The sequence below is a fragment of the Vigna angularis genome, chromosome 1, assembly GCF_016808095.1.
Source record: "Vigna angularis cultivar LongXiaoDou No.4 chromosome 1, ASM1680809v1, whole genome shotgun sequence".
Lineage (NCBI taxonomy): Eukaryota > Viridiplantae > Streptophyta > Magnoliopsida > Fabales > Fabaceae > Vigna > Vigna angularis.
The window spans coordinates 11,415,730-11,485,616 of NC_068970.1; the positions used below are offsets into that span (position 1 = coordinate 11,415,730).

General features: G+C 31.3%; 10 protein-coding genes across 15 annotated transcripts in view; 6 read left to right on the forward strand and 4 right to left on the reverse strand.

Moving 5' to 3' along the window:
* Positions 1–88, forward strand: part of LOC108342333 (ubiquitin-like domain-containing protein CIP73) — a 17,270-nt gene extending 17,182 nt beyond the window's left edge. For both annotated transcript variants that reach the window (XR_008246384.1, XR_008246386.1), the window contains one exon: positions 1–88. This exon is cut by the window's left edge and continues 54 nt beyond it. The gene's annotated coding sequence lies outside the window, so the exon portion shown is untranslated.
* A 1,593-nt stretch (positions 89–1,681) lies between these two features.
* Positions 1,682–3,237, forward strand: LOC108334088 (40S ribosomal protein S11). The gene is made up of 6 exons (XM_017569729.2): positions 1,682–1,822; positions 1,921–1,961; positions 2,056–2,156; positions 2,621–2,765; positions 2,846–2,935; positions 3,019–3,237. Exons 1-6 carry the CDS (start codon positions 1,811–1,813, stop codon positions 3,107–3,109), a joined length of 480 nt encoding a protein of 159 aa, XP_017425218.1. The 5' UTR covers positions 1,682–1,810; the 3' UTR covers positions 3,110–3,237.
* A 10,597-nt stretch (positions 3,238–13,834) lies between these two features.
* On the forward strand, positions 13,835–17,029 carry LOC108324006 (probable protein phosphatase 2C 27). Of its 2 annotated transcripts, XM_052871560.1 has the most exons (5): positions 14,128–14,254; positions 14,595–14,766; positions 15,045–15,242; positions 15,871–16,082; positions 16,280–17,029. In XM_052871560.1, the coding sequence occupies exons 3-5, from the start codon at positions 15,096–15,098 to the stop codon at positions 16,839–16,841; spliced, it is 921 nt and encodes a 306-aa protein (XP_052727520.1). In that variant the 5' UTR covers positions 14,128–14,254; positions 14,595–14,766; positions 15,045–15,095; the 3' UTR covers positions 16,842–17,029. The 2 variants fall into 2 exon arrangements, with proteins under 2 accessions (XP_017412277.1, XP_052727520.1); XM_017556788.2 differs by lacking the exon at positions 14,595–14,766 and having other exon boundaries at positions 13,835–14,254.
* Positions 17,030–18,097: 1,068 nt separating this feature from the next.
* LOC108346955 (110 kDa U5 small nuclear ribonucleoprotein component CLO) lies at positions 18,098–22,989 on the reverse strand. The gene is made up of 10 exons (XM_017586034.2): positions 22,125–22,989; positions 21,698–21,766; positions 20,433–21,626; positions 20,207–20,305; positions 19,951–20,109; positions 19,788–19,873; positions 19,502–19,700; positions 19,175–19,285; positions 18,837–19,043; positions 18,098–18,630 (listed from the first exon to the last, which is right to left on the reverse strand). Exons 1-10 carry the CDS (start codon positions 22,860–22,862, stop codon positions 18,532–18,534), a joined length of 2,961 nt encoding a protein of 986 aa, XP_017441523.1. The 5' UTR covers positions 22,863–22,989; the 3' UTR covers positions 18,098–18,531.
* A 5,960-nt stretch (positions 22,990–28,949) lies between these two features.
* LOC108323850 (uncharacterized) lies at positions 28,950–32,425 on the forward strand. Of its 2 annotated transcripts, none has more exons than XM_017556632.2 (6): positions 28,950–29,271; positions 30,164–31,162; positions 31,281–31,451; positions 31,573–31,715; positions 31,810–31,920; positions 32,002–32,425. In XM_017556632.2, exons 1-6 carry the CDS (start codon positions 29,152–29,154, stop codon positions 32,078–32,080), a joined length of 1,623 nt encoding a protein of 540 aa, XP_017412121.1. In that variant the 5' UTR covers positions 28,950–29,151; the 3' UTR covers positions 32,081–32,425. The 2 variants fall into 2 exon arrangements, with proteins under 2 accessions (XP_017412121.1, XP_017412122.1); XM_017556633.2 differs by having other exon boundaries at positions 30,261–31,162.
* A 987-nt stretch (positions 32,426–33,412) lies between these two features.
* On the reverse strand, positions 33,413–35,921 carry LOC108323995 (uncharacterized). Its single transcript, XM_017556776.2, has 5 exons — positions 35,258–35,921; positions 34,200–34,964; positions 34,019–34,098; positions 33,868–33,939; positions 33,413–33,772 (listed from the first exon to the last, which is right to left on the reverse strand). The coding sequence occupies exons 1-5, from the start codon at positions 35,582–35,584 to the stop codon at positions 33,535–33,537; spliced, it is 1,482 nt and encodes a 493-aa protein (XP_017412265.1). The 5' UTR covers positions 35,585–35,921; the 3' UTR covers positions 33,413–33,534.
* Positions 35,922–36,771: 850 nt separating this feature from the next.
* Positions 36,772–37,434, reverse strand: LOC108339141 (uncharacterized). Its single transcript, XM_017576287.2, has 2 exons — positions 37,164–37,434; positions 36,772–37,077 (listed from the first exon to the last, which is right to left on the reverse strand). The coding sequence occupies exons 1-2, from the start codon at positions 37,305–37,307 to the stop codon at positions 36,904–36,906; spliced, it is 318 nt and encodes a 105-aa protein (XP_017431776.1). The 5' UTR covers positions 37,308–37,434; the 3' UTR covers positions 36,772–36,903.
* A 12,199-nt stretch (positions 37,435–49,633) lies between these two features.
* LOC108345630 (uncharacterized) lies at positions 49,634–57,394 on the forward strand. Of its 2 annotated transcripts, XM_017584267.2 has the most exons (9): positions 49,636–53,145; positions 53,248–53,426; positions 53,561–53,629; positions 53,714–53,866; positions 53,967–54,130; positions 54,252–54,399; positions 56,549–56,671; positions 56,780–56,867; positions 56,959–57,394. In XM_017584267.2, exons 1-9 carry the CDS (start codon positions 50,151–50,153, stop codon positions 57,192–57,194), a joined length of 4,155 nt encoding a protein of 1,384 aa, XP_017439756.1. In that variant the 5' UTR covers positions 49,636–50,150; the 3' UTR covers positions 57,195–57,394. The 2 variants fall into 2 exon arrangements, with proteins under 2 accessions (XP_052733162.1, XP_017439756.1); XM_052877202.1 differs by lacking the exons at positions 56,780–56,867; positions 56,959–57,394 and adding an exon at positions 55,485–55,592 and having other exon boundaries at positions 49,634–53,145.
* A 513-nt stretch (positions 57,395–57,907) lies between these two features.
* Positions 57,908–58,634, forward strand: LOC108338043 (uncharacterized). The gene has a single exon (XM_017574705.2). It carries the CDS (start codon positions 58,051–58,053, stop codon positions 58,465–58,467), a length of 417 nt encoding a protein of 138 aa, XP_017430194.1. The 5' UTR covers positions 57,908–58,050; the 3' UTR covers positions 58,468–58,634.
* Positions 58,635–60,044: 1,410 nt separating this feature from the next.
* On the reverse strand, positions 60,045–66,061 carry LOC108323632 (homeobox protein knotted-1-like LET12). Of its 2 annotated transcripts, none has more exons than XM_017556111.2 (6): positions 65,337–66,061; positions 64,097–64,217; positions 61,560–61,753; positions 61,350–61,481; positions 61,068–61,207; positions 60,045–60,373 (listed from the first exon to the last, which is right to left on the reverse strand). In XM_017556111.2, the coding sequence occupies exons 1-6, from the start codon at positions 65,757–65,759 to the stop codon at positions 60,337–60,339; spliced, it is 1,047 nt and encodes a 348-aa protein (XP_017411600.1). In that variant the 5' UTR covers positions 65,760–66,061; the 3' UTR covers positions 60,045–60,336. The 2 variants fall into 2 exon arrangements, with proteins under 2 accessions (XP_017411600.1, XP_017411608.1); XM_017556119.2 differs by having other exon boundaries at positions 60,045–60,370; positions 65,337–66,056.
* Between the last annotated feature and the right edge of the window lie 3,826 nt (positions 66,062–69,887).

A 69,887-nucleotide genomic window follows, 5' to 3' on the forward strand; every position in this document is an offset into this window, starting at 1 on the left:
TTCTAGTTACCTTTTTCCAATAGTTGCTATTGGTCTGTATGTCTTAATATTGCAGTAATCCTTTTATTTAATTTAGTGGTTGCCTGAAGTAGGACATTTCTTTTATTAAACCATCAATTTATAGTTATAATGTTATTCTTTCTTTAATCTGGTTGTTAAAGTAAAAAGAAAATAATAGAAGAATTAGAAATAATGTGAAGTTATTTTCTAATTATTAATAGTTCTTTAAATTAGGATTTACATTTGTTTGACACAAGTCAATAGGGATTAAGTTTATGGATATTCATTATTTGTAAAATTACTTGTATAATTTTGTTACTTTAAGAATTCTAGTGAAAATTTGTATGTTTTGTTATTTTAATTTAATTATTTTTCCTTTTGCAATACTGCGATGAATATATTGTAACGAAACGTCCTTCATAATAACACGATTTTGCATAATAATTCTGAATATATGTTTCGTACATGTAATAAACGGTTTGATTTTAAAAATGCAAATATCGTAAATCTTTAATGTCATGTCATATAAAAGAACATAATTCAAAATTTTTAAAATTTTAAAAACACAATACACCACAAATTTTATAATGATTCAATAAAATTCTTAAATTTATCAAAAACTCAAAGCATAATTAAACCTAAAAATAAAAAGAATAAAAAGCATAATTTAAGAATTATTTGTTATTTATATTTTTTTTAAGATTTAACAAGTTTTAAGGATTATGACATTATATTTAAGAAAAAATAAATAAAATGATTATGCTCGTATCGTAAATTGTGGCTGGATGGCTTAATAATTGATTTTCAATTAAGTGATTTTTTAAATAATATTTTTATTATTTATACACTATAAACATCTTACTCATTACCATTTGTATACCACCGTCATGATATAACATTCATTTTCAAAATTATTACCAGTGGAAGCATTTATATGTATGTATATTTGTTTATTTTTATCATAAACAAAGTTAAATTATTATTATAATTATAAAAGTAAATATAAATAATTTTTATGATAAATAGTTTTTATTTATTTTTTAGATATTTTTTTTTACAAATAAGTATTTTAATTTCAAAAATATTAAAATTTAAAGAAAAAAGTGAAATAAAAATAAATAATTAAGTTTAAAAATCACTTGAAAGGTAAATTTGATAAAGAGTTATTTTAGTTTTAAAAATAATTTATTTTGCAGAGTAAAATTAAAAGAATATTATGTATATTAAAAATGACAACCTTTTTATATAATAATATAGATAATTATTTAAACATAAAATTAATAAATTCTAGTTTCAAATAATAGTTACCAGCCGTGAAAAAATATGTAGTGATATGAATTAAAGCCATTTTCATGAAATCAAACTCGCTTATTTTATGTTCTTGTTCTTGTTAGGGTTTAGAGTTTATTTTTATGTGATTATATTTTTGTCCTAACTAGCAAAACCTAACTAATTAAGTTATGTGTATACAGAAATACAAAAATACTACTAGTAACTCATAATTTACGGATTTGAATTTGTATACCTAAGTTTACACATATAAAAACTAATTTCACCATTGATTTAAAATTTAGAACGCAGTAAGTTTAATTTATCAACTTTTTAATTAGTGTTTAAAATGAAACTAATTATTATTTTTTTTCCCAATCTCAAGCAAATTAACAGCCCACTTTAAAAAGCCCAGAATGGGAGATCTCAACAAACAAAAGCAGCCTTTTCTATCTTACACCAGTGAGAGAAGTGATTAGGGTTTTTGCGTGGGCTACTCCAACCCTTTCGCCTGCCGCATTCTCCGTGCAATCCCTCTACCATGGCTGAACAAGTACGATTGTCATTCATTTTTCAATTATTTGCTTTGTCAATTGTTCTTAGTCCTTCTGTGGATCTTCCGTTGATTTTGTTTTTTAATTTGTATTGCAGACCGAGAAGGCGTTTTTGAAGCAACCAAAAGTGTTCCTCTGGTAAGCTATATGTAGTTGGAAGAACGATTAACTTTGTTTTCCACATTGTGGTTTTTGATGCTGAATAGTTTTCTTATTTTCCTCGCTTTCCCAGCTCGAAGAAAACTGGGAAGGGGAAGAGACCCGGGAAAGGTGGAAATCGCTTTTGGAAATCCATTGGACTTGGATTTAAGACTCCCAGAGATGCCATCGAAGGTATCTTTCCTCCTCTCTCTTTCACGCTTCTCTATTGTATAATGTTTGTTCTTTAAGATGTAAATCTATGCGTTATTGTTTTATTAGTTATTTTTCTTATTATTGTAGAAGGGAAATTTTCGGATGCGAAATATTTTTGAATTAGGTTAAAATTCCCCGTCCTTTACGAAGCCCTCTAATCGATGATATTCTTTATATTATAGAAGTTCATTCCTAAGTAGGCTGTTGGTTGCACTGTAATGATTCTTGAACAAGCATTTCATGTCCAAGTCGTCTGAATAATATGCATTTGCCTGGAATTGATAATTGAAATTTTTGATGAGAATGATAAATAAAACTCTTGACTTTTGGTATGTCATATCATTGTCTAGATGTGCTTCTGTTAGTTCATATGAAAGGATATGGTTAATTCTATTGTCTAAATCGGTCATTTAGACATCTCCGACTCCTTTGATTTATTACAGGGACCTACATCGACAAGAAGTGCCCCTTCACAGGCAATGTCTCTATTCGTGGCCGTATCCTTGCCGGAACATGTCATAGTGCTAAGATGAATAGGACTATTATTGTTAGGAGGAATTATCTCCATTTTATTAAGAAATATCAGAGGTATTATCGTGCCATGTTTTTTTAATTTTTTTGTTTATGATTGGAGAAATTTAATTATAATTGATTTCTTTTATTTAAAGGTATGAGAAGAGGCACTCCAATATTCCTGCTCATATATCACCTTGCTTCCGTGTGAAGGAAGGTGATCATGTCATTATTGGTCAATGCAGGTGAGATTTTATGAAAGTAATTATTTTCGGGTATTGTATTGGTATTTGTATCTGTCTGGTGATTATTTTTACCACTTACGCAGGCCACTCTCCAAGACTGTGAGGTTCAATGTGTTGAAGGTGATTCCTGCAGGGTCTTCTAGCGGTGCAAAGAAGGCATTTACTGGAATGTGAGCTTTGATTTCCAGTCTTAGGATTTTGTTATACGCTGTAGTCTTTGAATACTATCATTGTATTTTTTGAACAATGTAGACTCTTTCCTGTTTTCGGTATATTTATTTTAGTGTTATTTTGTGTTTAAAGTTGGAGAATTGTTTAGACTGAGATTGAAAGTTTTGCCCAAATTAATTTTAAACAAATATTTTTGCCAGAATGCGTTTGTCATGGAAGTGAGATTATTAGTTTAGACAAGATATTTAGATTAGAATTCAGTAGTACTTTAGTGTGTATATTAGTTTTGAATCTCAAACAACATTTGTTGTTTTATTAGCCAAAATTTTTTCATCCACTGATGTGAACGGTGGCCACCAAAACTAATATTTCTTTGGATCGTGATATAAGGGAAACATATGCTAAATATTTAGTTACATTAATTCGCCCAATGATTTTTGAAAGAAAAAAGATATTTTAACCCAGATTTTTTAACAATATTTTGATGTAGTCTGTGTTATTTTCTTATTAGTTTATTATTTATTTGTTATTTTGTTGATATACATAAAACCCGATGAAACAATAATGTGATTGTGTTAAAATATATTAAAGAATTGTGTTAACATATCAGTTTTGCAGCTTCGTTTTGCATTTCATCACATTTCAATGGAGTTGGAAGAAAATGATTTATTTGTCCATAGTTTTTTCTTTCTTTTTAATCTTCCATCTTCCCTGCCCACCTTTCATGTAATGTCTTTCTACATCTCCTTCCATTCGTTTTCCCATTATTCTTCATCTTACGCCTTACACTAGTTCCAAACCTCTCTTTTCTATGTTCATCTTCCTAATGAAAATATATTTTAAATTGTATAAATCCGTATTTTAGATAGTGTATTCCGAAATATAAAATTAGTTATAAATTAAGATAAAATTGGAATTTTAACATAGTGCTGGAAGAATTAAATGTTTTTTTTTAAATTTTGATGTAAAATTAAAATTTGCTTGTCTTAAACTTTAGTACATTTGTGTTGTTAAACTTGACAAATGAATAAATATGATTTTATTAATTAAATGACACTAAATTTTTTGAACTTGTTAGACAACTTTTTTAATTAATATTAAAACAGAAATATGTTAAATAGTATAATCAATTTAAATACTAATTAGAACTTGTTTCATATATTAAAAAAATTAATATAATTAAATTTAAAAGATTATATTCATTATTTTTTAAATATAAAGACTAAAATCAAATACCAATAAAATTTGGATGTAAATAAATTGGTTTGGCCTATTTCACTGTATATGTTGTGACACAGTTACCCAGTTGGTGATTTGTGGTCATATATTTAATGTTAGTACTGAGTTTGCATTTTGAGGCCTAAATTCAGTCCAGTGATAAAGGGATGGGTTACTCCCTGCATCACCCCATATTGTTCCATGCATCATCACATTTTTTTTAAATTTTAAAATTAATTTTTATATTTTAAAATATCTTATATCTCACACCCATTCAAGTTTTTTTTTTCATTTATTAATTAAATATTTTTATATTATTAAGTAAACAGATGTTGTAATTTTTTTTTCTTAGTTTATTAATTTTATATATTTTAAATTAATCTATAAATATTATTTTATTTTATTTTAAATTTATTATATAATTATATATAAATTAATTTTATTTTATTTAATAAAATTATTATTATTAATTTAATTTATATATTATTATTTAATTAATTATTATAATATTTTTTATATTATTATTAGTTAAACGGATGTGATCTGTAGTTTTTTTTCTCTTAGTTTATTAATTTATATATTTTAAATTAATTTATAAATATTATTTTATTTTATTTTAAATTTATTATATAATTATATATAAATTAATTTTATTTTATTTAATAAAATAATTATCATTAATTTAATTTATATATTATTATTTAATTAATTATTATAATATTTTTATATTGTTATTAGTTAAACGATCCGGATGTGGATAGTTTTTTTTGTTTGTTAATTTATATATTTTAAATTAATATATAAATATTATTTAATTTTATTTTAAATTTATTATATAATTATATATAAATTAATTTTATTTTATTTAATAAAATAATTATTATTAATTTAATTTATATATTATTATTTAATTAATTATTATAATATATAATTATTATAAATGAAACGGATGTGTCACATCGTAGGTTTTTTTTAATTTATTAATTTATATATTTTAAATTAATATATAAATATTATTTAATTTTATTTCAAATTTATTGTATAATTATATATAAATTAATTTTATTTTATTTAATAAAATAATTCTTAATTTAATTAATTATTATGATATAAATATTATAAATGAAACAGATGTGCAACATCTGTAGTTTTTTTGTTTAAACCCTCCCTTGGTCTTCATTTTTGTATGAAAATCTCAGTCGGTCATCATTTTTCATCTGTCTAAATTGGGTCATATTTTTTGTAAAAATGAACACATTTTACCCTAACCATTAACTGGTCTCAAACGATATTAAATTAAGGTCATATAGTGCAGAGAGAATGTGTTCAAATCTCTAAAGTGAATATCCTTAAAGTCACATCACCATATTTTCTCTTCAATTTTTTATATTAAGATAATATATTAATTTAATTAATAATATATTAATAATCCAATTTTAATTAATAATATATTAAAAAAATATTAATTTAATTAATAATCAAATTTAATCATATTTACTATTCATTATTTTGAACTAAATTATTATAAATTTAGTTTTTCAATTTTAAAATTTTTATAAAATTATGTGTATTTTAATTGAATATTAATATACAAAATTGTTTATACTATATCAAATTATTATATAAAAATAATAACTTATTTAATATTTTTTAGATGACTATTATTATTACATATTTATTACAACATTAATTTTTAAATTGATTGAACATTAAATTGACTTAAGCATTAATATATCAAAAATAAAATATATTATAAATAATGGAGATAAAAAAAGTTATAAAAACATATAATATTCCATGAATTATAAAAGAGGTTAGTGGTTTAGTTTGAGATATGCAAATAAAATAAAAATAGATGAAAAGATGTGAGTTAATGGTTTGTTAAATTTCAATTTCTTTTGAAAGTGATTTGGATATATTAAGTATAAATGTTTGACTTGAGCCTGAATGGTTGCATGCGTGATACATCGGAAACAGAGGCAATAACATTATTGATACAGCAGAAAGAAACAGAACCTAATGAAATTGTGGGAGCTGTCTGTCACAACAACAAATCACTATGTGTGTCGGTGCAAGGTTGGAGCTGCGCTTGCAGCACTCCGATTATGTTATCTTCACATAGCTTTTTCTAGTTTTTTACACCATATTATAAATTATTCAAGTGCTTAATAGTGTAGTTGGTCATTACCTTTTCTATGTGATTATATATGACTATTTAACCATTGAAATTTATAATATTCAAAGGCTAATTAAGTAACTGTAATTAATTTAACATTCACAGGCTAAATTTGTATACATGTTTAAATAAAATATCAACATATAATTTAACATAATAATTACAATATTTTTTTTAATTTTATAATATCTCATTTGAATAGTATATTATTACTAAAGAAACATCACACATCAAATATTTAAGAATAAATAATTTATATATATATATATAATATATTATTACAATTATTCCAATATAACATAATACCATAAATATATATACATACAACGAAAAAATAGTACTACACTTATTTAAACATAATAAGGTTTTTTCAAAAGTGAACCTATACAGGACTATAACTGCAATCTTCCTTACCTGGATCAACCGTTACATCATCATCAGCTCACATCATTAAGGTAATTATTTCAAACAAAGAGAACACATATTTAAAAGAAACACATAAGAAATGTAAGCTAATGTTTAAAAGAAGAGAATATCATAGAACAATTTAGACTTGACAATTTAGATATGTGTATTGATATTAAACTCTAACAAATTATATACTTGTGATGGTGAAACAATTTGTCCATCCAAGCTATAATACATAAGATTAGTCCATTAACCATTTTGGCCAAGGTAAAGCTCCTAGACTAAAATCTCATGTACCTCTCATTACATATCTCACTATTTTCTACTTAAATTGGATGATTATTAGAGTGACAAAATAACTCTCAATATTGAATCCTTATATTAATACACACACTATATTAACCACCACAAATCCTCTTTGGATTATGTGTCAACCATTCTCAGATTACATTGTAAACCAACCATTATTTTTAACATTCACAAAACCACACATATTAAACATACCATAAAAGACATATAAAAACTTAGATAACTCACCCAACGAGAGTTCCACTAAAATTTACAAAATTAATTTCCCACAACAGTTGTCTGGAAAGACTTATCTCTCAGAACAATTATCAAGTTAGTGAACTCTCTGACTTTGGTCTTGCCCAACGAGGGTAATCTCACCCAGTGAATATATTCTAACTCAGCGATTGTCTAGTTAGTGAGCTCTCTGACTATGGTCTCGTCCAACAAGTTTTTCTCGCCTAACAACTACCAAGTTAGTAGCTTGCTCATTTTAACTTTGTGCAATGAGTTTATGTTCACCCAACTAGTCTGTATAATTCTGCAAAACAAAATTATGCAAATTTGTGTCATTCCAACTCTGCAAACTCAGTCAAACAAAAAACATAAATACCACAACATTCCAACCATCAAATTATACACCACTTAAATGAATCGATTCAACTCAAAGGCAATATCAACCATACATTATACCAAATTTCAGCATACAATCACTAAGGACAATCAAAATCCTAAACTTAACTCCACAGATCATATTTCATCAGACAATTACTCAAACCAACTATCATACAAACATACTAGCAATCACAAGTTATCTATAAATTATAAACACCTGACGCACATAATACTCAATTTTCTCCTATGAACAACACAAATACGATTATGACACATCATTAGGACCATTGGTCATTAAAGACTCTTATAGAAGACTCAGACACCACATGCAAACCGAGATGACTTATATGCATAGAGGAACACAAACTAAGAAAAATGATAAAAAAAACAACTTACTCTATTAGGAAAACTAATCAGATAGGAGTGAAGAGTTCACCTCAAGGATACCTTAACGGTGCCGATATTCAAACTGACGAACATACGGTTAGAAAACGTAGAGAGAAAAATGAGAATTATAGAAAAAATGTATTTAGAGATATGATGAGACTTTAACATAATAAATCTCATTTATAAAAAATATATTTATATTTTAAACTTTTATTATCAAAATAATCAAGTTTTACTATTTTAAATATACTATCCATTATAAAACACAATTTATAAGTTCTTATAACTTGTCAAATCCATTCTAAAACACCATTTATAAGTTCTTATAACTTGTCATATAATTGAAAGAGAATGAAAAGTTAAGTAAAAAAATCAAATAAAATGAAATTAAGAATAATAAAAAGAAAAAGGCTTTTCAAATCATCTTAAGTTAAGATTTATGTAACGTAATACTTTAAGTTCAAAGTTAGACATTTTCATTTACAAAAAAAAAAAATAGAAATAGATAAAAAAATAAAGTGAAAATGATGTATTTTGATAAAGTAAATGCTTATAATAAATTATTTGAATGAAATTGAAAAAGAAAAAGAGTATAATAGTAAAAGTATCTTAAGAAATAAAATTAACTTAATGAATATAAAAAACTCAAACAAATTGTGAATTAATAAAAGATTGTATGATAAATAAAATTCTTCAAACAAAAAATAATCAAGTAAAATAATAACAATAAAAACTAAATTTTTGGATTATAATTTAAAACAACATCAAATATAAGAAAATGAATATGTAACGCATGTCCTTAAATTTAAATATTTATACTTATATATCTATATCCTATCAATACAACTGAAGATATATTTAGATAATACTAATATATATATATATATATATATATATATATATATATATATATATATATATATATATATATGCAAATTTATTTATCACACTAGTGATAATTCCTTTTTATATCTCTTGGTCCAATTAAAATACTTTAACGCTTTACTTTTTTCTTTTGGTGTTGGCCATTAGAAATGAAAATATCTCATATCAAATGAACCCTGAGAAAAAATAAAATAAAATAAAATAATTTATGCTATTCCAAAGAAGTTGAGTGAACAACATCGTCCCACGTCCTAATAAAAAACATCTTTGTTTTCCTTCCTTTTCCTATAATTGAGTTCACCATAAACCTTTCTCGATAGCCACTAAATTTAAAAACCTCATTCTCATATTAAAAAAAGTGATTCCTCTCTCTCTTATATTAACTTATCATTAATTCAACTAAGCCATTAATAAGAAATTGGGTAAACCATCCAAGCCTACAAAACTATACACCTATAGTTTAACTTTCTGCTCACTTTTTTCCCACAAACTCCATTCATAAGTATACCATTAAGTATTACCTATCATTTTTCCATTCAATAAATTTTTTATAGCTTTGCTTTTTCAATTATTATTATTTTTTTGTTAATTATAATTCCATGCCATAATCAACTTGTGTTTTAACTTATTATGTTAGGTATTTCAATAATTTTTCATTTCTTCAAAACTAGTCATATTTTTTTATCATATCAAAAAATTTATATTACTATATTTGTAATATTAATTTGTTTTTTTATATTTTGTACCTAACATATGTTTTCTTCTATGAGGTGAATATCCATCACTTTCAAAAGTATGTTGTTTTAAAAGTCTAAGGGGCATGTTGTATTTGATAACAAAATTATAAAAAAAATATATATATATTTTATCTTATGTAATAAACAAATTGTGGAATAACACTGCGTGGACTTCATCTCTATCCATATAAAAGGAAAAGTTTCTAAAGTTGGTTCTGACTAATCCCTCTCCCAAAAAGTATAGTCACACTAGTGCAATAGTTTTCTTCAAAAAAAAATATCACCCATTATGAAACTAATATAGAATAATACAATTTTTAGAATAATTTATTTAAGGTTTCAATAAATTTTGTCCCAATTTTTTTTTATTTTGAATACCTAATAATTTTTTTAAATAAATATTTAATAAATGAAATATCTTTATTTTTTTTCTAAAAATACATGTCATATGAAATAAAAGTATGCATTAACATCTCTGCCTTTAACTGCGGTCAGAACTAGAGAATCTACATACTTAATTAATATACTTGGTGTCTTTTGAGTTTTCATTTCCACCCTCCTATCTCATTTTTTTAAATTAATTATAAAAATGTTATAATAACTTAAATTTACATGGTTAACATGACAAAGTATATCACCATATAATATGAAATTTATCTATTATTATGATAAAAAAAAGAAGTTTAAAAATATTTCTAAAGATAATTCATTTAAGCTATATTAATTTGCTTTTATTAATATGAAAATTAATGGATCAAATTTATTTGTTTTCACTTATTTGTGCATAAATACAAGGATAAAAATATGAGAAAAATGGTTTCGGAACATGTTTACCTGTTCCTGAACCATAAATGAATTATATATGTGAATGTTTTATAGTGTCAAATCGATCACCATTATAAACTTTTTTTTTTAACTATGACTTTTTAGTCAAATATGGATAAGAAAATAATATTAATTAAGAGTATAATTTAAAATAATTTATTCTTCACTTTAAATTAATTTTAAACATAAGGACAAAATATTAATATTATAAATTTATTAATTAAATATTTATCATAATAATTAAATTATTCGTGAACTTTTACTCTCTTTTTCACTATTAAAAATAACTTTACTTTTTATTTTTCATTTTCTCATTTTTACTATTTTTTATTTTTTCAAATTTACTCTTTAATCTAAACAAAGTCGAGAACAATAACAAAATGCAACTTGTTTATAATTCATTGATTAGTTTATTATAAAAAAATCGTATTAAAAATAGGTAAAATATCAGAATTTAAAATTTATGTAAGTTATTTATTTTTTAAAGCTGCATTTTGATGAAAGCCTGTTTTGAAGATTTAAGCCTAGTACACACGTGAACATCCGTGCGATATAACAATGTTTCCCTTTTTTTTAGAAAAATTAAATTCAACTTTAATATATCTTTGGGATGTAATATATATTATAGGGAAAAAAATTATTAGACCGTCCGTGAAGTTTAATATGATATTAAATTGTTTGACTTCTCTACAATTTGAGATATATTTATATGGCTTTAATTAAAAATAATTACGACTGATTATTTTAATTAAATGCATAGGGAAATTATTCATGGCATTGACTTTGTAAAATAAAATAAACTAAAAAATTTTACGTCTAAAACTAAAACATAACCTGTTTATGATTTATATGTAAATTACGTACATAATAAATTCTTAAACAGTAAAAAGTAAAACTTAAAGTGATCTCAGAAATTAATAAATAACTAATTACATTTTTTTTAAAATAATCACTCCAGGTAAAATATTGCAACAGATACGAAAAAAAAACTTGTTTTAATCCATCTTCACAAGTACCTCATGCATAAACGTTTCCAAAATAAATATTTAAGTATTCAATAATAAAATTCAAAAAATAAAATGTAAAATATTTATATGACTTTTCGTGCGAATGAAATCTTTAACCATACTTGAAGAATTTGTATTATTCTGAATTTCAATTGATAAATTTAAATTTAAAGTTATTAAAATCTTAATTCATATGTTTTATTTTAATAATTCATTTTTAATTCTAAAAGTCTTATCTCTTCAAATTGATCCCATAAATAGTCTCGTTAGTATATATTTTTTTTTTAACTTTACTTGTTAAAAATTATCCGTACAACTCAGAAAAAACTTGATAATTAATTATGAGATGTTAATGAATTTCCTTGACATTTTCAGAAATATAAGTTTGTAATAATAAGAGGGGAAAAAAACAAAATGAAAATAGCCTTTTCCTAACACAATACTTTAACCATTCCCAATAATAGGGTTGGCGGAAGGTGAATATTATAAAAAGATTCTACTCATCATAATTAATAATTGTCAAAGGATAAAAAAAGTATTTAATTTCATCTTTTTATATAATAAATAAATAAATATGTTTGACATGTTTATTTCTTGAGAAACCATGAGCATGTCATAAAATTGTTCTTTAAGACATTAATGTTACATATTAAAGATTTGGCTTAAAGAAGTTATAAGTCAAAAAAATGTATGGTACTTGATTCATGCATCCAGTGGTATGTTTTTGCGTAATTATTTGTTTACACTTAAGTTTCAGTTTTATTATTTGACCAATAAATCCTTTTTTCCCATAATATCAAATTTCTCCCGTATCTGTTTACATAAAAAAATATTCTTTATATATATATATATATATATATATATATATATATATATATATATATATATATATATATATATATATATATATATATATATATATATATATATATATTCTAATTGTATGTTATTTGTTTAAATTAAAATAATTATTTTATTATTTTTATGTTTTAAATAATTATTGATTTAAATCTAACCATTTTATAAATTAAAATAATCATCTTATTAATCTTTTAAAATGACTATTTATTTAAATCAAATTAATTATCTAAAGAAACCCATATCTTATTTCAATCTAACTATTTTTTTTAAACTAAATTAGTTATTTATAAATAACCATATGTTTCTATTAATGAATAATAATACAGATTTATTATGCTAATATAATACATCTTAGACACACTTTTAAAATAAAAGTGACAACCAAATTTATTTGACGTAATTTGTTTGCATAAGCCAACATTTAAAAACAAATCAATTTATAAATGGATATAAAGAATAAAATTACTTGATATATAATTAATTTTTATCTTTAGTATCTAATATTTTGTGTTTTTACATCAGTACCTAATAAATTAATAATTTTTGTTTAACTTTATAAATTCTAAATTTATTATATTTCTTTATTTAAGTCTCTATTTATTTTTTTGGTTTTTTATATGACCAATCATATCATATCATGGCAACATATGTAATAACAAATACTTAATATTGATTATTGTTTAGAATTAAATAGTAAATGTGACATTAATAAAAGAAATAGCTAAATAAAAGAATTATCAATTTATTAAGTATGAAATTTGGAGAAACACTTAATTATTCAAAATAGAAAAAATCCATCCTTGAGGCTTATTAACTTAATAGAACTCAACCATAATATTAAAAAGTTGGAAACTTTTGTAAAAATATCTACGGTCAAGTTGATTGAATAATGTAGTCATACTTTCCAACCCAGTTCCCTTATCTTCATGGAAATTATCCCTACCAAGTTTGAACCCTAACAAGGTCATGCACTACAACTTCTGATGATTAAATAAAAGCCACAAAATGAATAGAATGAGTTAGAAGAAGAGAAAAACAAGAAAATGGGGTATAAATATCGCAGAAGATTTTTGACATGGGATATTATATTACGGGAGTGTTGCAATAAAGAGAGAAAAGATAGGGAAATGAATATAAAAAAGAAAACTAGGTGGGATGACAATATGATAGGTAAGCATAGAAAAGGACATTATCGAAGCTTATTATTTTTTTGACAAAACATTATAATATAAACAATCAACCTAATAAACTCAACCAACAATTTTGGACCACGCTTTCTTAGAAAAATCTGGTGCTTAACTGCTACCCTTTCTCTCCTTTCACACTGCTTTCCACTGACACTAATATATATAAACACAAAACGCCATCATTGTCCCAACATATTCCAAGAATCTTCTCTTTCTCTTTCTCTTTGTGGTGTAAGCAACAAAATTCCATCATCAAGGGTTCTCTTCTAAATGTGTGGAGTTGTGTATGCGTGAGTGTTACTGAGTTTCTATGCCTGCAAGTGCAAGTTCCAGTTGCTGAATTGAACGTGCAACTTGGCCACCAGTGCTGTGTTGACACCATGTGTGTGCAAGAGGGTGAACAAGTTGGTGAGGATATAGAGAAAAACGTTGATAACAGAAGGGTGTCATGGCCTTTGCATTGTGATCTCTTGCATGCCCAGATGGACAACAGGGAAAAAGACTCTTCCTTTAGAACCCCCACTGACCAGATCAGTGTTGCAAATTCATTTCCTGTGAGCATTGACTTCCTTTATCTTCTCTTTCTTCTGTTTCTTTATGGGAGGTCTCATTTTTATGTTTTTTTTTCTCTGTACTATAAGGTAGTTTTAATTTAATTTGTTGCCACTGTTTCGGTTCTGCTTCGGAGATTTCAATAGTATTTACTTGTTATTATTCTTGAATCTTGTTCACTGTTTTTTTCCCCTTTTGTGAAGTGGTGGATTCTTCTGTAGTTGTCCTTTTCTGAATTAGATTTTGGTTTTTGTCTGCCAATATTGCTGTTAATCGTTTGTTTGGATTCTTCTTGTGCATCGGTGAATGAAAAAACCTGCTGCTGAAATATGACCACAAAAGTTTACACGATCTTGAAATTCTCTCAGATGTGATTATCGGAGAGTGGCTGTTGTCAGAATTTGTTATTGCAGAAATTAGTTAGTCTCAGGGAATAGAGATTAACTTCGGTACTTGGTCACATCAATGTGGAGATTGATTGTGCTGTCAATTGTATTGGATTGCATCCTTGGGTGTAAGTCGCGATTAGATTTTCCACATGATTCTATTTGTTAGCACAAACTGTAGGTTCATGATTGTCTGTGACTTTCAAGATGACAGTTAAAAACTACTGAAATTGACAATAAACAGAGTTCCTATCCTCTTAGCCTATTTTAGGAATACTCATCTGTTTCTTACCTTTCATGTCTCTATTGAGTTTGCATAACATCTACTATTTGTGAACTTTATTTCACTGAACAGAGTTCCCATCCTCTTAGCCTATTTTCATTTCTTTGCTATGGTTCTTTTTAGCTGGAAAGCATATGTGAGGATACAGAAACTGTGGACAAAAAGCAGAACCTGATGAACTTTGTTCCTACTCTTCGGTCTGGTGAATGGAGTGATATTGGAGAACGCCCTTCCATGGAGGATACACACATATGCATTGGAGATTTGGCCAAAAAATTTGGCAATAACGAACTTTCTGAGGAAGCTATTTCCTTTTATGGTGTAAGCTATCTGACCAATTATACTATTTCCTTGTCATAAATTTCATTATATACCATCTTCAGTCAAATTGTATGTGTCACAATAAACATAAAAAAAAAAATAGCATGCACAGTTCAGTCCTGAATAGGCCCCAGCATGAAGGAATAAAGTAGTCCATGATAGTGATAGACAACTTGAAAAAAAGGACAAGTATATTGTTGTGTTCAAGTTGTCCAACGATAAAGTGTCTTATAGTTAGATATGTTTTTTCTTCTGAAGAAGTGATCTCATTTCACAATGTTAACTCAAGCCCCAAAGTTTCATCTCCCAAAACTTTAGGAAGCAAATCAACTTACAAATGGATCTTTTTTGAAGTAGACAATGGCCGTATAATTTTAGATGATGTTATTAGCCAAAATTAGGGATTTACCATTAAATACTTCAATCTGATTCACAAGGAAGTGTTGAGAAGGCTTCCTTGCTTGAACTTTCTTAAAGGTGAGATCATGGATGGATTCTTTCATCATTTTCACCCTCTTCCTCCCCTTTAGAAATTGTAATTATGTAACCATTCTGAAGTCTGACTTAAGACTTTTGATTAGAGCAAATCATAGGGATTTGACATGTAGAGAAAATTATATCTGTGCAGGTATTTGATGGACACGGAGGGAAGAGTGCTGCACAGTTTGTTCGTGATCATCTACCACAGGTGATTGTTGAGGATGCTGACTTTCCTTTGGAACTTGAGAAGGTTGTCACAAGGTCATTTTTGGAGACTGATGCAGAGTTTGCAAGATCATGTTCTATTGAGTCTTCCCTATCTTCTGGCACAACTGCACTGACTGCAATTATATTTGGAAGGTGAGCAAACATTCGATTAGGCTGTTCTTTGGTGTTCTTTGGCTTCAAACCAAAGTATAATTTTCTCAACTCACAGTGCCAAAGTTGCACACTGAATTTGAAGGCAAATTGAATGATAACAATTTGCTGATATGTGTTGAATGGATATTCAATGAAGCTATTTCTATGTTCTAAACAAAAGTCGATGTATTGTATAGGTCTTTACTTGTAGCCAATGCCGGAGACTGTCGTGCCGTGTTATCCCGTTGTGGCCGAGCCGTAGAAATGTCCAAAGATCACAGACCATTGTGCATGAAAGAAAGGATGAGGATTGAGTCTGTAGGTGGATACATAGATGATGGTTACCTGAATGGCCAGTTAGGTGTGACTCGTGCTCTAGGGGACTGGCATCTTGAAGGAATGAAGGAGATGAATGGAAAACATGGACCATTGAGTGCTGAGCCTGAACTTAAATTGATGACATTGACCAAAGAAGATGAGTTTTTGATAATTGGGAGTGATGGAATATGGGATGTTTTTCGCAGCCAGAATGCAGTGGACTTTGCTCGAAGGAGGCTGCAAGAACACAATGATGTCAAGCAGTGTTGCAGGGAGATAATAGGAGAAGCAATAAAGAGAGAAGCAACAGACAATTTGACAGTGGTGATGGTGTGTTTTCACTCAGAACCACCACCTTCTGTGGTAGTAGAAAGGCCTAGAGTCAGAAGAAGCATATCTGCTGAGGGACTTCAAAACCTTAAATGCTTGCTAGAAGGATAAAACACTCTTGTCTGCAAGGAAAATGATTTTTTTGAGCTGAGATTATGTGTACATAAATTCATCCACAACATTGAAAATGCCCTCTGGAGATAGAGTAAGGAACACTCCAAGATGCAAATTCTAATAAAATCAATACCATCGTCTATTTGTTTTTCCCATTATTAATGGGAAAGTGAGAAACTTGAATATCTATATCTTGCAAAATGTAATTTATACGCATAACATTGTAGAATTGTGCACATCACACTTTTTTCTTTATTTGTTCTAGGGTGAAGCACCTCAATGATTTATTGATGGAGTATCAGAGGTACTCAACAAGAAATAAACATTTAAACTGGATAAACTTAAACGAAAAACACACACGTCTAAATACATTAACAGCAGCCTAAATTAAATTTTAATCACAAACTTACCATGAATATGGCTTGCAGAAATCTTACCATGATTATAAGCTGCTGCTACTTACTCGTATACATTATGCCGCAAAGGAAAGAAATGAAAGCCAAACTCTGAATTTATGAAAAGTATACTCCTTTACCTCAAAAGATGACGCCCCTGTTGTGTAACTATCAGTTCACCATTTAGGCCACTTACATTAAAACCAGTTTGAATTGCAGTAGGAAAAGATTAGGAAAAGGTCCTCGGTTTTAAACCCTATATTCTACAAATAATGTTGTTATGAGAGATACTATCCAAATTATTGACTAAATTAAATATATGTAATATCTATTTTTTTAAAAATTTATTATGAAAATTGAATAAGTTATATTTTAAATTATTAAAATATCTTTAATATTTAGGTAATTTAAAAAACTTATATTGATCTTTTCTATTTTTTATTTTACAAATTTTTAAAAGACACATAATTATTTTTTATAATTATTTAATTATATTTGACATAAGAGCAAAAAATGTGTACCTGACAACATCATACTTTTTTTATCTTTTTTTTTATATAAATCATTTCATATTTTAAATTGTAAGAAATTATATCACTAAGCATTAGTAGCATATATTACCAACAAAAAACAGCAAAAAAGGCATTAAAAATACTACTGAAATTGTTTTACTCTAATCATGGAAAATTTCCAAAATGCTTACGCATTACAGGCCTAACAAGATGCGAAGATACATTGAAATCAATAATGTCATGTGAGAAAACTGTATTTTATTTGATGAGAAAGCAATAATGAACAGTATAACATAAAAAAGCGGTTCCCCGTCAGCTAATAGTGAGAAAATAATAGAAACATCAATTGAACACCTGTCAACCATGTATAAATCGATCCCTGAAAAAATTATAGTTTTTCCTCTGCATTATGTCTATGTGGTTTGACTAAAGTCCATAACTACTACAGCAGCTAAGTTGCAAATAGGATTTTGTTGAACCTATACTATGAAGATGTTAGAAATACAACCACTCGGATAATTACGATCTATGGAGGAAACAAGAGAATATTACATAAAAAAAGCTGCAGCTTTTTCACACTAAAGAGAGAAGGTAGTAGACTGATATTTCATCTGCATCCGAGCTTGTATCAGTACGTGAAAATAGCTGAACCATATTCTGATAACTCGCAATGCCACCCACTTGAAATTTTGCTTGCATCACATATAACAGGAACTGCTTAAGGCTCAAAGTTCTGAAGAAAACCCCTGAATAATAGGTAGAAGCATCATTTATACAGAATCACATCATTTGTTGATGAAGGTCTGCTGCCTGCTGAGCCAGTTCCACCATCATAGCCTCATCAAAGAACTTATTTATGCTTACGTCCTCACTCATCCCCTGCGAGATTTAATGTAAGAGCAACATGTATTAAACGCTTTGCTAGCTAGTTATTTCACAAAAAAGGATAAAAGCAAATCATGAACTACAAAGTCAATAAATGCTTTGTTTTGTTATCACCAAGAGCTCTAAAGAAAAAACATTAAATAAAAGGGCCAAAATTCTATAATCCTTAATAAGTGCCTAGAATGAGGCATAGACTTTACCTTTCTCCGCCTGGTCTTCACCATAAACTCCCGAGCAAGATGCTGGATAGGTGCCGGTTCAAGTGGGCGCAAAACAATGTTTTTGTCTAGAGGATCTCCAGGAACAATAGCCCAATGATCAAAGACTGACAGACAAAACGCTTGACCCTGAGTATGGTATCTCAAGTCTGTCTCAAATCCAAAAGATTCTATCACCGGTAAAAATGCCTGAGATAAAATTGAGAATAAAGTCAGCAAAACAATTTTTTTATCTACTCAAACTAACATCAAGACCATAGTAGTCTAAAAAAACTACATCCATTATAACTGTTTATACGTAAGAATAGTTAACCACCAACCTTAACGATATAGGCCGGGGTGCCTGGCTGAGGAACATCAGCAGTAACATGTCCACGCCTTCTAGATAATACAGTGTAGATTGCAGATACACAATCAATTGGTGTTTGAATCTGATGCAAAGGCCAAAAGAATAATATTATTAGTGCAAATAAAAAATATATTCGCTTCAGTGAAATCACACTATTCCAGAGATATTTTATTTGTCCATTATTAGCTGGTACGAGGGTCCTTACATGTTCATCAATAGATCAAAATATAAAAAACAAAAAATAATTACAATCAAACTTGACATGCAACCATCATTGAAGCATGATAAGAGTATATACCTCCACATAATACACAGGTTCCATAAGCCTAGGAGTAGCCATGAGGAAGGCTGAATAGGCCACTCGTCTGGCTGTGGGAATGATCTGGCCAGATCCCCGATGAAGTGGTTCAGGGGCAATCCTTGCGTCAACAATCTTGAACTTAACGTTTCTGATGGGTTCATCACACAGAGGTCCTTCTCGTGCACCCCACTGAAATCTGTCAAATGACATAACATCTCACAAATCATAATTATTGTATGATCAATTAAACAAATGAAAATAGCTGAATGTAAGGAATGGTTACCCCTGAACAATGGAATCCTTCACAGCATTCAGCAGATTCTTGTCAACTTCAGTTGGTAGAGTATCGTCTAACAGAATATTGGGTCCCTGCATTGCATTTGCACGTGTTACAGAGTTTAAAGGACAATGACAGACTGATAAATAGATCCATAGAGAAAATCTACCTGCTTATCAGGGCCAAATGCCCATATTGACCGTGCAGCAAGAAGATCCCAGTCATATTTTGTCTGGAAAAATTCACCTAGTTTTTTTCTATTCCAGTCAGTGCTAACAACACCATTCTCTATGTCCTCTGCAAGGCCTCTTTCTAATGGCTCGGTAATCTAAAGAATAATCAAGGTCACTGTGAGGGTGATGACACAAGCAATAAACCAGCCTGAGATAAAACGGTTCAATTCAAGAACTAAGCCATATACCTACCATAGTTATTTTATTCTTCTTGTTTGGTGTTTCAGCAAAGCATTTCATTGATGAAGATTCAACAACAGTTTCACAAAATGAGACAACAGGATCTGCTACCTACAACAGCAAATGAACAGTTTAACAAATTACAAAAGAACAGTTTCACATAAAAGCCCATGTCTAATAAAATAGAGAACAAATACTTAATGACAGAATAATTGAGTAGGGAAAATTAATAGATCACCTTGACTTCTACTTCAGAATAGAGCTCTCTCAGGTCCTTCATAATTGAATCCAAGTACAGCTCACCAGTCCCTAATATAGTGTGCTCACCAGATTCCTCTACTTTAGTAACTGCAAGAGGATAACTTTTGCTTATTTTTCGCAGGCCCTCCACCATTTTTGGCAATTCACTTGGATTTAATGGTTCAGTAGCTGTTTTTACCACTGACAGTGTATTGAACTGAAGAGGCCGGAATATATACACATCTTCGTCATAATCCACATTACAAAGAGTGGCAGTTTTCATGATTGAAGCATCCACACCTTCAATTAGGACCCAAGAACCAGGAGGAGCCTCAGCTACTGGCATCCTGTCTCGAGCTTGATACACCCACAACTTAGTTACTTCTTTAACAGTCATATCCTCCTCATCATCCGGTGAGTATCCTTCTCCTAGAACACGTACAGCCTGTCCTGTCTGTATCTTGCCACTATAAACTCTACCAAAGGCATCAAACACACTGCAATCAGATTTTGGATACAGTTTGGTTACATTAACCATTAGGGGGCCATAAGCATCACACTGAGCCATAGCTTTGTAAATGGACGAGTCTTTAGGACCAGTATATATGTGGTCAACTTTCTTAGTTGCAGCATCCCTCGGGGAAGGTATATGCTGAACAAGCATATCAGTGAAGCCTGAAGCTGGACCAAAAACTGAGCTACATGCCAACCTTAGCAAGGGTCTGACATTTAGTCTGTAGGCCGCATTACTTAGTGTGACTCCTAGTTCAGCAAGTGTAGTCTCTACACTCTTTTTATGCTCCCCGATCACTTGGCTGTATATCTTGTAAAGAGGCTCCAGCACAAACTCTACAAAAGATCGCTCGCCTCCACTGGCAGGGGGCTTCTTTTTGAAGGCTCTCGTATCTGGATGAAAATAATAGTCTCCCCACAGTCGAGAAGCAAATTTATTAGCTTCCAAAGGAATTCCATGCAGCTTCCCATACAACTTAGCAAATGACTGCAACGTAAAGGACCATCCAGCAGTACCACTAGCAAAACAAACATTTCCAGCAACTGGATCCACAACTTGAACATCACCCGCAATCGAGGAGGCAGCAGATATGTGAGTATTAATAACCTCCAATGTATGCCTTATTTTATGATAAGCATCCTTAGGCGGCAACTTAAGTTCAGTTATAAGCCTGTCAACCTAGAGTCAAAACATGAAAAATAAGACCAGAACTTAAACTCTCCCTTAACATCAATCAAGAAATAGTTTACCTTATTGATTACAACCACAATCGGCAACCGGTCCTGAATAGCATGACGTATGGCCCTTTCCGTGTTTACCTACAGACCACAAGACACTAAAAAGCTCAGTGTTTAGCAATTTGCAACCATACCTCAATAACTAACTACAAAACAACAACATTCTTTTTTGGTTTTTCATATAAATACCCCTTTTTTGGTTGGACACTAAATGAAAACACCCCTTTTAATAGAGTTTCAAATCGTGGTTATGGGAGGACAAATCACAAGAAAATAACAACTCAATGTTCTTTAGCTTCTCCTATATAGGCAGCCCCTTTCGGAGCGTTGAAATGAAACACTAAACCTAAGCACCTCTCCTGTGAGATTCCAACCTCAGTTCATCACTCCAACTCCAATGCCTAAATGTCTAAACACAAAAAAGTATAATAAGTCATACCATGACTCCTTCAGCAGCATCTACAATCAAGACAGCGCCATCAGCAAGCCTCAAAGCCGCGGTCATTTCATCGGAGAAATTAACATGGCCAGGGGTGTCCATGATGTTACACAGATACGACTTGGAGTTGCTATCCTCCAGCACAAGCGACATGGGAATAGCCTTGATCGAAATTTTCCTCTCCTGCTCATCAATCCGAGTGTCCGTATACCGCGTGTGCTTCTCGCTCTGAGGATCGAAAGTGGACATGTGATGCGTCTGTTCCACGAGCATGTCCATGAACACGGTCTTCCCGTGCTGCAAGTGCCCCACCAGCGCCACGTTGCGCACAAGCGTAGGGTTCGACATGAGGCCCAGGAGGAACTGAGAGGAGACATAGGTGGAGGAGTCCTTCACTCCAACCTCGAACTTGATGTTCCTCACGGGCTTGATGATAGGTTGCTCCAGGGGCTGCTCATCCTCGTCCATGACTAGGGTTTCAACGTCATCGCCGTACACCTCTTCCGCGGTGGGGTAGTACTTCTTGTCCTCCGCCAGCACCACCTGGTTCTCCACGTCCTCCGAGATCGTCGTCATCCATCCGTTGTTCGGATCCTCGCCGTCGGAAGGGGCTCCACCGTCGGACTGACCATCGGCTTTGTCGTCGGCCTCGGCATCGGAGTCGCGGTCAGAGTCCTGGTCGGACTCCATTTCCGGGCCGATGTAGTTGCCGAACTCGTCGTACAAGCTATCGTCCATGGCGGAATGTGAAGCGTGGATAGTACAAGAGTGAGTGTTCGCGGGCAATGCTCTCACCGTCGTTTCAAACAGACGGAGACGAGGTTTTCGGGCTTTAGGGTAATAACCACTCGATGGGATGGTAGGGGAGATAGAATTTCAACTGGACCAGGCCCGGTAGAAATAAATACGTACGGCCCACTATCATTTTGACTAGTATAAGAGGGTTACTCCCTACGCCACCCCACATTGCTCCCTATACTAACACATTTTTTGAAAATATCAAAACTATCCTTTATATTTTAAAATATTTTACACCTCCATATTTTTTCTTCAATGGATGTCGACATCCATTGAAAAAAAAAACTTCAACGGATGTAAAAATATGCTACATTCATTCAAGTTTTTTTTAATTTTTTGTTTATTAATTTAATATTTTTTATATTATTAAGTAAATTGATGTGTCATATCCGTAAAAAAATTTTATTTTTTTTAGTTTATTAATTTATTATATTTTAAATTAATATATAAATATTATTTAATTTTAAATTAATATATAAACTTTTTATGTTATTAAGTAAAAAAATTTATGTTATTAAGTAAAATTTTTTATGTTATTAAGTTAAAATTTTATGTTATAAATTAATTAAAATATAATATTTAAAAAACTAAAAAAAATACTTAAACAACATTCGTTGAATATAATTAATTAAAAGATTAAGTATAGGACGGTGAAATGGATGTTCACATCCCTTTTATATAAAGAGTAAATTGGGTATGAGGTGCTGCATGCAAATGGTAGATGGAGCAACACTCCCAGTATAATAATGGTTATTGCGTTCTGCACCCCCATAATTACTAAATGCACGTCTACACTAAAAGAGAAGGGGGAAATACTTTAGAAGAAAAAAGGAAGTTCGTTCTATCAAACCATTTCATGTGAAGTGTTTCGGAACAAAAGCTCCAAAAAAATTGTTATAAAAATTTTCAAAACATATAATTGGGAAGTCACTGTTATCAAAGTAAATTTGTCATTTTAAAAATTTTGAAGGTGAGCGAAAATATTGAGAGTGGAGGAAGTGAAAACCTACGATTATATATATATATATATATATATATATATATATATATATATATATATATATATATATATATATATATATATATACTACTCGTATTGTATGATTAAAAATTTAACAAACCAAATACAAAGATGTCTGAAAAATTAAATTTGAATGTAAAGTATTATGTGGTTGTTAAGTATGGTTTACCAAAAGATAAGATATAAATTTTAAAAATGTTGTGGTCTTCTAGTAAAAAATATTTCCTATAATATCTTAACATTTAATTGTCCGTCCATTGTATTTTAAAGTTCTTTGTGAGAAAATGGAATAAAAAATAATGCATATCATGTTATTATTTTTTTAGTGTTATCTTTTTTTTATATACATATTATTCATTTTTAAGTGTTATTTCTTTTTCATGTATAAGAAATAGGTCTTTTAATTTATTTAACAAGAAGAAGAACAACACGTGAGTCACTGTAATTTAAGTATTATCTTTCAAGTATTGAAGTCTAAGTTTTATGAACAATTCTACAAAATTTTGTCTTCCATTTTTTAAAATAAAATTACAAATTTTATATTTACTTGTCTCATTATATTTTTTCTTTAGTGAATAGGTTATGGGAGACAGTCTCTCGTTTTATCTTTATCTCTAAACTAATGTTGTGTTTTTCAAACATGCTTGGCTGTTCATTCTCCCAAGGGAAACTATTTACAAGAGCTTTTGTATCTCTTTTGCGTGCCTCCTTTCTCCTACGCTCTTACTTTCTCTCGAGCTTTTTCTGGAGTCTAAATTTTTTTTTCTTAATTTTTGGTTGTTTTATATAATATATTTTAAAATATTAAAATTAGTGTTTTTGAAGATAATAGATAAATAATATTAAAAAATATAACAAAAAAAAATCCATTATGCCTTGGGCATCCTTCACTCCATCTCATGTTTCTCTTCTTGCTTAAAAAATATCTACAAAATTACAGTTTTGTTTGAAGTTTGACGTTGTTGATCTATCTTTCTAATGTAAAAAAAAATAGAAATAAATTATTCATAAATAATTTAAGTTTGCTTCTAAATTCTAGATCCGTATTTCACCTTATCAGATACGATGGAAAATACCAAAACAGCAAAAATACGATGGATTAAAATAGCTAAAAAAACGTAGACACTGATGTGTAAATACGATGGAAAATACCAACAAGCACTTTCAATAATACATCATACATATGTAGGATAAGCATGTTTATTCATAAGCTCCATATCCATATGCATTACATCAGAAGCGATGGTCGTGGCGTGGAGGGGCCGGAGGGTGGTGGCCATGTGGTCCAGGAGCAGCTTGTGGCGGCGGAGCAGGTCCATGATTGGGTGGCCCGGGCTGGTGGTGAGGACCTGGACCGAACGGGCCACGGTGAGGTGATGGGCCGGGAGGGCCATGGTGAGGTGGTGGGCCGGGTGGGCCTGGAGGGCCTGGCGGGGGAGGGTTTTGTATGTTTCTTCTCTTTGTTGGTGAATTGATTAAGCACACACTGAAGCTGAACGAAACCTTATATATTGAAAGCAGTGATTTTTATTTCTATAAACTACAATTTTGGAGCAAAGTAAATAATTTGTTCCTTATCTTCTAAGAATCTACTAGTCAATGTGTCGGTTTTGTTGTTAGTAGTTGAATAACTAACATTCATCTTATAGCACGCGAAGAATTTAAGCTCCACTTGCAGGTTTATATAGCTATAATAACAATTCTTACAAGTTTAAAATATAAAAGAATTTATTCAGATAAAAATTAATAAATAGGAATTTGATAATATTTTACCTAAATTTACATTTCAATAATAATTTCTTGTCACCTACACGCTGCCGTAGTTTAGGACAAAAAAAAGGAGTACATTTTTTTTTAAATTTAAATATATTGAATTTGAATTGGGTGCATTTTAAAATATCTCTAATTACAAAAATAATTAAAATTTATTGAATTATTTAATTTTATTGTTTGAGTCTAGTATTTCAATTTCCGTCAAATGCTAAAATTCTAAACACGACATAGCAGTGGAGTAGTTTAACCATTGTATATTTCAATAAGAAAAAATATAGCTTGCATCCACTAAAATGTAATCTCATCATATTGAGAAAACTTTGTAAATTAGCAAATAACTTTTACCTTCATCCATACATAAATAATACCAATCGAAAAATATTTTTTATAAGTGTCAGTTAAAATAAATTAACATACGTGATGGAAATAATTTCATTGACATTGATAAAAATAATAATTCAAGAAATTGTTTAATAGTGAACAACAATATTGTAATTGAAATAAGAATATATTTATTGTTTTATAATGTGTCATTTTCTTTCTAGAATAAACAACTAGATGCAAAGAAAAGATTAAGTGAATTTACAGACCAATAGAGTTGAGATCCTAGGTTGCCTTAGTTTTGCCTAATTTAAATTTTTAGGAGACGAACAAAATTGAAAAAATAAACGTAAAAGAAAAAACATTAAACCCGTTAGCCTTATTTGAATATTTAGCACATACTTCCATTATTTCAAGTGCTCTAACTTTTTTTATTACTTTGACAATTATTTTCAAACCACGTGTTGGATAGTAAACAGTTGACACAAAAGCAATGGTGTAGATCAATTTCGTTTCAAAAACATCACATGTACGGATTTTAACGGCAAAAAGAATTAAAGTAAAAAAAAATTAAACATTTATCGGTTTTTTTTCTGTCTTTTAAAAGATTTACCCAAACCCACAACCAAATAACAACTATCTATTTATTAATTAATTAACAAGTTTTAAACACAATTTTTTTATGACATAACTTGACCCTCCACGTACGAATTGAGTCAAGAAAGAGCCGTAGAAAAGAAAAAGAATCTGAGAAAAGAAAAAGAAAAAAAAAATAGATAGTTTAGACGACACGGTTGTAGAGTGAAAGAACATGTGACGTTGTACCCAATTTAAATTCAAACAGAGTAAGGAACAAACGGTTGGTTTGTTTATTCATCATTTATGGTAGAGAGAAGAAACGGGCAACTATGTTTTGCAGACAAAGTCAATAGTGTACCGTATACAACATTGTTACAAAGCATTTGTTTTTTTTGTTGTTTTTCTCTAAATTACTTAGATTTGATTGAAGTAACAATTTTTGTTTTGTTGACTTGGCAAATTATTATGCTCTATTATCACGCATCTCTCTTTATTGCAACCACATCTATGACCAATTACACAACAAAACAAAAAACAGACCACATTTTTACTTGCTATGAGCTGTTTTGGCTTTTTGTTCTACAATCTGTCTTCTGCTATTATCATTTGCCTCTTTTCCTTTTCATTTTATTTTCAAACTTAACATAATTTTAACACCATCTCATTCATTCTTTTACTACTGTTGCGTACATAATAATGATAATATGTAATTCAACAATTCACATCTCTATTAACCTTTCAGAGCCTCTAAATGAATCATCTTCTTAAAATTTTATGTATTATTTGTTTGGATGCTTTTCTTGTACTGTTAATAATAAACATCGTTAACCATTATTTTATATATAGTTATTTTGAAAATATAAGTTATATTTTGAATATGAAAATTTGTAGCTTGTGGATGTTTTTCAACATCTTCATGGGCACCTTTTTTTCCGTGTAAAGACTGATTTTTATTTTTTTAACATTTGATGAAACTAATTATTGTTTCGGTTGAATTGGTCTGAGGATCGGTCGTCCTTCCTTGTTATGCTTTTTACTTTTATCTTCAATCCTCTCCAAGAACGCGATCCACTCCAATGAGTTGTTGACCTGCAGAAGACACTCTGACGCTCAAGTTAGATATGTTTCATAAAGATGTCTATATTTTATTAGGATAGAAAATGATGATTGTACCTGGACATCAATTGTATATTTACATAACTTTTTAGGCAATCAAACCCAATAATACCGTATATTTGTAAAGTGTAAGACAATCTGACCTATTAATACATGTTAATTGTCCATAAATGACAATTAATTCTGATCGGTATATTTCATATAGTACAAAGGGACGACAACGGGGCGGGTCGGGACGGGTAGTGTCTACCCGCAACCCGACCCGCCGGATAAAACTGAACCCGCTACCCGCGCGGGTACCCGTTTAAAAAATACCTGCTGGTATTTTAAAACTCGCGGATACCCGCAAAAAATAAAAAAAATATTTAATACATTTTTAAAATAAAATTACAAAAATATATATAATATAATATAATATAAATTTTAATTTTAATTAAATTTAACCTAATAAAATATTATTTTATTTTATTTTTAATTAAATTTAATTAAAAGATATATAAATTATTAAACTTTTTTAATTTTTTGCAGGTAACGGGGTGCCCGCGGGGCGGGTAGTATACTACCCATACCCAACCCATTTAGAAGCGGGTATTAAAATACCCGCTATCCGTTATCCGCGGGTAATAAATACTCGCAGATAGTAACTATCCGCCGTGGATTTTACCTGCAGATACCCGTACTCGCAGGTAAAATTACCATCCCTAATTAGAACCATCATAAAATATATTCTCAGCAAACTGATTTAAGGCACAAAATTATTTTGAATATAACCAATAATTGATATAATGGATTATACCTATAATTGATTATTAAACAAGTCTAAATTTTGCAGTTATTAAAAAAACATCATAATAAACATTAGATTATTTCAGTTTATCCAATGTTTTTTAATTCAAGTTTTGATATCCAACTATGTTAAATAACACCCAAAAAGGCAAGAGAAACTTCTCATTTCTAAATAATTTCATTCTACTTAAACAATATTTTATGTAAGGGTGTTTTTTGGTTGAAAGTTTAACAGTGCAAACTCCAATGTATTTTAAAGAAGTGACAAAGAAGTTATTCTTATAGTCTTCTTTGAGTCAAACTTGAGTTTTTTTTTCTCACTTAAAAATACTAATAAATATTATTTATCATATTTCAAAACAAATTTAGAAAAAAAAAAGTGATAAAATAAAGTGATAATACTAAAAAGACAAGAAGGAAAACACTCTATGAGTGTTTGAATTGAGAGCCCCCAAAGTAGGGAAATAATTGAAAATGAAGAAAAGCTCCAAGTTGGTATGCTTTCCATTGTGATGAAGCAATAAGCATCCACATCTTACATCTAGCTAGCAAGCGAGCTACTTGGTTGTGGTGTGTTCTTTCTGTGTCGCTAATCTTCTCTTCTCTTCTCCTCTTTTATCTCTCTTCAAGATCATGGGTTCCTCCTCTAGTAGACCCGCCACTCGCCCTTCTGCTTCTTCTACTCACAGGGTCAACCGCTTCAGATTATCGTCTCTTCTATGTGGCACCTCCACCTCTCGCTCCATTCATCAGGTACCCTTCTCCATCTTCCCCCAAAATCCCTTCTTCCACCCTCGTTCCTTAATACCCGTTTCCTTTTTCACGTTCTCCAACGCTTTTAAAATTCAAAAATTTGATTTTTCACATCTGGGATTCATCCGTCTGATCCCCTTCCTTGATCACAGGGCTAAATAAAAGTAAAGCATATGTGATATGTGTCTGTTTTTTTTTTAAATCCGTGGCCTTCTCTTTTTTCTGTGTAGTTGTAGAATGCAAATTTAGTTTTTCAAAGGGCAAAGCCAATCGATTGAGCTTGACTTAGGGATAGAATTTTTGTAAAAGTATTGATTTTTTTTAGGTAGTTGTTTTCCTTTTCCGGAATTGCTTGTGTGAGATCATCTTTCATACATGAACTTGTTCTCTATCTGGTAATTTATCAATTGAATTATACTGGTTGCTGGTTGACTTATTTGAGCTTAATCAATGGGACTATCGGCTGTTGACGCCTAATTGCCCGTTGTATCATTCTTTGTCAGATTATCGGGTTTGGCTTAATGTTATTGTTTTCGCCGGGTGGTTTTAATGATTCAGTAAATGGTGCAAATCTCTAGCATCTCTAAGATTTTGAATTCGCCATTCACTGGCTAGCAGTGACGCTCATTTACTTTGTGTGATTCGTCTGAATTTTGGAAACGAGTTGGTCAATATTATTTTTTGCGCGTTTGAATCTATACAAGGATGCATTCCAAAGATAATTTATGTTCTTGACTCATTGAATACTTTCGAGAGGAAAACATAACTTGTTAGTATAATTTGAAATTCAGTGCACTAGCTATGTGAAATAGATGGTACAATTGGCGAAGACTGTTTAAATAGTTGAAGACAGGTTGATGCAGGAAGTGATATTCTTATATTGTGTTTTTAGATGGAAGAACATTCATCTGAACTTCAGGTTCATTTAGCAAGAAATTTTGATGGTGAAATTCATAAAGTCACTGAGGAATCATCTTTATCATGTACAGAAGCTAGAATTAGCTGCAGTCCCCCTGCTGAAACTTCAACTTCACCTGATATGAGAACGGAATTCCATGGGAATACTAGTGCTGGATGTTCTTATCGAAACGTTGCAACACAGAGTCAGAGGAACTGCTTGTCTGAACACGAGGAGCAAGCCCCTCCTTGTCAGGTAAGTGCTGGTCATAGTGGTCGTGAATCATATAGTGATAGTAGCAACACAGCTAGTACTCCATTTGTAGCACAGCAGTCTTCAGATCCAGTCTGTGCAAATGTTTCTGCTAACAAGGATGTAGTTAATGACGTTAATAATCCAGTTGTTAGAGGTGGTGTCTCTCAAGTCTCTCAGGAGACAGTGCATCAAAGAAGTTCATCCCCTCAGGAGCATGTGAATTTCAGTTCTGGGGAAATTTCTGTTGAGAATCACACTAGTGCATTCATATCTATCCAAAATTCTTCCAACTTTGTTTCTCAAGGTTCCAACTCAGCAGCAACTTCTCAAGGACCAGAAGAAGAACCATGCCGTGAGACAATACCTTCAGGTTTAGGTATTCTTGTATCCAATCGGGAAAGAGGAACAGGAAATGATAGTGTGCTTCAAGTTGACGTGGTCACAATATCTTCCAACATTTTGTCTGGAAGCAATGCTGATGCCAATGATCATGACGCCAGAAGGAACGGTAGAAGATTATTTTGGGATGCTTTTTCACGGCGTAGTTCTAGAAGGCTTGGTGATTCTCCAACCATTGTCTTCTCTACCGGAGGTGCCGATGATCCTGGATCTCAAGATCGATGGCTAGTTGATTTCGGTGGTGATTTGTCAAATGATGGAGTTGGAGGTGCTTCTGCATATATGGGCAGCAGAATTCACAGATTGAATGAACGAAGAATGCGGCACTCAAGATCTGAGGTGATTTTAAAAATTTGGAGCATAGAATGCCTCAAACTGCTTATATCACCTACTTGGATTTGTTATCTGGGTTCATGACCCCTTTCATGTTGCTTAAGCTGTTTGATTACTTTTATAGATCTGGGATAGGCTTCGTGGCGGCTTTGACGAGATTGGGCGATGGAATTCATGTCCACTAGGACTCCATGCAGATGGCATGTGCTCATGTGAGTCTTCCCCAATGGCTGAGGAATCAAGCACTCGAGCAAGTATTTCAAGAATAGTCATGCTGGCTGAGGCTTTGTTTGAGGTTTCAATCTTCTCTCGTATTTACTGTTTGCTGCTAGTTTTTCTTGCACTGTTTAAACTCTACACATCTTAAATTTTAGTTTTGGTAGTGCTGAGATGTCATCTGGTGTTTTGAATTGCAGGTTTTAGATGAAATCCATCGGCAACCGGGATCGCTGTCTCTATCCATGGTCTCACTCCCTGCCCCTGAATCAATTGTTGATTCCTTTCCCCTGAAATCTCACAAAAAGGTTGAAATGGCTGATGGAGGCAATGATGTTGAACAGTAAGGGTCATCATAACATAATCCTAGTTGTGTCAATCAAATATATGTTTTTTTTTTTTTTTAATTTCTTAAACATTAATTTGGAATATGATAGATGTTACATATGTCTGGCGGAGTACGAAGAAGGGGACCAAATACGAGTTCTTCCTTGTCTCCACGAGTATCACATGTCATGTGTGGATAAGTGGCTTAAAGAAATACACGGGTACTGTCATTATAACCAAAACTAGTATTCTTTTATCATTCTTTTTTAGATAATAACTTCTCTAGCATTCCTCTTATGCAGTGTATGTCCTCTGTGCCGTGGCAATGTCTGTGGAGGGTTCACAGAGTCTTCTGCCAACTCAGAAGTGCAATCTCACTGAAATTGTACATAAAATGTAAATATTTAAATTTAGACCAAGCTTCCATTTGGGTCCTCTTAAAGATACACACTTCACATCAACATTGTTCAAGCTATTGTCACACATAAACTTCACCAAGATACTGTTTTGGTGTCACCGAAAATCTTCAAAGGACTAATCGACATCACAGATCATTAAGAGACTAAATCGATACGAACTGTACCTTGGAATAGCTAAAAATAATGGCTTAAAAGCATATTCGGCCACGCCAATGATATGCATAAAATATTTTCAGAGTCTGGAGTACAAAGTAAGATTTTGTATCAGAATTTTATGATCATTCCGTAGTCTTATTTTTCTAGCACATATCCTTATGACACAGCTGATTTATACTGTATGTGGAACTTTATTTTTTTTTCTTCCGTTCATGGAACCTAAGGAACAAAAGGGAACGGAGTTTGTCACTGCAATAGAAAACTAAAGAATGGAAAAATAATGAGAGAAATGATTTCAGTTTTGTTCTTAATTTATGAGAAAACATCAACACAGTTCTGGTCCAAATTTTAATTAATCAAAAAATATTTTCTGATACTTTTTAAGTGTGTATGTGCATTTCACAGGCTATTTATGTAATTAGTTAAACTTTTCCTATAATAATCTAAAAGTTATATCTGTATTTTCTTTCTATACTTAATTTTATCAATTGTCTGTCTTTTTGAGTTTCTGATTTTCTATATTTATCCCTAAATTTAATCTTAATGTGTTTTTTTGTAAAGAATTTGTAAATCATTAACCCTGGTCTTATTTTAATTATAAATTGTTCATCCGAAAAGGGAAATATGACTTAAATATTCAAAGATATTCATTTATTTAAAATATCAATTATATATAAAACAGTATCTGTCTTATACAGTACATGTATTAGAATATGTTACAAAACCTTAAACTTTAAACTGTTCATTGCAAATAAAAATTATATAATTTTTACGTTCGAAGATATTTGTTATAAAAAAATATATATATAGAATGCATATATTTTAATATGCTGCATTTTTGTATGTGTATTAGAAGTTTGAATGGGACAAGTTTTACAATGATGAAATAATTTTATCCTAATTAACAAAGTAATCTTTGGGTTTTCGGCCAGGATTTAGAGTAGAAGATTTTGACTTTTTGTCTCCACATTATTCGTGAACCTTTCTTTTTAATACGGGAAACATCAAATAATAACTGTATGTTCGAGCGAACACCATTACAAAGTACGAATTTGAAGGCAAAACATAACTTTCAGAACAAATTTTGACTTGTCACCAGAAATGCAGGATTATAGAGAGTAGAAACATTGATAGCCTTGGCTGAAAGTAGGTTATCGATAATAGAGACAGTAATTACAAATTATAGGTTTTTTTGTCTGAAATACAACGGATACTGTACGGACGAGCTTCGTAGAGAGGAAGCATGATCCAGACCTTAAACTAAGCAAAACCATGAGAAAATGGATTGATGTTACTGCAACGAACTGAGTTTTCACGGTGCCCAAAAGGGTTTGGGTGAATGTTTTCGTCATTGTCAAATGTTGTTGTTGTCCAGCGCCTAGAGTTGCTGTGTCGTTCTCTAGCAACGTTGCGCATGTTCTCCATTTCCGCAACATGGTCTTTGAATTCTTTCTTCACAACGTCCAGCACAACATCACCATATCGGTCACACCAAGATCTTCAATTTCAAAAATTACATAAAAACAAGTTATCCAGTGCTGAAAATTCAACGTTTTCAACGTATACGAAGAGGGGTTTGTGTTGTTGACTCACTTGGGAAAGTAGTTTTTCAACTCAGCCTTGTCCACTGGAATTCTGGTTGAAATTGCTTCAATCTGATCATTCCTGTTTGTACAAGTAACTTGTCAAGTTTCATATTAACAAAAAGCTAAGAAAAATGAAATACATATGAGATTGTACTAACGAAAATTTAAGATGTGGGTTTGTGCTGCTGAGTTCTGTTTGAATTCTAGACAACTCCTTTTTTATCTTGTCTCCCAAAACCTGTTTATGGTGTACAAAAGATTTTGCATTACATGCCTCAAATCAACTGAATAAGGAAATGAGATTCATGGATTGAAAGGATGGGAAGAGGATTGTGAGACCTTATCTATGAAAAAATCAGATGGAGAACCATCAGAATGCAACTTCTTCTTCATTAACTTGGTGTCAGGTCCCTCCCCAAATCCCTTTGCAAAGGGACCTGAAAAGGCCTCATTATCTGACCTTTCATTATGTGACAAAGAACATGTCTCATCTTCTGACTCATTTCTCTTCCATTTCTTGAATCCTTCAAATCCCCATTGCTTTTTGACTGATTTCCCTGATCTTTGATCTTGCTCAGCACCACCACCACCATGTGTCTCTCTTTGCTCCTTATGAAACAAAGACCTAAATGGTTTCCTCTTTAACTTCTCCAAACCACTACTCTCCTTAACTGCTTCTGGAGGCTCACTTTCCTCCATAAGAATTGAACCTCCTTCACTCTGTGCTCCCTTTGTTTGACCATCCCAGAAAGGGTTTTCATTTTTTGCAGACAAAGAAGGTGAATCAAATATGCTCTTTTCTGTCCCATTTTTCCCAGCTCTGCCAAAGCCAAAAACCGAGGCAGCTCCTTTAATCTGCTTCATCGATGATCCCTGATTAGATCTGCTCTTACAACCCAAATTCTCTTTGTTCACAGAGCATTTCTCATCCTTCAAGTCAATCACCGACCACTCTTCTTCCAAATTCTCTTTTGACTCCTTAGTCTTTGCCACTATCACATCCCTGGCTTCAATCTGAGCTCCTTGAGCCGCCAGCCTCTGAAGCAATGGCCTCTTAGAAGAATGGTATTCCTCTTCAGAAATGCACTTCGCATACAGAAGTTCCTTGTGACAGAAAAATCCAAGTTTCAACAAACATTTTGCAATATTGATAGTGAATTTTAACTTTGTAAAAATGCATGTTTTAGTGTTTCATATAAACCAAATAATTACCTAAACTATTTCATTCAAAATCAATTCTAGATCTATAATCAACTGTTCAACACAAAATCAAACATGCGAACATTTACTTAAAACCACTCTAAACCTGATACTAAATCATCTACCATGAATCCAAACTAAAAAAGATCCAAATATTTGCTTTCTTTCATCGAAAAATTACTCTGATTCAAACTGACCTGGAGAAAGAGAAGCTTGTCTCTTAGTATAACAGGGTGTTCTTGTTCTGGAGGAGAAACAATGAGGGTGTCTAGCAAGTGAATTCTGAAGGCAGAGACCTCAGATTCAGCCACGATGCCTTCTTTGTGGAGACCCATCAAGTTTAAGACCTGGTGGAAAGAGTCTTGCTGCCATTTAAGGCTGTCTGATTGCAGCTTGGACAATTTGTGTTCTGCGGCAGGTAATGGTCGTTTCTTGAAGCTGAAAGGGAGAATGGTCTTACAGAGCGAGGTGATGGAGTCATGGAGGGTTGAGTAGTTGGTGGGCGTGTAATAGGAGTACACCATTATGGATTGATGAAGTTAGAAGAAAGTCTCTGAACAGAGAATGTGACTTTTGTGGCAAAAGAGTGATGATGTTTTTAGTTTTGTAGAAGTTGAAGAAGGTGTCTGAAATTATGAATTCGTCATATTTTGAATTTTCGAAGAATACTATAAACAGCCACTTCATGCTACAATTACAAACTAGCCGTTGGAATGTGGAAGAAACTCCCTATGCATGTGACTAGTCCCAAGCTGTTTTCATTAATTATTATTTTCCTTTTCATAATGGAATGAAAAACAAGTTATTTTTTACATTGTTTCACTGAAAAAAAAAATTAATTTTTATACAGAATTTAATCAATTTTTTTACTGTTTCTATCTTTTCCTTTTTGTTGACATTTTTTTTATTCAAAATTTATGAAATGTAACACAACTTTTGTTGACTGCTTCATGAAAATATATATGTGCATTCTTTATACATGTAAGAAACATAATATAATTATCAATGAATATGAGAAATTATTTGTGTGGGTGTCTTTTAATAAAACTTTTGTTTTGGTCATTAATAAATATATTGATTTGGTCTTGAAAATAACTCCACTATTTTTAAAATATTACACATCAGTAAAACTTTTGTATTACTTATGGAAAATTCATTTAAAAAATAACAAAGTTATGATTAAATTAATATATCTTTTAAATATTAAAATAAAATATGATAAACTTATTTTGAAAGTACTAATCTGAATAGAAATCAAATTTATAAATACCAAAATCTTATGTAACTCTTATAATTCATCTTTAAATGTTCCATTATTTGAATAAAGGAATGGATAAAAATGAGGATAAGTATAATCTCATAATTATATCTATTAATTATATAATCTCATAATTTTAATTATTAAGGATTGTGAATAATTGTATTTTATAATTGTTCTAATTTGAACAAAATTATCCTTGATCCCCCTAATTTTTTTAAAATATTTTACATCTTTCATTTATCCTTTTTTTTTTCATTGTTCTCTATAAAAACATTATACTTTTACTCATAAAAATTTATGTGATAGAAGTATTTTTTTTCTGGAACAATGATAAATAAATTGAATAGTGAGTTCCATCTGATAAAAAACCTATATAGAAACTATCAAACCCATATTTTTCAACCATGTGAAGCAGCATCTCGAACATAAAAACAAATAACACAGCATAAATTTGATGCAATCAACTTCCTTGCTGATCCAATCTAAGAAGTGGTACAACATCTTCACATATTGTTGGATAATTTGTTTTTTCTCTTAATTACTTAGACTAATAACAATCTCAGAAACTAAAAAAAATAAATTTCATCTTAATTTGCTTTGAGTTGCTCGGACAAAGTATCCAAAAAGGCTTTTGCTTTGTGATGTGTTTTCTGTTGTGAGATATGCTGCAAACCTCTGATCTAATCTGCGCTTGGCTTCCAGTGCTGCTACTCCCAGATTTTCATCTGGGTCGGCCTGATTCACCGTGTTTCTTTCCTGATTCAATTCAAACATCACATCCCATTAAACACAGACAGAGAGGGGAAAAAATATGAAAATTAAGAAATAAAAGTGATACGAACCAATAGAGAGGAAGAAGGAGGAGATCGGAGTTTCCTGTTAGCATACAAACACAGAGAGGAACCACTGATGAAATCACGAGAAGAACTGTTGCTATGCAATCGTCTTCTTCGAGCACTTTCAACTCCTGGAAGCATGCCAGACATGATTTCGATTGCAACAATGCTGTCAAACAACTTCTCTCTTTCTTCACTTCTCGTCAAATCTTATTAATAATAATAAATACAAAATGGGGTTTCGTAAGTTTCTAGGAAACCACAAACCGCTGTCCTCGAACTTTCCTGGTAGCTTCAATATATGTGCTGTTCACCTAACTGGACTAAGATAATGCAATATTAATTATTTATAAATGGTTACTATTTGATAAATAAGTTGTGTGATTTTTTTTAAGAAAAAAAATTCTAAAAAGTTGTGCTTTTACAAGATTTTAATTAATGTAAATTGAAATACTAAATAGAAGTTGAAACAATTTTAGGTGAAGTTAAAATAATAATACATTAAAAGAAATATTTATTGAAGAGACTTTCAATATGGAATAGCTAGATGGAGGTAGCTAGACATATATTTTAGTCAGTAAAACTGCATTGTTGATAGCATGAATTGGATTAGAGTATGTTTAACAATGAAATGAGATTTAATTACAAAAAAAAAAATGTTAAAAGAGATCCAATAACTTGAGAGAAGAATCTAAAATATGATAGGTTTACTATAACTCTTTGTAATAGTGATAATAAATACAATTAAATTAGTTGTATAAAAAAAGAATACAAAAGTGACATCATATAGAAAATTGATTAAAAAAAATCCTATTTTAACTTTTATTATTTCTCAATCCAGAATCTAAATTGAAGATAAAAGAAGTTTCTTCTAACCACTAGAATGCACTGGTAATTTGGTAAAAGTAAATTAACTTTTTCTCACCTAACATTTTACCACCCCTAATTTATAATAACTATATTGCGTTTGTCCAAATATTTTTATCTTGAATGAGAAAAAAAAATAAAAGAAAGCCTATGAATTACATTTGGGCTAAATAATATGGTTCAGTCTTAAATCAAATTATTTTCGAAAATTAGGCCCATTAGGCCCACTATAAACTGAGTACTTTTGAGTTAGATTTCATTTCCTCACGAATCAGGTTTAAATTTCTATATTTCAAAACCTCTTGTCAATGAAAATATAAAGAAAATTTCATGTTCATTACTGATCTACTGGGTTATAAGATAAATCAACTAAACAATATTAATGATAATTAGTTCGTATTAAGTCTAATCTTCAAAGAATCGTAATATTATATAAAAATATATTAATAATGGAATTTCTCTTGAATTATTTTTTCTCCAACATTTTAAAGATCTTACATGTGAAAAATATATTTAAAATAAATTTATCATTTAAATAATACACTTTTATATCATCCTCTAATTTATAATTTTTTTAATTTTACATAATTTTATTAATTAATATATTTCTATGTAGTTGCAAACTAATAATAGATTAATATATTTTAAATTTTTGTAAATGATAATATTGTTTTAAATCATATAAATAGTATATTTTATATAACCTTGTAATTTTTATAATTTTCTTATTTTATATAATCTTTGAAAAATTTATAATTTTATACCATTTTGTAACATATATACGTGTAGTTTTATACAATTTTATATAATGTTAAATATTTTTTATAATTTATGTAACTTACATATATTTATATAATTATATAAATTTATTATTTAAATAATGTTTCTATGGTTTGACATAATTTTATGAATTTATTAGAATCTTTATTCATAAATTTAGTATGAGTTATCTAATATATTGTTTTTTATTTAAACTATTATATTTGTAGACATCTAATTATTTATTTAAAATTTTATTTTATTTTTGTATTTTTCATAATTCAAAATATTCTAAGTGTTATTTATTTACTGTTTAAGAAAATATATGGAGATATAAGATAAACAAACTTGCATGAAAACATTTGGTATATTATTATTATTATTATTTTATATATTTTGTTATTATTAATTATAGTTATTGAATATAGAAAGTCAATTAATACTATAAAAGAATACTATATTACAAACGAAATTTTTAAATAAAAAAAGTTATATCGGTAAAATAATATTTATTAATGAAAACAAAATTAGTTGCTAAAGTAGATTTTATAAATAAATTTTAAAATTTCAGTACACGCTAAATATTTCGATCAATAATAAATTTATTGAATAAAATTGGTTAATAATGTAGAATTTTTATTATTAATGAATATTTTTATTAGTAAATGTTTTTAGTAAAATATATTTAAAGTTATTTTTTAGCTTTAATTATAATTCGTAAATCAATTGATAATGAATTATTTTAAAATTTGTCAGAAATTGAAATTTTCAAAATATTGTTGGTAGATTATTGAATTTTAAAAAAAATATCCATAAAATAATGTAAGTTTTTCTGTAAAATTTAAAATGAAATGTGTTATAAATAAAATAAAAATAGTGAGAATAAAAGAAGGATGTAGAGAAGGAAAAAGAATATCAGAAGGATGATGAGCCAAAGATAGTAAACATAGCAACAACAGTGATAACAACAACTATAAACAATAGTGATGATGACAAATAACTGTGAAAGAAGAGAAAGAAAATAAAAAATGAGAAGAAAAATAACAAGAAAAATAAAATGAAAAAAAAATCATAATATCTGTAGACAAATTCTATTCAAGGAATTAGGTTATCAGTAATTAATAATGAATTTTTTTAATTATCGATAATTTTTAGTATGATAAACGGTTAATAATTTTGTTTTATAAATGGATTTTTGTTTTTGGAACTTCTATGGAAATAAAGGAGACTTCTTTCTATCATTTTGGTTTAAAGCATTCCATTGCATCTTATTTTATCATTCAAAATACAAATCATCATTAAATAACAAATCATCAAGTTTGGTGAGGACTAAATACAAATCTTATATTGCTAACAAATTATTAGCAATATAACTATTTTTTTCATTAAAAAGATAGGTTAGAGTTTCTATACATTCCATGACATTATTTTAATCTTCTTTTCAGAATATAAAACATGAATTTCGAAGCACAAAAGTTATTGAGTCAGTATCTCAAAATCTACCATATCCCTTTTCAATGTTTCATATTGAGAATAAAAAGTTATAATATATTAAATAATATTATTCATTTTTAAATGGTTATGTATGTTTAAGCAGATATTTTAATCATTTATTAAAAGTAAACAATATTAAATCTTTTCCCCATTTTCATTTATAAAAAAAATATTAAGATTTAAATTTACAGAGACGAAACGGATGAATAAGATTTGTTTCAAGATTTTGACGATAAAGGTACACATTTTTTATTTATGTATGTTCACATTTCACTCTCTGTGTAATTGATTCTTAACATTTTATTGGTTATTAACACATTTAATATTATATGAATTTATCATTTTAACAATGAAACTAATAAAGTTAGCTTGTTCGAATAAGACATTAAGAAACTATTAAGGATTCAAGATTAGGAAATCCGCATTACAAATAATTAAAAATGAATAAGATGTAAGTATACAAATTTATAAAGTATAAACTTTTGGGTTGAATGTGATATCATGACTTCTTATATGAGTTTTTTATTTATGATTTATTGGTATTGAATTTTTCTTATGTTTGTCAAAATACTTAATAAGTGATATTAAAATTAATAATTCATCTTACTAACCGATTTATATGAATAAGATATAAAATACGTAAAAAGTTCTAAATTTATGAATTCTGTATATAAAAAATATTTTTGAATTATAAAATCTCACATTGAATATAAACAATATAATTATAAAACTCATGAACTCATTGTGTTTAATTAAAATGAAATTGGAGTCATATATTTTTAAATGAGTTTGTTCATAAATCTTTATTATCAATCTCCCTAATGTTTTTCTTCTAAAAAAATCCAACATAAATAAGTCTATATACGAATCAATAATTTCTAATATAATTTTTTAAAATTATACTTCAAACAAGTTTAAATTTTAGTATTTGATGTACGGATTGAAAAAATAAACATTCCTAAATTGAAGAAACTCCTTGATGTTTTGATTGATCCACATAGAAGAGTATTGATAAAAGTCGATACTCTTCTAAAAATATGAGAGCATTTAAATAAGGGTGTTTTCTTGCTTCAATGTTGAAAAATTAATCATGTGATAAATAATGGAATAACTTTCTAATTTTCCTTTTGGTAGTATGGTTTTTAAAGCGTGTTGTATTATTTAATTACTTCAAGATGAACTTATTATTTTCAAGTTGCAAATCTTACAAGAATGTCACTTATTAGTTGTTAAAGACAATGATGAATAAATGTTACTCAAAAAACAGTTTTCGCTCTATCTCCGGTTAAATATCTTTTTTTTTATAATTTAAAAAGTTTTAAACAAAATATTATGTATTGAGTAATGATTTTTTTATATATCATATTACAAAGGTTTGCTACTTATTAAAAAAAAACAAAAAGAGGTTTAATAACAAATTGTGTGATACAACTATAATTTTTTTAATAATTATAATTAATGACTATAATTTTTTTAATAATTATAATTAATGACGGATCTTAACCACAAATTAGAGTATTAGAGTTGATAGTTGTATTAAAATAATGAGATCGAGTACTTTATTATCAAATAATTTCATAATATAAATATAATTTTCTAAACTCGTCTCATTACTTAAAATACACTTTATCTCTCTAAAACTAGTTCTCTTTGTTTTCTCTCACATATCTCTTAGCGTTCTAACTCATTGATCATTTGTTTGACGATCAGGAGGTGCCTAGATGATCACGGCGTCAAGGTCTACCTATCTACCCAATCAATTCTCTGTTTAGGGCAAGTAAGTTTGTACTCCTTTCTTTGGTATTTTTAGGGTTCATGATCATGCAAAGGGATTCTATTTTGCATGTGTCAAGAAATTATTTTCCTTGATTCTTGGTTCCATTAAGGTTCTAAGGTTTGTCTTCAATCACCAATAGGTGATTTGTAGGTTTTCTAGAAGTTCCTTGCGGTGGAAGCAACGGTTGGAGATTTCTAGACTGGTAAAAGTTTTCTAGACCGGTAGAAGTTTTCTAGAGGTAAGGGAAGCTAGATTTTTCTTTAGTTGATGTTTGTGGTGCAAGTTTGAAGATTTTATGAGTATTAAACTGATTTAGGTGGAAATTTTGTTTTGTGCTAGTTTTAACTTAATTAATTGAGCATTTTGAGTACGTGGTGATGAAATGCTGCTATGAATTGTATTGAATGATGATTTGGATTAAAATTGAATGTTAATGTGTTAAAATTATGTTTAGAACGTGTGTTGTGAAGTTTAAGGGATAAAGAGTTGAGAACTTAGGAGTTTTGGTGGTGTTTTGAAGGAAAAATGAGGTTTTAGGTAATGAAGCTGTAAGAGAGGGATGAAAAATTGGTTTGAGGTATTTGGGGTCTGTTATGGGATGTTTTATGACTTGTTTGAATATTGAAATGGAGGAAATTTGATGTAAGAATGTTTGGTAGATGATAAATAGAGTTAAGTTGGGTTTAGAACTAGATTAAAGGGGGTTTGAACTAGTGAACAGTTGAATTTTGGGTTATGTGCATAAATGGTCATTTTGGTTGGTGTTAGTAAGTCATTTAGGATTTGTTGGAGTTCCTAAGTTGTTTAAAAACAAACTATAACTAGTAGAATTCAACTTGGGTTTATAAAATGAGTTTTCGGTTAATTTTAGCTTGGAATGTTGTGAGCAATCACTTTAAAATGAGTTTAGGTCAGTTTAGATACAATAGTTTAAGTCCATTTTAGTGTATAATACGATCTAGGAGCATTAGAAGTTGGAAAATATGTGTAAAATAGGTTCAAAGTGGTTAAGGGGTGCAAATTATGCAGTTTGGTGCAGCAAAATTATGAAGTCTCGTTGAGCGAGAGTGGTTGCTGAGCAAGAGGTGAGGGAGCTTGGCTCACTGTCTTTGTGTTGAACAACGAGAATGGTCGTTGAGCTAGAGGCGAGAGAGTTTGGTTCACTGTCTTTGTGTTTGCACAGCGAGAGTGGTCGTTGAGCGAGATGTAAGGGAGCTTGGACCACTGTTTTTGTTGTCGCACAGTGAAAGTGGTCGCTGACCGAGAGGTGAGAGAGATTAAACCAATGTTTTTGTTGTCGAGTAACGAGAGTGGTCACTAAGCGAGAGGTGAGGGAGCTTGACTCATTGTCTCTATGCTCGCACAACGAGAGTGGTCGTTGAGCGAGAAGTGAAAGAGTTTGGCTCATTGTTTTTGTGGTCGCCTAGCGAGTTTGGTGCGCTGAGAGACTAATCCAAGAATTGTTTTTATTCAATTTAGCTTAGTTCTCTGATAATCTTGAGGCATGTTTTGATTCTTTTAATGGTGTAAAAGTTTACTTGTTATTATATAGTTAGTAATAATTTTTTTTGGGATTCAATGTGAAAGTATATGGTTTTTAGTATGGTTTCAAAGTTATGAAAGTAAGTTCCAAGGTGAAACTTCTTGGTGAGATTCAAGTATGTTTAGAATGAATGTAGGGAGCTTAGTCTTGTGGATTATCTTAAAACTGTAATGGTCTTTCATTCTCAAGTACAGAAGATTGACACTTGTGGTGAAGAGTAGCAGAATGTCTTAGTCTTGGGTGCTTCCAGTATGATCAGAGGCGTGGAACAGACTAACCTTGTGATTGTGGTAAGGTGAACCCCATTGACAATGACTTTGCAAAGCAGTAGAGACCACCACAAATGCACAACCCACCATAGCTCGACAATCATTCTAAGTCCGGACAGTCCAATCTAAGTCTTAACATGTTTAGGATGTTTGGAGTTGTTTCTTATATGTGATTTACTTATGGCATTTCATATATTATAATATTGTATGAATCTTTTTATATGTAGTTTATCCTTTTGTTTATGATTTCGTTGTATGTTCTTTGTTTCTCTTATTGGCGATGATCATCCGGTAGATGTGAACAGAAGGTAATGAGGTCTTCATTAAGCAATCATGATATGGAGGAGCAACTGACATATAACATTCTTAGTTAGTTATCTTGTGTATAGTTTTTGTTATCACCATTTTGTTAATAAAGTGGTTGTTATAGTTATTTTGGAGGACAATAAATCTTACTTTATTTTTCATCTTTGATAAATGTTCTTTTTAATATTGACTTGTGATGACTTTTTTATATAGTATAATATTATATTTTTGGATGTTACAACTATACTGAAATAATATATTCAAAATTTATATATTTAATTATTATAATTAATATAACAAATGTATATATATAATTTAATATTGTTGTCTCATCCTTAGAAAAATGATAGTTTTGAAGTCGTATTTAATATTAATTATATTTTAAATAAGTTTTTTTAATTTGATCTGTTCTCATATTTAATTGTTATATTATAATAATATTTTATTCTCAAAATCCAAATTGTTAGTATACTTACAATAATTAAGTATTAAATTTTATAGTTTTGGCCAACAGCCCATTGGAAATGGTGTCAGAGTAGAGAGACATCAACCTTTTCAATAAGAAAAAGGTTGTTCTGACAGAAAAAGAATCTTAAAAGGAAAATGGGTATAAAAGAGTATAAAGGCGAAAAGAAAAAAGCTTTTCCGCTATAGACAAGTGTTGGATAAACGTTATGATTATGCAAATGCAATCTCATACCAATTTCTGATAGTCAAGAATACGATGTTTCCATATACTAATTGACGTAAATAGCCTCCTAAAAAACGCGTCAGTGCGTCTCTCTTCCCAAGATGCACACTTCTTTCCCGTGACCACCCTCTGCAACCTCCCTGTCCTTTCTCGTAATTTTCTCTCTACGCTCTTTCCCTCACTCTCACCTATTTAGTTATCTTTCGTATTCTCTCTTCGTTGCGTTACACAAGTTTCATCGCTCTCTCGCTCGTCTTCATGGCGGAAGAAGAATCCACACCTGGATCGCCTCACTCTTTCAAGAACAGGCTCAGATTCTCCCTCTGTTTCTCCTGCTGCTTCCCTCACACGCGCGTCAGGCCCAAAATCGTTCGAAGCGCATCTCTCCACAACAAGCCGCGCACCTCCGATTTCCCCTTCCCGCACTTGAAGGAAAAGTGCTGCAACTTCATCAACCGCATCGGTGGCCGCCACCGCCGCCGCCACTCCGCTGACTTCCAATACGACGCGCTCAGCTACGCACTCAACTTCGAAGACGACGCCTCCGACGAGAGGTCCATCGACGAACTCAAGCGCTTCTCCGCCAGATTGCCGGCGTCTCCGCCGCCGAAGTCCTCACCGTAACCATCTCAACGTGAATCGGCGGTTGCAGCGGTAGATCTGGAAATGCGACGACAGGAAGCGAAGCGGCGGTTGCGGCGGTTGCGGCGGTTGCGGCGTCGTTTTGGAATAGTTTTTGTCCTGTTGTTTAATTCGCTTTTTTGTAGATAACGTCATCGTGAGATCCACCAACGGAAAAGTGCAATACGCTAGAAGAGGAACATGAAAAAGGCAAAAAAAATAAAAAGGTTAAGAGTGCGAAAGTGATGATGATGGCGTGTTTTTTTCACTCCCACCCTCACTGGTTTGTTTGTTAGTGTTGGATATTTTGTGTGCATTGAAATTTGAGAAAACAATGTGAACTCTGAAGCAGAGATATGGTGGATTCCTAACTGAATCTCTGACAGATGACGACACTATTCTCTTTTGTCTTCTTCTTGTTGCAAACGGTTTTCGGGACTTTGCCAGACTGGGGTTTCCAAGATTTTTTTCCTTCATTTTTTTTTCCTGAAAAATGCTTTCCCCACCAATCCACAATATTTTGTAGTTATTAAAAAAACTGAGATTATTTTTAGGGAAATCGTAATTCTTTCGACACAATCTAAGAATATAACCACGATAGTATTCTTCAAGGAAAATGTTCAACGTACACTTCTTAACTTGTTCCAAATAATAAAAAGATGGAACAAAAATGTATACAATTTAGAAAACACTTTTTTTATCAATCAAATTATCAATTGTTAACACCCGAGTTGATAAACTAGTTAATTTTCATAAACTTATATGTTTCGGTTATAACTCATATGGTCCCTAATAGTGAATACACAATTATCCCATAATTATAAACTATATAAAAATACAAGCGGTTGTAGAGACTTTGATGGTTTTTATAAAGTAAATAAATAAATATTAAATTATAAAAAAAATAATTTTATTTAGACTAAATATATTATTATTGTTATTATCTTAACTAAAATTATTTATATAGATTAATTTTATAAATAAATAACATCATCTTCTCTTCATTAAATTTCCATCTATAAGAACAGTGATATTTTCCAGTTCATCATTCGAATGCTTTCTCTCCCTCTCTTTCTCTCATTGCATTGTAAGAAGCTTCATATTTTGAGAGGCTTGTGGTTTCTGGGTTATCAGCTTGATGCTCATTGGGCCCAGAAGAAATTCATTTCATTACTCGATTGCTTCCTTTTGCACCCCGGTAACTTTTATATGATAACGCATCCATATAAAACTAATAACTGCACTGGCAAAGAAAACATAAAGCTAATAATTATAGCCATGTTTGGTCTCAAATATTTTAGATATGTTTTTAAAACTAACGATTATAATTTTAAATCTCAAAAAGAAAAAAAAAACGAAGAAAAAAAACTCAACGTGATTGCAAACATGATAATATATAATCAATTGCAGTTTTCAGGTATAAGTGTCTTTCTTAGACATGGGTTATGAAGATATCTAACACAGCAATGATAAATATCTCCACTTCCGAAAGCCACCAGGGTATTTAAAATATCACTTGTTTATAGGCAATATTTCATCATTTTTGTTCTTAAATTTTGTATAAAATTAAAATTTGTTATTAATGCAAATTCTGATATAATTTAGTTTTTAAAATTTAAAAATAAATAAATATAATCTATGTTACACTTTAGAAATCACAAATATATTTAATAATTTTCTATTAAATAATAACATGAAATTAATGTTCATTGTTACATTCAATATATTTTTTTGCTGGTGTCGCAATGTTCCAAATAAATAAAGTAAAATTAGAATAATTGTTAAGATGAACAAAAATATTTTCACTATTTTTAGTAATGAATTAAAACAATAATATTACACATCTTGTCCTAATATATTGTAGAGATTTTTCTCACAATAGAAATTGATGTTGGACTCCCATTATAAAACTTAAACTAAATTAGCTTTTAACCTAACAAGTTGAGAAAAATCAAAGACTAACTTAGCACACTTAAATGTATGTGGACACATCACATCACAATGTATATGCATTATGATTCCCACAAAATCTAATAAGATACTTCTTATTAGTTTCTTCTTCATTTTGGTATAAAGAAGCAGCATGAGTTGTGACTCAATTGAGTGTACAACTTTTATGAATTTGAACCTAAGATTGCCTTTGAGATAAGTCATTACCCATAAGAGTAATAGAAAAAGATTGATTTGTCATATTTTGTTTGAAAATAAAGATTATTTATTATCCACTTTCTTTTTTACCTAAACACTTTGATCTCTATTCTATATTAACTCTAATTAAACTTTATTAAAAAGTTTAAGGTGTCATTATCTTAACCACTAACACTGTTTCAAATATTCTTTTAATGGGACTTTCTTGTTGGGTTACCTTTTTACCTTCTTTAAAGAAATCAGTTGCAGTTTGCCACTTCATTTTCTTCACCAAGAAAACAAATCTTATAAAATAAACATAATAATACATAATAATAGAATATTCTGAATTATAACATAAATCATCACACTTTCTATTTTTAATTCATTTCCTATACGTTAACATCCAACTCCACCTTTTACATTAATACGTAACTTTTTTTAATATCAAATTAGTTTTTATAGATAAGTCTCTCTCTTTATATATATTTAATTTTTTTTTTCATATACTAGTAAGTAACCGTTTTTTATTTTATTTAAAGTATATTCAATTAAATATAATTTAAATCATTTTTAACAGAAGGAATTGGATTTATTTTATTAAAGGCCCGGTTTAGCTCTGTATTTAATTTGGAAACAATAATCTCTCTTCCAAACTGGTTCATTCATGTGAGAAAAATAAATAAAAATCTTTCTTGAAAATAAAAATAAAAAAAGAAAAAAATTGGAAGAAAGTTTGGTTTGGTAGTGAAAAAAAGATTTGGTGGGCCCATTCCTCTATTGCTCAAACCAAAGGGTCCAAGTAACGGGGGTTACTCCCTACACCACCACACATTGTTCCCTACACCACCACATTTTTTTTTAAATTCCAAAACTATCCTTTATATTTTAAAATATCCTACACCTCCTCCTTTCTCTTGCACGGATGTCGACATCCGTTGAAGAAAAAAATTCTTCAACGGATGTGCCACATCCGTTTAGTTTTTTTTTTTTTTTTTTTTTTTTTTTTTTTTTTTTTAAGTTTTTTTTTAAAGTTTTTAAATTAATATATAAATTTTATTTAATTTTTTTAAAACTATTACTTAATTATTTATAAATTAATTTTATTTTATTTTATTAAAATTATTACTTAATTATTTATAAATTAATTTTATTTTATTTAATAAAATAATTATTATTAATTTAATTTATATATTATTATTTTAAATAATAATTAAAATACTTTTTAAAAATTTATTAAATCCACGAAGTTTTTTTTTTTTAAGTTTTTAGTTTTTTATTTTATTATATTTTAAATTAATATATAAATATTATTTAATTTTGTTAAAATTATTATTTAATTAATTATAAATTAATTTTATTTTATTTAATAAAATAATTATTATTAATTTAATTTATGTATTATTATTTAAATAATAAAATAGTTTTTAAAAATTTATTAAAACAGTCGTAACATGAAGTTTTTTCTTTTTAAATTTTTAGTTTTTAATTTATTATATTTTAAATTAATATATAAATATTATTTAATTAATTTAAAATTATTATTTAATTATTTATGAATTAATTTTATTTTATTTAATAAAATAATAATTATTAATTTATTTTATATATTAGTATTTAAATAATAATCAAATAGTTTTAAAAACATTATTAAAACGGATGTGGCAATCCGTTAACGGATGTCGCCACATCCGTTGAAGATTTTTTTTTCTTTTTAAATAAAATAAATAAATTAAAATATAAAATATATGAATGGATGGATGTCAACATCCGTTGAAGGTGAAACGGATGTTGACATCCGTTTTAGAGAGGGGCAAAATTGGTATGGGGTGGTGCAGGAAGCATTCGGTGGCGGTGGAGGGAGCAAGTGCCCAAGTAATTAGCCATGGGTTGGCCTACAGAATAAAATAACCCTCAAAACTCGCAATTAAAAATTGATAATTAGTTATTATTAAAAATGATAATAATTAATTTTTATTTGGTTTCGTAATAAACTACGTGAATTAAATAAAAGAAAGCGATTATTTAATGAAATATCGGGTCTCCTTCCTCCTCTGACTGTGACGTTGTCGTTTTGCCGGGAAAATATGCAAATTTCCCCATTTTTTCCGATGGTGTAGCAGCAGCGGGATAGAAGAAGAAGAAAAGAAAAAAGAAAAAAGAAAAAAGAATAAAGAAAAATAAATAAAAATTCGCAAAATAGAAGGCTGATTTGTGGGGCGAGTGAGACTGAGAAGGGATTAATGGGCTTACGCTTGTGACCGTTCCTCTTATTTTTTTCCTTTTTTGGGACTTCACCGTTTTTTCTCTTTCTCTCTCTTATTCTCTATCTATCATCACTCTTGCTACAACCTTCAATTTATTTTTTTTGCTCTCATTTCCCCCCAATTTTACTAGGGTTTTAATTCCACTTCAAATTCACTAATCATTAATTGTTAATCGTTAATCCTTAATCAATCTCCCACGACAACATTCATTCCTCATTCATTACTTTCCTTGCGATCACGACTCGGACTTTTTTTATATTTTTTTTCCAGCCATGGCGTTTGATCAGAATTCGGTTCCATTGGATCTTCGTCCGTTGAATGTGGCCGCCGCGATAGCGGAGGAGCCGATGATTTCGCCGGCCGCACTCACGCCGCCTACTCCTAATTCTGTCGGCGAGCTTTTTTACCAGCCGGCGGCCTCCGCCGGCACAACGTGGTGCGTCCGCCCCATTGCGCATGCCAACGTGAGCCCTGCCGCGGCGTATGGGTTTAACTACGGCGCTTCCAGCTTTGGCAGTCGCGTCGTGGCCGGGAATGCTTTGAGTTTGGGGAAGCTTGTGGGGTGTAATGGATTGGACAAAGCCTGCAATGATGCGAGTGGTTTTAGTTATGGTGTTGGCGGGGTCCGGGGCGGCAGAGTGGTCTGTAGTGGAAGCGATCACGGTGGCGGGGATGAGGGTGGTGGCGGCGGTGATGAGTCGGTGTCCGGGAAGAAGGTGAAGTTTCTCTGCAGTTTTGGTGGGAAGATTTTGCCTAGGCCTAGTGATGGAATGTTGAGATATGTTGGGGGCCAAACACGGATCATCAGTGTTAGGAAGGATGTGAGTTTCAATGATTTGGTACAGAAGATGGTTGACACTTATGGGCAGGCTGTGGTTATCAAGTATCAGCTTCCTGAGGAGGATCTTGATGCCTTGGTGTCCGTGTCATGTCACGATGATATTGAGAATATGATGGAAGAGTATGATAAGTTGGTTGATAGATCTTCTGACGGTTCTGCAAAACTAAGAGTTTTTCTGTTTTCTGTTTCGGAGACGGAAGTTTCTAGTGGGATGCAGTTGGGGGACTTTCAGGATACCGGGCAGAAATATTTTGATGCTGTGAATGGGATTGGTACGACAGATGCGATTGGTTTTGGTGGTGGGATCAATAGGAAGGAGAGTGTTACAAGTGCTGCTTCAACCCAGAATTCGGATTTGAGCGGGGCTGAGACTTTTGAAAGTTCAATTACTGGTCAAGGGGATGCCACTGGGGTGCCCTTGTCATCACCTAAAGATTATGTGACAGCAGCTTCCTCCGACTCAAGTGCTAATATAGTGAGTTCAGAGGCCAGTACACCGGTTTCGATACCAATGCCTGTGGCTAGGGCTGGTCCAACCCCATCCCACAACCCTTATTTTCAGAATGAGGTTGAGTTAGAAAGGTCTGTCCCTGTTGTTTTGCCCCAGCAGCCTTTTGGATTGCAGCAAGCTGGAATAGAAGTTCCATCCCCTGCACCTTATTATCAGACTTGTGTTGATCCTAGCCAGGAGGTTATGAACCATGCGGACTATGTGCAGGTTACTTCACAGATGAGGTTCACAAACCCTCAGCTTGTAGGAAAGACCGGGACTGTCTTGAGGCAACAGCAGTTTCATGATAATACTCCCGGCTTAGCATTGCATCATCAGGTCATCCCCGGGGTACAAATGACTGTGGCTCCACAATCTTGTCACGCTGGTGTGAGACCGAATGTTATTCAACCACAACCGTTGGTGCAATCACAGCAACATCTTTTGGATCAATACCATGATGAAAATACATCAGGGGTAAGGATTATCCAGCTTCCTGCAGAACCTAGCTACAACGCTTACCAGGTTTCAGCGAGTCAAGTATCACCTGTCATAGTTGGAGGCAATTATAGCTGGGTTCAGGTTCCTTCACAAGAGCGCGTTGTTATCTCGGATGGAGTATCACCCCAACAACAGGTAACGAATCATGAGAAATTCCGAAGAATCGAGGACTGTTCTATGTGTCAGACAACACTACCGCATGCACATTCTGATCCAGTAGTTCCGGATGAGCGTGGTAGTGGTGCAGGTCCTGTTCCTGATTCAACCCCAAGTCACTATAGCTTCCCAATGGAGGACAACATAAAAGCTCAAGCACCAAATATGATTATGCCAGTGGCGATGGCGCCGTTGAAGGAAGGCATTGCTGAACAAGGGGCTGGGATCAGACCCAGGGTCGTTGGCAAACTGGAACCTCCTGATGGAGTGCATCATACTGAGACCACTGGGCTTTCTCATAATATTGAGCCACAGCCGGAAGAATTTAATCATGCCGGGAACTCATTTTTCCAGGAAAAAATTGAATTGAAAGGTAGAAAACAATCTCCAAATGATGAGCTCATGGGAACAGCAGCACTGTCTTATCTAGATGATGTTGGCCACCAACACATGGTACCAGTTGAAAACTGGGTTAAACAGGATGTGCTTATTAACAAACCTATGAATAATGATATGTCTATGGTCGATGGAAGATCTATGCGAACTTCAGAGTGTATGGTTCAAGGATCTCCAAATGAATATACTAATGAACGTACTGGGGTTGTTTCTAAATCAGATGAGATACATAATTGGATTAGACAAGACCATCTAAAACCAATTGATGGAAGGATGGACACCTTCAAGATACACAATTCTGATGCTTTTGTAAGTAATGACTACTCTTTTCTGCCAGCTGATAAACCCAGTGGGAATGATAATTTAGGTTACAGCACTCATAAATCTGTAGAGGGAGAGGTGATTCTGGATAACTTTGGCAGGTCAAAGTTGATAGCTGATGCAAATCAAAATAATATTGCAGCTGTGCTGCCTTGTTCTTCTTCATACAGGCAAAATTCCAGGTCAGGGGAACACAATGAGGCTACACAACCCCCTATTTGGGGCATTCCCGGCTCAAATCCTCAACCGAATATTGGAAACCCCCACACAGAAGATGCTGCACTATCTTCATCATCTCCATCCGTCAGATTTGGAGATGTGCAGGATACTCCGAACTCACTGTTCAGTAATCAGGATCCATGGAATATACAGCATGGTACCTTCTTTCCACCTGCTAGACAAAGCAAAGCTGCATTGAAGAAAGAAACCTTTTCTTGCCAGGATCCCTTTGCTGAGGATACTGGTAGCTTTGGGGAACAAAGTTTAGAAGCACAGTTGGAAGATAGCCTCTATCAGTCTTTCAAACAAAATTTAACTTTCGAACATAGTCGGTCAGCCAAAGGTCCGTAAATTGTTGAAGTCCTAAAATAAGTTATTTTGTTGCTGATAGAATGTAATGCATCTCATATCATATACTCTTTATGTCTTGGCTTCTTCATTGAAGGTTCAGCAGAAGACCAACAACTTCAAGCTGTTGCGGAGAATGTAGCTGCCTCTGTTTTGCACTCGAGAAATCCTTCAAATTCTGACTTGCATTCCAGAGATGTTTCCTGCTGTGATAACATTGAGGATGGCAGTGTTCAAAATAATCTTATGGATGTAAAGTGTGGACATACAACTCAGGTGATTTTGTCCACTTATTCCTCAGTTCTTGTAGTATATTTTGCCTTGTAATTACAGAAAAAGATCAAACAATTCTGTATGCCACCCTCCTCTACGATGAACTATTTTGATATTATTTTGTTTTCTTCTTTTAGGAGGTCTGGAGCAGGCAACTAGAAAAAACAAATTGTGGCATTCTAGCATCAGGTTTTGGAAAATTACAGGTTCGATGTCTTTCGCATGTTTCCCTTTATGCTTTTATGTTGTCAGCGCTGCAGAGCTAACACCTTGTTGGGAAACTTTACTAGGTTATAAAGAACTGTGATCTTGAAGAACAGACAGAACTTGGTTCTGGTACGTTTGGGACCGTATATCATGGAAAATGGAGGGGCACTGATGTTGCAATCAAGCGCATTACTGATAGATGTTTTGCTGGAAAGCCTTCAGAGCAAGAGCGCATGGTTTGTGTCTCTTTAATTGTTCTGTTCTCCATTTTCTCCAACTCTCTTCCATGACCTAAGAATTAACTTCAGAATGATTCTCGGTTGATGCATCAAACAGAGAAGTGACTTCTGGAATGAGGCAATCAAGCTTGCTGACTTGCACCATCCAAATGTGGTAGCTTTCTATGGTGTTGTGCTTGATGGCCCTGGGGGTTCTGTGGCAACAGTCACTGAATATATGGTTAATGGTTCCTTAAGAAATGCCTTGCAGAAGAGTGACAGGTAATTTCTGCATATATTCATGGCCACGTTCCTTTTTTTTCTATTAGTTATTAGTTTGCATTGCCCTGATTTAATATGTTTCCTTATTGATAAATGCTTGATGCTAATGTTATCATATTAGGAATCTTGAAAAGCGCAAGCGACTTTTGATTGCAATGGACGTGGCCTTTGGCATGGAGTACCTACATGGAAAAAACATAGTACACTTTGACTTGAAAAGTGACAACTTGCTTGTTAATCTCCGAGATTCACACCGACCAATATGCAAGGTTTAAATGGTTTATACTGATGTTGACATATCAAGAGTCGTGTTCCGTTGCATCTTATTGTGGGGCAGATATGCATTCAGTATTTTGTATGAGATATGCTAGATTATGCACATTTTTTTCATAGATGTTCAGGATTTAGGTTCATATTAATATCTGTCCATGATTAAAGTCTTTGGAATATACTTAAGTGGCTTACCTTGATGGATCCAGATAGACTGACCAGTTTGCTGCCTTAGTCCGATTTAAGGAATTTGACCCATGAAAAGTACTAAAATATTGTTTGTGATATTTTTAGATTGACTTTGTCTATGATCTAGATATATATATGTTAACCAGACATAGGTAATAATTGACTGTGCTGAAAGTTTATTCTGGCATCATGTTGTGATTTCTATGAAACATTGATACTTTAATTTGCGATGGGTATTTGTATTTGATGGCAATACTCTTGGATAGTTCAACTATAAATGTTAGTCAAGTATCCAAGCCTTTAAATTAAGTTATGAATATCCATACCCATATGAGATATAGAAGTGTGCAACATATGGAAACAAGTAATAATGGTTGCTTGATGAACTACGGATAGAAATCATTCCTCTTTATGAATGAGGTTGATAATTATTTCTATTTGTAGACAATAAGAAGTGATTTACGAAGCCGATTACTTTATTTTGTTTGTACTAATGTCCAGAAGTATGTTTATAATTTGGATTTCAGAATTACCATTATATATTATGATTTAATTTTTACAATATATGGATATGTACCTTACACATGTCATATCTTATATATTGTTTGAATAATTATATTTGTTGTATAGACCATGTTTTAAATGAGTGCATCGCAGATGACATAAGTGAAACTTAATATGCAAAAGTAGAAAGTAATAAATTAGTTAGAAATCTATAGCATTATTTTTGGAGGGAAATTAGTGATTGCAGATTTGCACTCCAATATTTGGGATGGGTATCGTGAACACAAAACAGAGAATAATGGGTATTCCTTTGAAGACGGGTCATCAACTTGCAGATGCCGATGCACCTCACTTAAAACTAAGGATATAACTTTCACCTATGAATTTGTAGGACTGGCTTTTCACCCAAGATTATCCATTGCGTACTAGTTGGCATCACTTTGCCTCTCGTCGGAAAAATGATGTTTACCATTGAAAGTCATGGCTCCTTGGCTCTGCTGTAATTTCTCTGATTGATATTTTCGATGCTCTTATGTCTGCTGATTCTGTTCTCTTGGTAGTTTCCGTGCATGGATAATTTTACCTTCTTGGGGTTTGATGAATAAATTATCTTTATATCATAAGCCATTAGCATATTCGTATGTTGCATTAGCGTTTAAAATGCGTACAGTTTGTGTTTTTTTTTAAAATAACCTAACTTGCTCATCTTCATACTCATGGCTTATTTCATACTTGGTGACGTTTTGGTTGGAAATCTCCATATTGCTTTAATGTTTAAAACCTTACTCTGAAAATTGCAGTTACTTCTAGCCTACCTTAGTTACGATCTCTTTGGGGACTATCTTAAATGCAGTTTCAAGAGTGATGATTTAGTTCCATACTGATTAGAAATATGACTTAAATAGATCTTATAAAACTTGAGTAGTCTTCACCTTTTAAATAGGTTTTGTGTGCGGAATTAGGTCTGAAAACCAAATTTTAAGAATTTTATTGTGTTTTTCCCGAAAAAGCAAGAGGGTTCTTGTTCTCTTCAGTTGTTAAGTTTTGAAACTCAGCCCCTATTCTGTCAGGATTTAATCATGGGATGGTCAAATGAATCTTTCCTCTCAATGTGAGGAACAATCTATAAAACCTAGATTTTATCTGAGAGCCAAAGCTACAAAACATGACTACTGTGTCAAACTACCGATCCATCAACAAAATAATACCAGAAGATCTTGTACTGGCTGTGGCATCAATTTGCATTGGATCAGTAACCCCAGCACTTAATGATTTAGAATTTCCTCCTAGCTCCTTTTTTGCAAGATCTAGTACCATCATTTTCTCTCAATTTTTTGCAAGATCTTCACACTTCCTTTTTTGCGTCAAAAAACAGCTCTACTTGTAGCATGGTGCAATTGATTGATTGATCCTTCATTAGTCGGTTTGTTTTTTACACTTTTCATATGATATCAGGTTGGAGACCTGGGTCTGTCCAAAGTAAAATGTCAGACACTGATCTCTGGTGGGGTGAGAGGAACTCTGCCGTGGATGGCTCCAGAACTGCTTAACGGAAGCAGCAGCCTTGTTTCAGAGAAGGTTTATATGCTTTAACTCAATCAATTCTAATGGTTGATTTGTTTTGATAACTTCATAGTTTCTCACCCTCTAAGTGCAAGTTCTGTGTTTTTATATTTGTCGTGTTAGGTTGACGTATTTTCATTTGGCATCGTGATGTGGGAACTCTTGACCGGATTGGAGCCCTACGCTGACTTGCACTATGGTGCTATTATTGGTAACTTTCCTGCTGAATCCAATCGTGATTTAATCATATAGGTTCAAGTTAAATTGATCGTTTGCATATGGGGTTGCTAAAAAAAATTCAGGTGGTATAGTGAGCAACACTTTACGCCCTCCTATTCCAGACCATTGTGATCCAGAATGGACATTGTTGATGGAGAGGTGCTGGTCATCAGAGCCATCAGAGAGACCAAACTTCACTGAGATTGCCAGTGAATTGCGATCTATAGCGGCCAAGATCTCTCCCAAAGCACAGAACTCTCCCAAAGGACAAAACCAACAGCTGCAACACTCTCCAGTGCAAACTCAACTCAACAAATGATTTTTTCATTAATTTGTGTTTTTAATCCATATTATAGGGGATGAAATGATTCCTTAATTGGTTCAGACAGATAGTTACCTCCGAGGGTTTCAATAAGTGTAGTTTTTTACTTTTACTACATATTTTCTATCACTTCCAACCCTCAACACGAAACGTGTCATTTGAGTGTGAAAAAGAAAGGAAAGAGAACAATTTGTCAATATTTTGAAATTGCTTGTTAACATTGTAAAAAGTTGTACCTTTATTTTTTAAATCGCGTGCATTCATTGTGAATATCGCGTGGAAGGTTTATGTTTTGGTCAAAGGTGTGTTTACTCTTGCCACGATTGATCATAGCGCCGTGTTGGTAAGTCATTTAAAATATTAATTACAATAATAACTTCACTTCGAGGCTAGTAATAAATTATGATTGTTTACTCTTTCCTTATTATTTAGTTTTGCTTTGTTTTAACTCAACTTCATCATGTCATTTCTTTTTTAAAATTTTGTTTTGATGATGAAGTTCTACAAAACTCAATTGTTTATAATTTTCCATTTCTATTTTAATATTTTACTACTTAAATTATGTAATTAAATATCTTTCACTTTTAATGTTTTCATCAAATCACATCGGTATATATTTTAATCACTTTTTCCACCTTTCATAAAACCCAACTCTTAAATATAACACTTAATAAACACACACAATATCATGATAAATCAATCTCTGTATGAAAAATAGAAAGTCGATATTTGCTGGGAAACTTCCACAGTCAAAGTTCAAACGTGTCTCCTAACATTCTTTGACTTTTCCTCCTCAATCTCTCTCGTCCTATAAATATTTTCTCAATTCTAAAAGCCGCCACAACCAGAAAACATGGCTTCTCACGAGGCAAGGCCATTGGAGATGGAAGATTTCGATGAAGCCAGCAGCAGTGGATGTGGGTGTGGCTGCTTCAGAGGTTTTGACTTGAAGAAATGGTGGGGAGAAGGTGATGAAGAGGGTAAAGGGCTACTTGATGAACAAAGTGGGGAGGGAGAGTCATGGGTGGTGGAGAAGCTAAGGAAGGCAAAGGAGGCTTCAGAAGTGATTGCCGGTCCCAAGTGGAAGACTTTCATAAGAAAGATAAGTGGGTATGGGAAGAAGATGAAGCAGCAAAGAAACAGGTTCCAGTATGATGAACACAGCTACAATCTCAACTTCAATAGTGGCGCTCAGAGTGAAGATGAAGCCATGCCTTACAGCTTCTCAGCAAGGTTTGCTGCTCCAGGACGTCGCCAAAATGAATCATGACATACTTGCATGCATCTTCTGCTTTTCTTAAACATCTACTGTTGTTGCCTAAACTTGTTTACATGAATATTGATGTGTTCTTAATCTTGTAATTATCATTCATTGTGTGAAGATCGTGTATATCGTTCTTTTCCCACTTAATAAAATTCTGATTTTAGTTTGCTAAACTTTTCTGAATGGCAATGAAAAGAAAAGTAGTGGAAGAGGGTACCCACCAAGAAAAGTAAAGTTTGGTTTGAACAATGATAGAGATGGAAGAAAAGGATTTGGATTCTTCACGCAAAGTCACACATAGATTCCAGAAGGGATTTCACTCCAAAAGTATACGCGGCCCAAATAATTTATACTTTTCCTTTGGTTTATGTTTGCCAAATCCTTTTCATTCGTAATTCCTATTGTTCAAGGAAAGCAATTGGAAAGTTGTCCCCTCTCCTGCAACTTCCATGCCTTTAATTTTTATTTATGCTAACACAGACCTCATCAACACGGAACTTACTCTGTGTTAGTATTTTTTAAATTTTATACAAAATCTGATAATTATTTAATATTGTAATTAAAATATTATCAAAAATAAATTCTTTAAAATATTGTTTCATGGAAGATGCATTCAAGAAGAACTGAATGGGATAGTTGTAGAAAAGTTAGTTACCTTATATATAGAAGTAATTATATTTAAACTAATTTCAAAAAAATAATTATGTACAATGAAGAAGCTCATTATATTGTTATACATGATTAGGTTCATCAAATAAAAAGTTGAGCTTCTTAGTAAAGCTCCCATAAAATTTGTTTAATACCTAAGGAACGTATTATATTCATTATTATCGTAACTACTACAGATGGAGGTTCAAAGAAAGAAAGAAAAAACTATCTATATTTAAAATCTCGAATAAAATATGTACTCCTTAAAAAATTACGTAAAAGTTTTGAAGCCACGCGAAAACCACAATGGAATGATCGCGAAATATTATATTATGCATGATTCACACCAATCTATTGGGTGTGTAATATTAAATAAATTTAGTATTGAATTCTCTCACAAAAAACCTCCACTATATTTGGCTTATGCTAAAAATAAAAAAATTGTATTATGTCATGAATAAGACCTATTCAATTTTTATACTATAAGTTGACGGTTTACAAACTTGATGTACTCATAATTAACCGTTCTTTTATGTCTTTATCGATATTATAATTCATTTGACAATAAACCTAAAACATGAATCAGAGTTACGATGTCATCAAAACCTAAAGCACAAAGTTTAATTAAACCTTGTTGTCAAGGTCAATCAAATACATACTTGACGAATGTGAACTGTTAAATATAGTAATTGATGAAATCTATTGGATTTTTGTACTACATTTAGGTGCTTACTGCTTAAGATTTAGTCCTCCATTTTGTTTAACCACTATAATTAGAATATCCGACTTTTGGCTGAGATTCAAAGTATTACTACACATTTATGTTTTTGGGCTCATTATGAAACTAATTTGCAAATTCTGATTCAGTCATATTCTAATCACAAACTCACGTTGTAAACGGAATCATACTAATTCGTCGATAATTTTTTGAAAGAAGAAGAAAAAGAAAATTATATATATATATATGTATCAGCATGCTGCCCATTAAATGGAAAAGATTAATTGTGCCTGCCTCAATATCACAAATGAAGTGGCAGCAGCCTCATATACAACAATACCAGGAAGGGCTAATTTTCTGTAAACAGTGATTAATTTTATCATGAATTTACCTTTAGATCCAGAGTTCATCATTTCAGGTTCATGCTAACTGTAAAGATCTAAGAATCCCACGACCACGCATAAAAGAAGAATAATTACCAATAACTTTTGTTCAAAATATGCGACCATTCACATGAAGCTCTGATTACTGCTTTCTCCTGCACTGCTACCAACCAAAAATAGCAATCAGATGTAGGCATAAAAGATATAACAATATTTTCAAACATGATTTACTTTTTAAATTTTTATTAATGCAATTATTCCTATCCACATAAAATGCTACTCATTAATCACTTCTCCCCATGATATATTTTTAATATCGTTGCTGATATTAATAGAGGTGTAAATTTAAGTGAAATTACTTGCTCAACTTGAACATGACAGGTTGAGAAAAAGAATTAGTAAAATAAGTTGGTTCTTTTGGTGGGCTAGAAAAAACATAACCTGGCTTGACTCACCGTGAATCGATAAGTCTTATTTTCTGGAAAAAATTAGTATAAATAAATAAATCAACTAAAAGTGAATCCTTATGTTTTGAATATAGTCGATTGATGAAGCAATTTGGTTTATGCATGGATCACGCCTCATTTTTAAATTGTAGAGATGTCTCTTACATAATTCTGCGTTAAATAAATGAATTAATCAACATGTATACATAAAAATAAAGCTACAAGACAGATTAAGTTAAATAAAAAATATAAAAAAAAAATGTTTGTTATTTAATGGTGTGATACGTTAGCGACATCCAAAATATAAAAATTAAACTAGCAATTGATATATATTGCATTGGAATAAATTAGATGAATTAAAAGATGAGTACATAAAATTCAAACATAAGATAATATTGAGAATTAAGGTACCTCTTGCGCTTGGTTTTGGTGTTACTCGAAGATGAAGGGTTATTAGTATGCCAGTTCCTTTTCCTTTGATTTATGAACCAATTATTTATCTGCTTTAATTGCAACCCTGTTTCCTGCACCAGTCTAGCCTTGTCTTCCTCCTGAAAATACCGTCATGCTCACAAAAATATATCTATCTTCTTATTTTATCATAATATATATATATATATATATATATTATTTAAAATATAAAAATGGAAACAAGTATAATATATTATGATTGAGATGTATGTCCAAACTTACAGTGGGGTATGGCCATTTAGAATGTGCTTGCCACCAAGCTTTCAAAAGGGATGTGGTGTCCCCTGGAAGCTTCCCTGCTCGTCTCTTTCGTAGAATTTCTTCTCTTATGTCTACAATCTTCTCCTTGTAACCCTTGATGATACACAAACAAATTCAACACTATTTTCTGCTCTTAGACAAAAATAAACTAATGATACTTTTAACAATTACCTGTTTCAATTCATGCTTCAGTTCATGCCTCACTCGCTCCATCAAGGATCTTTCAGTCTCAGTGGGGACAAGAGGACTAAACCCAAGGCTTTCGCCGCCGTCGAAGCTCCCTTCGTATAGGTTGCCGTTGCTCTCTGCCTGATCATCTTCATCGTCTGACATTGTTGCACCCGTACCTTCTCCGGGAGAGACACCTGCATCCTCATCCATTATATTTCAATATTCATCCTCATCACCTTCATTTTATAACTAATCAAAGACGCAAATATAAATACATAATAACCTTTACACCAGAATCTAAGCTCATCATGCAACTATTTATATGTAATCTCGCTCTATCATTGCTTTCTGAGAAGAATACTTCTAAGGATATATGCTTATTACTATTAACTCTTCCAAACTCTTTTCAAACGGATGGAGTACTTCCTTTAAGAATAAAAGTTGGATGTACAATTTATGTAGTCAGTCACATTATTAATTACAAAAATTACTGAACTGTGATAATTAAACTATTACTAATAATTAATAATGTGTCGACAATTCATTTAATATAACTTGGATGCACCGTTTTGATAATTAAACTATTACTAATAATTGGTAATATGTTGTATCTCTTCTCTCCTTCCTTCTATCTCTTAATTATTAAAAATTAACATGCCGTAAAAAAATATTATCTTTCCTTCTCACTCTTATTTATTAGTTATTTCCAACCATATTTGTTTTGAGTGACAAAGAAAATACACGAAGAGGACAGGTAATTTAATTCATGGGAAGAAGCTGTGGGGTTATTAATAGGGTCTATTTTAGAGCATCCAGTTATGGTAAAAGTTGGACATATCGTTTGAAAGAGCAAGAAACGGGCTTTTATCGATTTTCACTCAATGCTTTGCATGTTAAGTTTGACGTGGGGATGTTAAGGGAACATAAATTCGACAATATTCACATGCTTGTACATTAAAGGAGTAACAGTATTTAATCTCTTTTTTTATCTCATTATTTTTTATATGATTTATTTCACATAACATTTGTATTACAGTTTTTACTATTTTCTTTTCTCATTCTAAAGGATTATTATGTCTTGACATACTTAAAATAAAACCAATCTCAAATAAAGCAATCATGGGAATAATATTTTGAAATCAGAATACATCAACAAAAGATTCAGGTATATTTACCATTTCAGCAATAATATCTGTACATCTCTTACTAAAATTTTATGTGGTATCAATTTCAACACTGGCAAATAAGAACCCTTTTATTCTCTTCTTTCCATTTCATTAATTTAACTTCCATTGACAATACAATCAAAGATTACAATTTTTTTTCAAGAAAAAAATATTTGTTTTTCTCACGGTTAATTATAAAAAAAAATTATATTTGACTTGCATTTTTTAAACTATATGACTAAAATATTTTTATATTTAATATTTTTGTATATCGTAATACTTTTTAACATTTTATCTTATGTAAAGACATTTCTAAAGTCTGATATTTCTAAAATTAAAACCTAATTCAATGAAAATTTATGAAAGAAGAAAAAAATGCCACTAGTCCCACTTTCATGAGTGGGAGGAATGAGAACATTTTAATTCGTCAAAAATATTATTCCTTTAGTTTTTCCTTTTGCCATAGATTAATATGCTATTTCTTTATCAAGTTTTGCATTTTTTTTTTCTTCTCGGTTCAGTTTACCCACTCATTTTTCCTTCACTGTCACCAATTATTCAAAGCCCCTTCACCCTGGGATCTGAGTAAGAACAGCCTTAACTTTTCGTTCTTCGTCGTTTCTCTTTCACCTTTCTATTCTATAATAAAATACTTAACTCCATTTTCCACCGGTGAAACTTAATTTCTTAGCATTTGGACACTTTTATGTGTTCAATGTTTGAGAAGAAATGTGGACATAAGACGAGTTGGATGTGGATATATTTTATACTGTGATAGATAATATATCCTAATAATTAAATGTGATGGGTCATTATTTAAAAAAAATGATTTTCTTCTTTAATATGATAATATCCTATTATTACTCTAAAAAATCTGAATTAGTTAGTTTACGAGTTTTGATAGAGTTTTCAGCTGCAATGTAGTATGAGATACAATAAGAAAGGTAAACAATAATTCATATTGAATTATTGTTAATGTATGAAATTTTCAATTTTTTATTTCAAAGTTTTAAATTATTTTCTTTTCTTACTGAAATATAAACCTAGTAGGCATACACAGTGTAGTTTTGCTTAATATTAATTTGTATTAAAGATACCTAGTAGGTATACACACTGTAGTTTTGCTTATCTAAGTTTTGTTTTTCTTATCTATCTCCTCCTAGTTTTTTGTTTCCTATTCTATGGAGAAAGACAGTGAATCCAGTGAAAGTATTGGAGGAGGTGGAGTGTGTGGTCTGTTTTGATCTCCTTTTTCATTAATTAATTAATTAATTTTCTCTCTCCTTGTTTTGTTTACCGAGAGAGTAATAATGAGCAGAAAAAAGACAGGGTAACATCTAGGGAGCCAAAAAAAAGATGCTGAAAATTTACCTGTCAAGCTTTGCAGAGACTGCTCCAGATCCCAACAAGCCATCACTGCCTCCATGGCATGAACACGGACATGCTGTTGCAGTTGTTCTTTAAATGCACAGAGCAACAGGACATAATGGGTCTGCAACAACCAAATACTAGCAAAACTCATAAAGGAGCTTCAGATAATTAAAAACTAAGAAAAGACGACGACAAGTGCAACGGATCATAAATGTTAAATACAGTTTAGATGAACACAAATATGTTATTAATTAGAGTTTCCATCATACAAATGGAGTGTACTATATATTTCGCATCCTCCAATCATTATGTGTAAAGTGAATATCAAGTCAGAATCAAAGTTGAAAATCACCAACTTAATTATAGTTGATTCTACCATACACTACAGGACAAACACTACGTCCAGTTGATACGTACAGAATCACCAAACTCCGTATTCCCTCATTATTGTACTTGGCGAAGTCAGAAACGTACATTAATGAGGAAGTAAAGGTTGAGAAAACTTGACGAGAGCTTCAACTTTGGCTCAGAACATATTCCATAAGAATTAAAGAACTGAACCATCAAAGTTTAGCAAAAAGGGGAAAGGAAAGAAAAAAGAGTAAGTGAACAAGTGGGAAGATCATGACAGCATTAACAGAAAAGATTCCATAAAGCACTCCTAAAGGTTATTGTAGGAAGCAGCAGCATGAGAACACTCAAGGGGAGCCACTCCATGACAAATCAGATTCACCACATAATGCATCGTACCACCATCCATCCAGAATCAAACTTCTAAAACCATCATTCCCATTATTCATTTTCTGATTTCTTCTTAGCTTGTCCATGATAAAAATCTTGACATGAAAATTTATCATTTAACAAAAGCAGCAAGACCGTAATAAAAAAATGAGTTATGAATGAGGATAGACACAAAAGCCAAAATGATTCCATAAATCAGAAAGATAAGAAATAATGAAATCCCACGATTGAACCTTTGTTTACAAAAATTGTTAAAGTTAAATACATAGAAATTAATTGAGATTACGGAATCGGAAATTAGGTAATAATTTATTCAGAGTAGCACTTAGAAGCAAAGTGAGGAATTGAATGAAATCAAGATTCTTAGAAGTAGAAGTGCTCCTGAGAAGTGGGTTAAAGTAGTGCGACAAGAAAACACACGGAATTGAAGTACAAAGAAGATAGCAGGTTTGCTAATTTAGTAAGGAGAAAGAAAAGAGATAAACAAATAAACACAAACCATGAACTGATCAAGCTCCTTCTCATCGACGACGCCGTTATTCGCGAGTGCCGAGTACTTTTCCACCACGCGCTGCGACTGCTGAAGCTGCGCGTCGATCCTGGGAAGCTGGTCGACGGGCGTGGCAATCCTGAGGCACGACACGTGCGCCGATAACAGTTGATCGTAGAGAGGGTGTCCAAGAATGTCCGCTTTGTATTCCCTCAAATCCTCCGACTCGCAATTGCTCTCGCCCCGGTTCCGATCCACGCTTTTCTCGGCGGCGCCGTCGAGGAAATTCTGCTGCCGCTGCTGCGCCGCGTTGACGCTGTTGAGCCATGTCGGTGGGAGCCTCTGCTGCATATCTCTTCCCTCGCTCAGCTCCTGCTCCTCCGTGAAACGCTGGAACGCTATTTCGTGCTGGAGATGGTCTTGGAAAGCCATAGTTAACCGATTCTGCGCTTTTGTTTTTGGTTTTCCTCGCTACATTTTAGTGGTTAGGTGGCTTTGTTTCTCGATGGAAGTGAGAGAAGCGTGGATTCGAGGGAGAAAGAGAAACGGCGCGTTTGGAAGGAGAGGGATTGTCCGTTTGTTTGTTGTTGTCGTCGAAGGTGGTGAAGAGTTGCGGTGAAGAAAGGATGAGAGAGAAGAGGAAGAAGGAAGAAGAAGTTCGGAAAAGCACTTTTTATGGAAAGACTTTTGGAAACGTCGACGCAGGGATCGAGGTGTGGGAAATATCCAACGGTGGGATTGGCGATAACGTGGAGAGATTTGTGGAGACTACTCATTGGAGCTTTCCCGTAATAATAAAAAAAGACAAAGATGGATAAAAAATTGATCAATCATCGATGTGGGAGGCACCTATCAAAAATAATCTACTCTCACTCCTCTCTTTTTTTTTCTCTTACACTGTTTACCAAATAAACCACCTTAAGAGTAAACAATTAGTTTGAGATAAATGAAAGCAAAACATAAACACCACCTTAATCATAGATTTCAAAGCCCACGTTCCCTTCTACGTTCAAACTGTCACAAAGGACTGAGTTGTAATTGAATTAAACCCTGACAAAGGGATTCTACTTTTGCTGCTGTTATTTCAAGAACAAGTTGAACTGATAGAGTCAACACCAGACTAAACTGTCCTCACCAGTCCAAACAGTTAACACCAGTAAATAAACAATGGAAAAACAAAATTAAGATATCTGTTCTGTTCCAAACAATAAAGCCTCTTAAATATCTAAAGGTTAGTTATTTGTTATCCGTTTAAGTTGTATTATACATATTTCTATTTTGTGCATGGACAAAAAAAAAATATTACCCCTATTATAGGAGTGATTTTGTGATGTGGAATTTTGGTTTTGAATGAAGTGTGAAGTTTGTAATTGAATTTGACGTGAATTGGTGAGGTGCAGCATAGCATATTTTAATTTGAGTAATTATTGCTATACTTAAAATAGGCATGAAGTTGAGGGTTAACGTATTTCCATGAATGAGTCTGTTTTGCTACTAAGCTGAAGACATCCGGGAAAGATGAAAAATGAATTTGGGAAAAGTTTTGATGATGTTGGTTTGGGGAAAGTTTTTTGATGGGTTGAAGTGACAAGTTGCTTTTCCAGTTTCCATCTCTTGAATCGAAAAGCACTGAGGCGTTGTAAAAATGAAACAGAGTCTTTTATTTGTGGTGGAATGGGTCGGTGTCAGAGGTCCCAGAAACCCAAAACGACGTATGAGAGGGTGCGCTAGTGGCAGTGAAGGTGAGGCCCACACCGAGCAGAGTGGACGTTGGCGTTCCTGAACTTGGGCTAGCCACTACCCAACCCGACAGCGACCTCAGCACCCACGACTGACACGCGTCACTCCCAGGATTCATGGACCACTTCACCAGTAACTGTGTGTTCCAAGATTTGGGAGTGCGAAATAAAGTAGGAGTGAATCAGGTTCGTACACATGGCTTATCTTAACCATGCACTCCGCTGGACCCCGCAACCGTCTTCATCTCCATCCATCCATGCTATCATTACTTCATCACCCATTCAAACCATTTCATATTTTTCCTTCATATGTATATAAATAATTATAAATATACTTTTACATCCATTTTATAAAATTAAATTAAACTTCAATTTTTAACATAAAGTTATCATTACAACATATAGCAGCGAAATCTCCACTCATCTACCGGTCCACCATCACTCATAGCTGATAACAATTTTAATTTTTTATTTAAATAAAACCCTTTGTATATATACGAAGAGAGAAATAATTATTACATGTATCGATAAAAATATATAGTTTATGTCCATAAAAAATAAGTCTAAATTATATTATTATTTTATTAAATAAATCCCAACTATAAATTATGTGTTGATGAAAAAGAATCCTAAATAACATCAACTCAAAGCTAAGTATGTGTTAACAGAAAAAGTTTTACCTGACATAATCTGAAAAATACTACTTATATGAAAAAAAAAAAAAAACTCTAACTAAAGTTAATTGAAAAATAACACTACCTATATATAAAAAAAGTTATAAACATAAGTTCAGAAATGTAATGTCTAGTTGAGAACGGACCCGAATCGAACCCATGTGTATTCAATTGAGGTTGAGCTAAAAAACGGTTCATGAATTTGAAAGATGAAATCATAATACAATTAAAGTTTTACTTTTTTTAAAGGGGAAAATTAAAATTATTTAGTTTTAAAGAATCGAATTATTTTCTTCAATGTTTAGAATTTCAATTTTTTTAAGAATTTCATTTAAACAATATTAACTTGCTATAAATCATTTCAAATTACTTATGAAAATAAATTGTCCTTTTAAAATATTCATCCAAACACAATCACAATCAACAAATCCAATAAATAAAAATGGTAGTGTGAATTAGTTTGTTCAATTTTGACTTAATGTTTGGCCTACGGGTCTTCAGGTCAGTCACATAAACAAAATCTAAAAGAAAAAGTAATAATAATCTTATTTCAACATTTCATATCTTTGTTACATCAATAAGTTTACATTGACAATAAAATTAAATAAACCAAACAAATACAATATTGAGATTTGCATTAAATAAATATGTTAAAGTTAAAATTTTCATGAATAAAGAAACATAATAATAATTTTTTTCAAAGCTACCAAAATTCTATAACAATTAAAAAAATACTAAGTGCATACAAGAAAATCGACTTAGAGATAGAAATTTAAGTACAAAGTAAAAGAATAAGAAGATAAAGAGTTCTGAAGGGCTATATAACTCGCACCCTTTCATCAGTCTACACGGACTGTAGATTAAGTAGGATAACTTAAACAATTTATTAATAAATTAAAATACAATTTATTCCATACTTTTTTATAAGAACTAGTGAACCTATTTATGATATTTTGTTATATTTTGTTTAAATTGGAGAGTGTAGTATAAAGTTAGGAAATAAAAAAAAAACTGAAAAATAAAATAATTTAAATTACATGAAAGAATATAAAAAGTAAACAATTTTAATGATAATTAATAATTTTATTTGTCATTAATAAAGAAACCCGTAATAATTTGTGGGATTACTTTAGATTCTTCATATGTTTTTCATTTTGAACAAGTTCTTTTTAAATTTGTATAATGAATGAATTATATTATATGTCAAATCAATTTTTACACCCTTATTATGATCTTTCTCTTTATTTTTACAGGAAAACAAAAATATAACTTTCTCAAATTTTCCACACTTTCTCCGCTCTGGTAACCAGAGATAAATAAAACATTGCCTCTTAATTATTTATTTTATTATACTAAATAAAAATAAAGATATTAATAAAAAATAACAACATAATCATGTTTGAAAAATGAAGATAATTGATTATATTACAAATATACATTTAATTGTGTTTATAACATAATTATTGTTATAGTTTTTTTCCAGTTTGAAAAGTTAAATAGGAGAATATCACCTTGTTTTTTTGTATTTTTATTTTATTTTTTGTTTTATTTGTTTTTGAAAACAAATGTAAAACAATTAGAGATTTAAAGAACTAAACTTTCTGGGTGGAGTTGTTTCCTATGCAGATTTTGGAAGTAGATATGAAGAAGAATTTGAGGTGGAAGAAAACCAAAGCAACTCACCTAGAAATTACTTTCTATAGTCAATAATTCATTATAAGAGAGTTGAGATATAATGAAAAAGAACATAATAAAAAGATTAATTTAATAAATTAGAGTTTTATGTATTCATCATCAACCACCTATTAATATAGTCTAACATTAATAGATATAAAACATATATAAATATTAAACTTAAATCTACTAATTTTAGAGTTACTCTTCTTACTCTTTTCTTTTATACAAGCATTTCACACACAATTTTTAAATCCTAAAAAAAATAAAAATCTACCAATGATAAATTTACTAAGTTGAAGCATCCATGAAAATTTTAGTAGGTGCCAAAAGTAGTTGTGAGAAAACTAAGAATATTCATTGTTTGTTTCTAAATATTTTTAGGAGTTTAGTTTCACACAACTTTGTTACTTCAATGGCTTCTTCGTACTAATTTTATTTTGGTTTTTCGAAATAGACATGTTTTAACATAG

Excerpts from the sequence above, each read along its gene's own strand:
- LOC108334088 (XM_017569729.2), top strand. Across the intron at positions 2,766-2,845 it reads TTTATTAAGAAATATCAGAG|GTATGAGAAGAGGCACTCCA; the intron begins GTATTATCGTGC and ends TTTTATTTAAAG. Across the intron at positions 2,936-3,018 it reads GTCATTATTGGTCAATGCAG|GCCACTCTCCAAGACTGTGA; the intron begins GTGAGATTTTAT and ends CCACTTACGCAG.
- LOC108346955 (XM_017586034.2), bottom strand. The coding sequence starts at position 22,862 with ATGGACGATAGCTTGTACGACGAGTTCGGCAACTACATCGGCCCGGAA. Across the intron at positions 20,110-20,206 it reads AGAAGAATAAAATAACTATG|ATTACCGAGCCATTAGAAAG; the intron begins GTAGGTATATGG and ends ATTATTCTTTAG. Across the intron at positions 19,874-19,950 it reads CATTTGGCCCTGATAAGCAG|GGACCCAATATTCTGTTAGA; the intron begins GTAGATTTTCTC and ends AATGCAATGCAG.
- LOC108338043 (XM_017574705.2), top strand. The coding sequence starts at position 58,051 with ATGGCTTCTCACGAGGCAAGGCCATTGGAGATGGAAGATTTCGATGAA.
- LOC108339141 (XM_017576287.2), bottom strand. The coding sequence starts at position 37,307 with ATGTCTGGCATGCTTCCAGGAGTTGAAAGTGCTCGAAGAAGACGATTG. Across the intron at positions 37,078-37,163 it reads CTCCTTCTTCCTCTCTATTG|GAAAGAAACACGGTGAATCA; the intron begins GTTCGTATCACT and ends GAATTGAATCAG.
- LOC108324006 (XM_017556788.2), top strand. The coding sequence starts at position 14,081 with ATGTGTGTGCAAGAGGGTGAACAAGTTGGTGAGGATATAGAGAAAAAC. Across the intron at positions 14,255-15,044 it reads GTGTTGCAAATTCATTTCCT|CTGGAAAGCATATGTGAGGA; the intron begins GTGAGCATTGAC and ends GGTTCTTTTTAG. Across the intron at positions 15,243-15,870 it reads AAGCTATTTCCTTTTATGGT|GTATTTGATGGACACGGAGG; the intron begins GTAAGCTATCTG and ends ATATCTGTGCAG.
- LOC108323850 (XM_017556632.2), top strand. The coding sequence starts at position 29,152 with ATGGGTTCCTCCTCTAGTAGACCCGCCACTCGCCCTTCTGCTTCTTCT. Across the intron at positions 31,163-31,280 it reads TGCGGCACTCAAGATCTGAG|ATCTGGGATAGGCTTCGTGG; the intron begins GTGATTTTAAAA and ends TTACTTTTATAG. Across the intron at positions 31,452-31,572 it reads TGGCTGAGGCTTTGTTTGAG|GTTTTAGATGAAATCCATCG; the intron begins GTTTCAATCTTC and ends TTTGAATTGCAG.
- LOC108345630 (XM_017584267.2), top strand. The coding sequence starts at position 50,151 with ATGGCGTTTGATCAGAATTCGGTTCCATTGGATCTTCGTCCGTTGAAT. Across the intron at positions 53,146-53,247 it reads ACATAGTCGGTCAGCCAAAG|GTTCAGCAGAAGACCAACAA; the intron begins GTCCGTAAATTG and ends TCTTCATTGAAG. Across the intron at positions 53,867-53,966 it reads CTTCAGAGCAAGAGCGCATG|AGAAGTGACTTCTGGAATGA; the intron begins GTTTGTGTCTCT and ends TGCATCAAACAG.
- LOC108323995 (XM_017556776.2), bottom strand. The coding sequence starts at position 35,584 with ATGGTGTACTCCTATTACACGCCCACCAACTACTCAACCCTCCATGAC. Across the intron at positions 34,965-35,257 it reads ACAAGCTTCTCTTTCTCCAG|GAACTTCTGTATGCGAAGTG; the intron begins GTCAGTTTGAAT and ends TTCTGTCACAAG. Across the intron at positions 33,773-33,867 it reads TTGAAAAACTACTTTCCCAA|ATCTTGGTGTGACCGATATG; the intron begins GTGAGTCAACAA and ends TTGAAATTGAAG.
- LOC108323632 (XM_017556111.2), bottom strand. The coding sequence starts at position 65,759 with ATGGCTTTCCAAGACCATCTCCAGCACGAAATAGCGTTCCAGCGTTTC. Across the intron at positions 64,218-65,336 it reads AGGAGCTTGATCAGTTCATG|ACCCATTATGTCCTGTTGCT; the intron begins GTTTGTGTTTAT and ends TGGTTGTTGCAG. Across the intron at positions 61,482-61,559 it reads TGAAGCATGAATTGAAACAG|GGTTACAAGGAGAAGATTGT; the intron begins GTAATTGTTAAA and ends TGTATCATCAAG.